Genomic DNA, 72,089 nt, shown 5'->3' with positions numbered 1-72,089 from the left:
GGAAGAAACGTTTTCACACCATAAACCAGCTCAAATTGTGGAAACTTGCAAGTAAACAAGCAGGAAAACAAAGGCCTCATTGTAGCTCCCGCGCCAGATATATGAAGAGCGTCTCTGACTGACCACGCATGTGCACAATGTGTCCACATCACCCTGATATACAATACTGGTCATTATTTCTAATCACTGCTTCTCTGTTTGTGCTTCCACACTCACAAATTGAGTGAGTGATCGTAGGTAACCCCTCTGTGTCTGTCATTAACTCCTTATCTTTGGGTCTTAGGCAAACTCCAATCCTCCGATATTATTGATGGCTCCCTGACAAGTGTTAAGGGTGTTTCAGAGTTATGTGCAGCTCATTCAGCAGGGCCTTGTTCTTAATCCCCGACCCAGAGGAGGGACGACTCGCAGTTTATACAGGGAGTGGTGGGAGTGTTAGATTACACTGAGACTGTAATTAAAAGGCCTGAAGACTGATATGCATGAATGTGCACGATCATGCATACTCATGCACGCACTCAGGCACGCATGCAGTGCAGTAACCAACTAGCCATAATACTTTGGTTCTTCTGAAAAACCTTTTCAGTTCGTTGTCCTATGAATGTCCAGCAAAACGTGTCAATTTCCGCTCATCACATGCATACAGTCTTTTCAAAATAAACTTCCGTCTTCACAGGAAACAACTTCCTCTGGTTTAGGCAAGAAATCTACTTAGTTAGGTTTAGCAAAAGATCGTGGTTTGGCTTAAAATAACTAAATAAATAAGTACATAACATACTGTATATGACATATAAATCAACGTTGACTTCTGGTTTCACACGGGACACAAACTCCGGCCTCCCTGGGCGAAAGTCCGGTATTTTACATTATACAAATATTGATTTTTTATGGGATTCACACGGATTACAGTGTATTATCTTTCGTAGATATAGCTTCGAACAATGTATGAGACCAGCTTGCACTATGTGGAGTTAAAATAACCAGGTCGTCTGAGAAAATATTGATAGGGACAATTAAGCGTCACTTTGACATTGGTAGGGACATGTACTTAAATCAGGGGTCACAAACCTTTACTATCAAAAGAGACATTTTTTGGCTAAGAACAATAAAATAATGAAGATAACACAGCCTATTACTGTAAGTCTAATGTAGTGAGGACCCAGTGCAAATTAGAGGGACACTGAAGAAAACTTCTGTTGGCTTTTTAGCAAATGCAGCATGCTTTTTTCTGGAAATGTCTTTCAATTATTTTTTGTTGTTTGCTAATTTCTCGCCACAGATCAAGCATAGCGGTAAACCAGCAGTGTTGCTGGTGAAAGTGTACAAATCTGTCCACACACTATTGAAATTCACTATTTTTCTCCAAGACTTTTATTTTTTTGGGGATCTTGAATCCATAGTTAGCCTCGCTAGGGAAACACAAGACTAGTCACTGCTATTGAGGTTTGGGAGAATTAGAGGAAAAGGCACCGGGCTGTAGACGTACTTAGGTTATGACGCATATTTTAGTTGACTGAAATGTTAAAAAGTGTTTTTTTCGGTGTATAGGCTACATATTTATCAACTGGAGAATGTAAGAATCACTTTAGGCCTACAACAATGATACATGAAAATGAATATGTTAAAAAATAACCGTTATTCATTTCTTTTTTTGTCAAAGCCACAGGGAGCCACTGGAGAGGAGCTAAAGAGCCGCAGGTTGCTGACCCCTGACCTAAATCTATCATACTTACTGTATAGGTATGCATGAACTCAGCGAAACCCTTACAACCCTGACCTTCATGGCTACAAAAGGAAAAATGTCCACACATGAGCTTTAAAAGAAGCTTGACAAAGCGATAAGATGAAGTGAAAGAGGTCTATGATGTCCATTAGTGAAAATCAAACAAAGCGCCGTCAGAGACAACACTGATCTGAGCGCCGCAGCATCACCAAAGCCACAGGGGCTGGAACTGACATAACAAACACGACCAAACGGGCTTGATCCAATCCTCTTCAAACAACCACTAATTTCATGTTGCATCTTGGAGCGTGAATGCCCAACTGTGTTTGCTCCGCGTGCACTCTGACCCCGTGTCCCTCATCCTCATGACCCCCCCTCCTCATCCTGCCGAGCTCAGCCCAGCTTAGGCCGGCCCACTCAACAGGACAAACTGCAGGCCCCCTAATCAGCTCATTTGGAGCAGATCAATGGCACTGATGACAAGGGCCTAAGCGGAGGCTGCAGACCAAATGAGAGCTGAACAAAACACCCTTCTTAAATGATGGCCTCGGAGCAAATAACCCCCGGGTGAGGGGTCAGGAGGTTGGTGACCTGGGTGGGTGCGGCGGTGGAGGTGTCCGACTGGGCCTGAGAGGGGGGTTTTGAGTCCCTGGTGTCCCCGCTGGTGGGCCAGCTGAACAAACAGCTGGGAACAAGGCCGGGCTTCAGCGTGCAGAGACACAGAGCTCCAGCCATGCCGGCCCGGTCTCAGACCAGGCCGGGCTAGACTTTAGACCCGGGACAGCACGACAAGGACAGTGAGACGCTTTCTTCTCCAGAGAAAAATGCCACGTCTGATCAAAATGGACACATGCAATTGAACCCACGCACATGCACGGAAATGCATGCACACATCCTCATTCACACATACATTGTTTGCACGCCTGCATTCTTGCACACACACACACACACACACATGCAAACTCCGTGAATTCACACAGCCTCAGTCCCTCTCTCATCTTTAACACAAAAGGCCTGTGTCTATCTGGCTTCTGCTCAAAATAACACTCCTCTATCTCCAAGCTATTGATCTTAACTCGTCTGTTCCTCCACAGGACGTCAACTGTTTCTGCTCACTTTACTGCTCTCCGGCAACTCCTAAAAATCTGGCCCTGTTGACATCACCCCAAGGGTAGTCACATTCCAGGAACTATTCCATATTCTGCACAGCGTTTTTCAAGATGTACGTCCTTTTGCAACACTGATTATGTAAAAGCTTTGGAGCGCAGACAGCTGGAAATAACTGAAAAGATGCTGTGGTTATTATAGGCTTGGGAAAGCGAGAGTAAAACTGCAGCGAGTGATAGAGGCTGTCCAGATAAAACAGACGCTCGTTTGCCATTCCTGCTGCCCCTCTTTGATGCCAATGAAAACACACTCGAGCCTCGACCGGCTCAGGTCAACCTGATTCCCAATTGTATGCGCTCCAGTTCTGGCAAAACAGGGTCACTGGAAGATATAAAACACACACAGACAGCCTTGTTTGGGGCAGCGGGGGGCACAAGCTCTGATAATGAGTGGCACACATGAAAGGGTGGCTCCTCAGCAGAAAACAAACTTCACTACCGTTGTTAGCTGGCTGACCTCTGAGCCTCTGAGTGCGCACATTGTCCCCCCGATGGATCCCCTCTGACAGCCCGTCACTCAATTCAACCGTCTCCGTCAACCAATCGGGGCTCATCGCCGGCAACCCTCTGGGAAAACCCCGCCCACTTAGGGGACTTAAGAATTTTGGTGTGAAGCCATGTTTAGACGGCAGTGGAAAAATGTTGCTCCGTGGCTTTTACTGAAGTGCAATCATAAGACTGATGATGCTCTGTGATACATTACGTGAGATAAACAGTGAACTAATTACAGGATTTATACTGTGATTTATATTCTGTAACTTAAAATAACTCGCCTCGGTTAGATGTTCAAGGGTCAGTTCACGCATATTCAAGAAAAACTAATTTTTCTCAGTTACTTCCTGTGTTATCTAGCCAATTATTAAAGTTTTGAGATATTCATCTCTGAGAGTTCTGTCGCCACTCCAATAAAGGTGGATGTAAATTAGTTTGTGGTGCTCAAAGCATTGAAAGATGACATCAGATTCATCGTTTCCTCATAAATAATAAATAATAATAAATGTCCTCATATATATATATTTATGTATGAATTACAGTGCATTACTTTTCGTAGGTATGGCTACAAGCAGAGTATGAGAACAGCCTGTTAGATTTGAATAACAGCAGTGGTAGTCTGGATAATCTACTCATAATCTCCAAGTAATTATAGTCAATTATTGAGTCCTAAAAGTCAGTCAGACCAGCGAGATGAAACATCACTCAAGTGTAAATTTTGTACTCTAATGCAGCAATCTGCCTGCCTTCTTGTTTAGTGTTTTGTAGAACAAACTTTAAACAAGTTGCATTGGCAACAAGTTAAAATAAACCTTTTTTCATAAGGTTCAAACCTGCGACAAGTGATTTTGTGGCCACTCGGGGGCAGCGCAGGAAGCTGTAAACACAACACTGACATATTATCACCTTATAAAGATGATTGAGAGTGGACGTGTTAGCAAACAGTTGTTTGTTTATACAGCCAGCAGACGTGGAGCAGCATTGGCATTGATTTGGGGGTCGCGCTCCGGCCAACAACTCTTAAGGGAAATATCTGGATCTTTAGCTGCTAAATGCTCCACCATGTTCACCAGTTAGTCACTAACTTTTTCTGTCCGTTTGTCCGTCTGGTGCTGGGTTTATCAGAGTTTTTTTTTCTGCTGCAGCTGGAAAGCGACGGTGAGAACTATAACAGTGAACCAAAACTGGAGAGAACAATGAGCTAAAAGACACTTGAAACTCAGTAGAGCTGAGGGGAGTACACATTATCATCTTATTATTATTATTTGATAAAATGCAGATGTTTTTAAGTGTCAGCATTTTTCAGCTATTACTTTCTACTTAAGAAACAAACCCAACTAATACTGTGAGTGAGTGTTTTTATTTGTACTCCAGGTGAGGAGCTGTGTAAGGAATCTGTTCACTCACTGTACCGCTCCGCATTGTGAGGAGACAAAAGACAGGGAGTGGGGATGACAGGGTGGAGGGTCACTCCTGCTGACTGCGTCTCCAGTTTCAGGTCCTCTGAGGGCGGCCGTGGGCGCACGGCGTAGGAGGAGATGGAGGTTGATCGTGTCCCGTGAGCAGGGAGGGGGAGTGTGCGGCCTGAACGCTGCAGGCAGGATTTTCACATGTCACAAACACCATTTCGTGAATCCGCGTGGATCGTGTGGTACGTGGCGCCAACGTCCCCTCACTCCCCAACACGCACACACACACTCGTCTTTCGCCTGTCATCACCTGAATGACTCAGAGACGGATGAGAGGATCCGTCTGTGCTGCTGAATGTATCAATAACATTTCGGACTCTTTAAAACCACAACGAAGACAAGTCATTTGACTTTAAACTGGCTATAATCAATATTTTTATATTAACAAAATCAAAAGACAATATGACAAAGTGAGAGGGGTTGCTCATAGTGATGAACCTAAAGAGAATTATCACCCAAAACTGCAGTTCCCCTCGGCTTTACGAAGCTTTATAGCGAGTTTCAGCTCATTGCTGTCTCGCTGTAGCTTTGCTGTTTTGGTTTACTGCTCTCATAGTGTTGTTTTTTGGCTGCAGCAGGCAGCTGTTTTCAGAGAAAAAACTCTAAAAACCAACCTCACATTATACCAGCTCAACATCAAACAACAGACAAACACAGTTAGTGCCTACCTGGTGAACATAGTGGAGCATTTAGCAGCTAAAGAACCAGATATTTCCCTCAGGAGTTGGTGAAAGAGAGTGAATATTGGACTTAAATTCACCAGGTGGCCAGAAACACGACTCCAAATGAATTAATAATGTTGCTCCATAACTGCATGCAAATAAACAGCTAACAAAGTTCGTCATATCACCTTCAAAGGTGATGGATGATATGTCACAAATTGAAAAAAAAAATAATGAATGCAGGTTTAAAGAAGTATCGTGAGAGTTAAAATGCTGTATTCATATTCATATATGTCATTTAATTCATCATAAATTCAACACATGTGATCTCAGTGTAGTCTCAATAGTTGGGCCAGGGCTACAATATGAAAGGCCTTATGTTGAAATCCACACCAAAAGGGAGTGACGGTGAACCAGATGCATGTAGATAACAGCTATATTTTATCATTTTAGCTCTGTATACACTGTCTGTATATCACAGCAGGTTATAGCTTCCAGACTGGGATTGTTTTTTTTACACTCCTTGATTGATTACATCTGTGTGGTCTGCTGCTTTAACTGTTTCCCTGCATATGCCTCCTCCTACACAGACTGATCTTATACTGTGCTTTATTATCAACTAACCAACAAAGAACAAGACGTGTGTTTGGAAATCCTGCAAATCACAAAGAGTCATGAGGCGTTTCCTGATTATTGTAAGTCGACCGGCTGCTGATTGTGAAATGGGATGACACGGACAACTGCCTCCTCTATCCCCGACCGAGCTCTACCTAACCCCGAACTTCCCTCTCCATAAGTGGGAACTTCCTTCATTTCACAACAACTCCTCTTGTGTCTGACTCCTCTGTCTTCAATCAGCGCAGCAAAACATGTCCTCCCGGTGAGCCCCGAACATCTGATTCAGCTGTGTGAGAGCAGCTAATCTGTGCCGCATGGGTGAGAATACTGAGAGGATTAAAAGGGAAATAATTTCCTCCACGGTTGCTGAAACCAAAGTGTGTTTTGCTGCAGCGGGGAGCCGGCCCTCTTCCTCTAAGCGTTGATTGAAGATAGGGGCTTTTTGTGTCTGCCTCCCATTGTCTTGTTACCTTATAAATCTTCCACGCCGACACCTGATACCCGATATCGTGGCCCATTTGTCACCTTTGTTTACGTCTGGGATGTAGAGTGCTGTCGGGAAGGGATGCCCCCACCGTGCGAGCCCTCGAGGGTGTGGGTGCTGCCGGGACAGGCGACACTGAGTGAGCTGGGGGGTCAACTTGAGGGTGGAGGAGTTGCAGGGATAGACCAGAAGAGTTAGACTCCTCTGAGCTGCCCTCAGGAAATACAGGTCTTATCATGTCCTGGAGAGAGAGGCAAAAGAGGTAGAGCAAGTTAGTGTGTGACTGAAATAGTGAGGGAATCACAATAAGTGTGGGAAATACATTTTTAAAGGGACAGTTCACCAAAATGAAAAACTTTTGTGGTATTTAGCCATGCAGATGGGTGTCATATCTGCGCTCATTGCAATACAATGCATGGGATTTCATTTTTGGTGCTCTAAGGATTTTAAGATATTCAGCTGCAGCGTCTCTTTCCAGAAACAGCGCTTGCCGGATCGCCAAACTTTACGTCTGAAATCTCCTCCCCCCACATCACCTCTCCGATGTCAGGATCGGTGAGGGTGTGGTTGACAGCTTTTGTCAAACTTTTCTGAGACCCACATTCCCAACAAGCACGGCCACGTCACAGCGAGCGGGTGGCCAGGTGTGTGGAGGTGAGAGAGTATGCAGGATCTCTCTCGAGCTCTCTGCACAAAACAATTACAACCAAGTGATACAGCGTGAATGACTTTAAAGAAAGACTGTTGGAAAGTGTGTGTCCTTATCTCTTATAAAGAAATGACAAATTACGTTGTTTGTGTAACTGCCTTGTAAAACAACACAGATATAAGTATTTTATGATCCGACACCTCTACCAGTAAGACAACATTGTTTGTCAGTGCATTCAAAAACTGCTACAATCAATGTTTACTGCGAAGTGAACAACCTTTGACCATAGAAAGAGGAGTAGAATGAACATTGAACTGTTTTCTGTGGTCATTTGACCAGTATACAAGAAAATAGTGATGGTTGTTAGTTGTTATGGTGACAACATAGGTCAGAATGGCTGTGCAGTGATGTCACAGCTCCCGGAGACGGATGGCTGGCTAGTTAGCTAGGTAGTTTGTCCTTCTCCGGAGCGGTGGGAAGTGAGGCGGAGGGACCGTGTGAGCGCTGCAGCTGGCCACCAGCCCGCTGATCGGCTCATTTTCTGTAACCAGTGTAGCATTAATGCATGACGGAGTTAGCAAACTAGCTAATTAGCCAGCTGTCCGCTAGTTAGCCAACATGCTTTAATGCTGCACTGGTTACAGAAAATGAGCCGAACAAAGTTGTCACTCATTTGGCGATAGCTATGTACTTTCCTCTGCTGTGACAAGAGTGTGTGGATGAAGCATTAAGTTGTTACATTTTAGTCATTAAATCTGTCTCTCTAAGCTTCGTAACTTTATTACTCCACTCCTCGACTTAGTTGTTACTGCAAAACCTCACATCATTGAGTCCGCGACTTTCTGTAAGTTTGGTTTAGTTTATATGGAAGTCAGTTAGTTTCAAGTATACTTACACCCCATACACTAGATTAGATTCAACTAAATACTTTGTGGTCAACAGTTGCCATAGGGAACATTTCTTCAGTAGTAATCATTAGTTTCAGGAGTAGTTCCACTGAAAACCGTTCACAGTGGCGTCTGGGGAATACCCCGAGTATCAGGGATAATGTTCTGGAAAGATATACTGCTGTGGAAGTTGTTATAGATGAATATCTCAATACCTTGGAAAATAAAAGCGAAACTATCTGCTTGACTTAGTACCACTAAAGGTAACAGGTGACAGGGCACGCTAACCTTTAACTAACTACAAAGTACTGACCATATCTCAGATCTGGACTGTACAATATGCATGTCCTTGTTTATTCAGCAGCCTCAGCGCCACCCCTCCACTCCTCCGCCTTTTGCACTCCATCCAGTCCCGAACACAATAAACCCTCAATGCCAGTGCATCGGTTAATACTCGCAGGCTCTCTGGCATAAAGAAAATAGCCGAGCAGGGAGATGAAAAGAAAGAATGGAGGAGGGAGGGGAGCAAGAAAAGAAGCCGGGCAAAGAAAAGATTAGGCTCTGGTGAAGTACAACTTTTCCAAAGCTGGCTGGGCTCTTGGCAGAAGGCCAGGGGAGGGAGACAATGCAACGCTGTGCGGATCCAGGAATCTATAGACGCCCACTGGAGCATTGGGCTATTGGAAGGAGGGTTAGGGAGAAGGGGGGGTGGGCTAAGCGCTCTGTTTTCCAAAGCCAAGCACAGAGGACATGATGGGGCTCTGTGGTGGCTGAAGCCGGTAGGGGAGCGTGGTTGAATTGAAGCAGCAGAATTAACAGTGCAGTCACAAAGTATAGAAAATATTGACCTGACAGACTCCATCGGGGGATGTATAGAGCTCTTACTGTCCTGCTTGCCCCCCCCCTCCCTGCTAAACTCCCATCCCTCAACCCGTATAGCAAACCCTCCCATCGCTGAGCCTCCATATCCCCCCAGCTCAAGTCTCACCCTGGCAGCACCTGCTCAGTGTCAGCGGAGAGATGAGGGGGCCGAACAATATACCACAAACAATCTGTCAGAGGGCCATCTCAGTACGTCCCCCGGGCCTTTTAATAAGGACGGACAAGAGGAACACAACAACAGATTTTTGTTGTCCCTCCTTGCTTTGTATTCCTTTCCTTCACTTCATTACATTTTCATTCATTTCAATCAGTGTTTCATTTCCTTTCTGTCCTCTCGGCCCTCTCGGCGGTACGTGGAGGGTGAAGGCTAATACTGGAGGAAAAGTGAAAGAAATAGAAGAGGATGAGGAGGAGGAAGAGAGAGAGAGAGGAGAGGTGCACCCCTCTAAGATCAAAGCCTCGGTCCCATTGTGAGGACTGTACAATAGAGTACTGCATGGAATACGCTCAGACAAAACCCCCCTCCGCTGCTCCGGACCCCCCCGCAGGCCAACTGACAGCATAGCTGGGAAGAAGCATCATGGGTAATTGGAGGAATGAGTGGGACTGAGTACAGTAAAGTACAGTTATTTCAGATAGGACACACACACACACACACACTCGGATCACAAAATAACAGAAATTCAGATAAAAAATGCACAACAAAAAATAAAAAAGTGCAAAAATGATTAACTTTTTTTTTTTGCAGATGACTGTGTTCATACTGTTTTGGTCGAGTTGTAAAATATTGATGCATGAGTGTGACTACTGTTGCCTGTACTGTACCGTACTGTGTTAAAGGACTTAAAGGAGCGGTGTGTAGGATTTGGCGACATCTAGCGGTTAGGTTGCAGATTGCAACCAACTGAAACTTCTCCCGTGTGCCAAGCGTGTAGGAAAAGTACGTTTGGCCGGCATGAAAACATGGAAACGTGAATGGCCCTATCTAGATATAAACGACTATGAACGATAGATCCCCCTAAATGTCACACACTGGTCCTTTAAAATAACACAAATACTGCTGGTTTATTCGCCAATAAATAAACAACAACATGAAACATATTAGAAAAGGATCAAATCACCAAAATGCATGTGTTACGTAAATGGGAAAACACAACTCTGAAGAAAACACACAGGCATTATTAGCTCATGATGTAATTAAAGACTATCGTTTAAGATAAGACCCTTACAGGGATTCACATCTTTAATTTCTCTCTCTGTCGCATGAGTTGTGGCGAGAGCGTGACCACAATCTAGAGCGCTGCAGTGACATGACATACAATATCCTGCCTTGACACAAGCTGCATACAAAGTGGTGGGAGCCGCCCCCTCGTATCTAAGATGCACTGACAGATAAACCACAGTGTCAAGGCTTGCATACGCTTCATATAAAAAAAGAAAAAGTCCCCAAAGATCCCCCACAGAGGGAGGCTGGCAGTTGGGGTGGTGCTCCTACAGCTGTAACCAGTGAATGACCTCGAGGTGGAGATCTACATCCACACAATGGGAAGAACAAAAACTTCTCAGTGCCTTAAAAGGTCCTTTAGCTTTTAGATGTTCCCCTCTTTTCTCTTTAGACTTTCAGGTGCTCAAGTGCACTTGTGATTATTGCCCTCTAGTTAGTTCCTCTTTTCTGAGTTAACTCCTTTTCCTACCTTCTTCTTCCCTCCTCCCCCTTCCTCCCCTTCCTCCCTCCCTAAGCCTGCGGGGCTTATCTGTGGGGATGAGGGAGAGAGGAGAATGGGGAAGACAGGCACTTTCATGGCTGAGTTGGGAGCCATTAGCCCCCTGTTCTACCTCCTCTCAGTATTAATCTGCAGTGACAGCTTCACTGTTTACCAAATCCACCCAGGATCCTGGGGGATGGCTGGCCGGCGCCACTCTGCTCCATTAACCTCTGACCTCCAGTGTTACGGCACCAGAGCCAGGCCCGGGGCCCGGGGTGATCCGGCCCGAGCAACCGGTCAGACACCTGTCTGATGTCCGAGACAAAACTGAGACAATCTGTGTACAGAGATGTATCTCAGCTGGACTCTAAAGGGTGATGTCATTTATAGCTACTGCTCTTTCACCTTTTGTCTACATATAGTTTATATTTGGAGACTTTCATTTCTTCTTGTTAGTGTCAGGTGAAGAATATTTAGGCATTTTGATTGGGACCTGTAACTTCCTCTCAGCTGGTTGCCTGACGTTATATTTACGGATTAGACTAACAAGATATTTCCACACATTCTCACTCCCAACTCGTCAAATACCGGCGTTTGGTCACTGGCCCTAAGTTTCAAACTATGACGCTCTAGGTTCCCCTCTTTGCGTTAATTTTGGACGTGTCATGGACGGCGTGTGAATATGCGCTCGTTACATGCATAGTGTCCTTTCAAAATAAACTTCTGTTTTCACAGGAAGTTAGTTTTAGGCAACACAATCACATAGTTAGGGTTTGGAGACGATTTCACACGGTCTTCTGGTTGAAAGTCCTGTGTTTGTTGCCTCCTAAAGTGTGCCTCCATGCATTGGTATCCGATCCCGAGGGGCACTGACAAAGTGGCGGTATTTGATGAGCACATTTAGGAATTTTGATTGGGATCAGTAACTTCCTGGAGTCTCGGCTAGTTGTAAACTGGTCCTGGCCATGAAGTAAAATTGCCAACTATCATATTTACACTTCAGTTTTTGTACAGATTAGACTAATGAGATATAACATGTTCATTTGTGAATTTTAGAGGTGCTGGTAAGCACTAAGCTAACTGGCTGCTATATATTTACTGTAAAGACATGATGGTAGTATTCATGTTCTCTGTAAGAACGTGAATATGAATATTTCTTTATATATATATATATATATATATATATGTTCTTTACTGATGGTTTAGCTCAAGTGATTCCCTAAAGTCTGGGGATTTTATGCTGATTGGCAGCAAATGGCCTCGTATGGGAGGAGGAAACACATGGCTGATCATGTCCAGACACTAGCAGGTATAATGTAAACAACAGAGTGACCCCAAAGAGCCTGATATAATAAATGAAAATATAATTAACTTAAATGATTAAATTCAAAATTAATTCAAAAGTATTACCCTCTAGCACTACAATCCACCTTTATTATACGGTAAGTCTACAGGTTAAGATCATTTTAAAGGTTTTAGCTTGGACTAACTAGAAATGCAAAAGAAGGAAGCAGAACTCAAAGCGAGTCTCTGTGGAGGCAGCAGTGCTGCTCCTTCATTTGATTACATCCATCCATGTGCCTTCTGATCCATTTCCCAGACTGACCGCTGCATGTGAGGAGTATTACATTCTCCTTTGAAGTATCTGCTACGATAAATCTCTTTTAAGATCAGTCTTCTGTACGACAACAGTTCAGCTAAAGGGTCTTGCTTAAGGTTCGTCTTAAAGCTGCATGTAACTTCTGAAAGTTTTTGAACGTTGCAAATAAAAATTCCGGGTTTTTGGTGATACAACGTTACTTCAGTCTGATACAGTGGGCAACCTCGGATTGTATAGAAGTCTATGAGAAAATGATCCTACTTCTCAATTGATTTATTACCTCAGTAAACATTGTAAACATGAGTTTATGGTATCAATCGCTAGTTTCAAGTCTTCTTCAATACAGCATGATGTTCATTTAGTACATTATGGTCCCATTTAGATTGATTAGAGCCGTGCCCGTTCAGAACGGGCCGACTGCTTGGCATGTGGTATTGCTGCTTGCCATTTTCTCAAGAAGCGTTTACCCATACAACTTCACACTCAACACTGTGCTTCCTTGGGTCCTGAGCAATACACCCGCCAAGTGTGAAATCCACCAGATGAACAGTTGTCGAGAAGATTACTAATAAATATGTCCCAGATCTCCATTCTCTCTCCAGCGGGCGATGGAGAGAGTGAGCAATACACCGCACAGTGTGTACATAACACACTACCAATAAATATGTCCTGTAGATCTCAAGAGCTCGCACTGCACTTCCTTGCGTCCTCAGCAATATATCCGCCAAGTGTGAAATTGATCAGATGAACGGTTGTCGAGAAAATGGAAGAACAGAAATGCAGGCAGACAGAGACTCCTTCCATTTGAGCTAAATACTTCTGTGTACCTGACATTACCCAGGATGTTTGCTGACTCTTTGACACTACATTTTATCACACCACAGATCAGCGTTTCAGTGGTTTTAAGTAAAACAAGAAGTAAACACAGTGAACCAGTTGTGCCAAGCAACTGTCAATCAGATCTGTAAAACACACACACACATAACACACACACACACACACACGCACACATGATGAAGCAGATTAGCTGCTTTTTGAGTGTTAAAAAAACACATAAAGATGTTTTTTCCAAGCTTTTTCAATTTATTGTGGCATACAATATGTAGCAAAAGGGAAATATAATGTAGCCATACACTGTACTGTATGCTTTGGCTTGGCGATCAGGTTGGTCAAGTTGGGTTAACGTCCAAAAAAAATTATAATTATTATCTCCTGACTTGGAAATTCTTACATTAACTTTAAAATTGATTCTGGCATTGAAACAGATTTTTTAATTCTTACAATGCCATCAAAGTTTGAGTTATTCACAACTCACCACAAACCTAACTTCACCAACAGAGGCTTGCAAAGCTGCACCTTCATTTAACTGTGAGGCAGATTTCAACTTAACACAGATAACACAGTGTTCTTCCTCACCACTCGCTCTTGTAGAGTGACTAAGCCGCCATGGCTGATCTTATAATGTTTACCTTGTGGTTTTACATGGGTTCATTTTGGGCCAAACCAGGTCTCCGGACAACTGACTAAGCAGCAGCTTAACAGCGTCGCACCACAACGTAAATGCAAAGCAAAGATGTTTCTGCTGGTGTGAATCTAGAGCACTTGAGCTCAGCAAAGTAATAGATGTGTGTTAAAGTTCACCTGAAGGAAAAAAATATATTAACATCAGAATAACTTATCAACAAACACATTTATTGTAAGTAAAAAAGGGAGCTTTCTGACACAATCATTCATTTTAGCGGTTATGATTTGTAGACAATGCTGTTTCTCTAATATCCTACAGATTCATTTTGTAATTTTAATCTGACGGTGAACTCTAAGAGACATTTCTATAGTATGGTATGCGTATACTCAGGGTGAAGTTTGTCATAAGTACAAGGTTTAAGGACTTTTTCTGTCTAAGACACAGCAGGGTGGTTCAATCTGAGAATTATGAGTTCAGAAACTTTAACAATTAATTAGGGCTGTCAAAGTTACCGCGATAATAACGTGTTAACGCAAATTTGTTTAACGCCACTAATTTCTTTAACGCATTAATGCAATCGACCTTCCAGAGGTTGTAGTGGAGGTTCAGTTTTAAAGCTAGAGTGAAGCTACTGCTATCATATGAAACTAGAAAACCTAAAGAATCCTCATCATGGCATAATAGCTTGTCCAGAAAGAGGTTAAATAACGCTCCAAACTTGCGATCAATTTTGGTGAGGAAAAACTGTCATGGCCATTTTCAAAAGGGTCCCTTGACCTCTGACCTCAAGATATGTGAATGAAAATGGGTTCTATGGGTACCCACGAGTCTCCCCTTTACAGACATGCCCACTTTATGATAATCACATGCAGTTTTGGGGCAAGTCATAGTCAAGTCATCACACTGACACACTGACAGCTGTAAGTTCGCCATGTTATGATTTGAACATATTATTTATGCTAAATACAGTACCTGTGAGGGTTTCTGGACAATATTTGTCATTGTTTTGTGTGGTTAATTGATTTCCAATAATAAATACATACATACACTAGCATAAAGCATCATATTTGCCCACTCCCATGTTGATAAGAGTATTAAATACTTGATAAATCTCCCTTTAAGATACATTCTGAACGGATAAAAAATTGCAAATGACTATCATAGCTGTAATTTGCGATTAATCACGATTAAATGTATTAATCGACTGACAGCCCTACAATAATGTGATAAACTGGCTTGATTAAACAAACTGGGATCAGACCAAACATGCGGGCATGAATGCTGATGTTGCAGTGTGCACAATGTCATACTGTACAGTCATAACACACACACACATTTCCCAGCAGTATGTTGGCTTGCTGCAAAGAAACACGAGCATGCACACTCATAGGCGTACACACACACACACACCACACGCACGCACACATGCACACACACACAAACACACACGCACACACATCAACTCCTCAAACCAAACACACTCCTCAAACCAAACACCAGACGTGAGGAGTGACAAAGCACCACGTCCCTCCATTAGCAGCTTGCAGACTCACTCCCCCTCCACATTTGACCTCTGACCTCGATGACAACACACTGTCATCACCGTCACTCCTGCTAGGTAAACACAGCGTCCCAGCAGACACATGGGACGGTGTACTGAATCTGTGTGTGACCGAGTATCTTTGTGTTAATGTATGCTCACTTTAATGTGTCCTCTTTAAACATTTGGCTTTTCCTTTAACAATGTTTTTTTATTTAATCGTTATGTGCTCTAGTTTTTATCAACTCTGGCTTTTAAATAACTAATTCCTAAATCCAGCCCACCTGCAGCCGTGACCGAGCCAACGCTCTTCGATTTTTCTGCTGAATGTTCAGGAAAAAGCGAGGTTTAGAGCACACAACCGTTGCCAAAAAGAGAAATATTTACCCAAGGTGACGCAAGCTGTGCCCTGCTATTGAACCGCTGTCAGCTATATTTAGAAGTTCCTCGCCACCAGACCAAAATGTTGCACTCATCAAGATAACATGAAAGACATAAAATGAGTCTTCTTAAGTAGATTATCACCCCCCCACATCAACCCACTTTAACCCTCTCAGCAGATTCCCAGTCGCGTCACCAAACACATGTAGCGCTCCATGCTAGCTACGCTGAAAGCTCATGTTCTTAACTTTCTACCTCGTAACCTCAACGTGTCATTAAAGACATTGGACGTGATCAGCATGTGAAGTTTGTACTGCAAACACAAACACATACGCAGCCCTCCTGCTCGCACACTCCCCGTCAGCCGCTTTCCACAAATCATACACAAATGTTTATGGGTTTTTCCACAAATTAAACAAATAAAGACGGGGGTGGGGTCGGGTCGGGGGGAGTAGAGAGGAGGGGGGGGGGTTCTTGGATGGTGTGCAAGTCAGAGCCTGGAGCCAGCTGAGCGCTCCTCCTCTCCCAGGAGAAACGCCACGCCACGGCCAGCTGGAAACCATTGACAGGAGTTTGGGGTTAGTGAGCAAGAGAGGAGAGGGGCTCGGCGGAGGAGATCACGGGGCCTGCCTGTCTCGATGAATCCGCTTTCCACAACCAAAGTAAGACCAGAAACCAAGGGGGGAGAAGAACAAGTATGTGTCATATATCTGCGTCATATATTTTCATGCTGTGAGAGCGAGTGAAAGAGAGAGCAAGGGGTGTTTGAAAATCATGAATCATCGTGCTTTTTCCCGAAAGAGGCCTAAAAGAAAAAACTAAAAGAGAAAAAAAGTGGATTTTCTCCAAATGGGATGTATTGGTCATTCATGAAAATCTAAAGTTTACACGACTTTATGAGTTCAAGGCACAAGAAAATAAAAAATGTACTCATGTGTTTATAACATTTTTCACTTCAGCACAAAAACAACCTCTGCAGACGTGTAGGACGGAGACATTATGCTGATCTGAGTCATTATGCATTTGACACTTTGGCGCAACGCATGAGCAACTCAAGCCTGTGTTGAATTATTGCCATTTTGCAAAGAAAAGAGAAAAAAAATGGGGAAGTGGTTTTTGAAACTTTCTTAATACTCAATTCTTGATGGCTTCAAGAGGTGCGTGGGTGCACCCTGGTGTTTTGAGTTTATCTTTGACATTTTTAAGGTTGGAGTCAACAACCACTTGATGTTGCGTTTTGTGTCAAACTATGTAGAAGAGGTGTGGAAAAATAAAATAAGACAGAATGGAAGGAGGAGAGAGAGACAAACCACCAGCCATTTAAAAGCCCAATGAAGACCCAGAGGTTTTACACAAAACAGTACACGACACAAACATCCTCCATCTGCACCACTTCAAACCAACAACACAGCGGGACAACAGCCTGAGCAGCAGGCAGCAGCTTTATCTAGTCAACTCTGTGATTACTACATAAACAAGAAGAAAAGGGTACAACATCTCCTCCCATGACATCACGCATGCACTTGAACAACAATACTCAACACTTAAACACGCAAATCTAATGAGTGAACCACCAGTTTCCTGACAAGGAAGATGTTTAAGAAATTAGTGCTGGCGTGGCGTAAACACAAAGTGAGAAAGACAAGATGAAGATGATTTAGAGGTTCCTCCTCCAGCACCTCCTTGTAAACCTCCTTGTGTTAAAGGTGCACACATGAATAAGTCAACCGCTATTAAACTTTTGACATACCGAATCCAAAATTCAAGCATGAAGTATTTCATTTTTCTCCTTGATCCCCCCCCCCACCCCCACCTCTGGACTCTGTGGAGTGTCTATTTTTACTGGTTTACCTGCATCTGAACCATGTGGACAGCTGGTTTCCATTTCCATTGGTCAAAAGGAGAAGAGGAACATGGCTCCAAGAGCACCTAAGAATGAATAAAATAGGCTACAACTTTCTAAATCCATTATAACTTTGATGTTTGCCCTAGCCAAAAGTAATTACACGATTATGACATTAGAATTTGGCTAAAACAGAGAGCTCATGTTGTAAGAAAGCAGCATTGAACAACCATGAGTTTCATGAGGAAAAGTGGCAGTTCAATAGTTTAACATCTTGGGAAATACGCTTCGCTTTCTTGCCAAACGTGAGATGAGAAGATCAACGGCACTTTCATGTCAGTCTGTTAAAAATGAAGCTAGAGCCAGAATGTGATTAGAAGGAGCTAACCTGGCTCTGTCTGAAGGTAAAAACATCCGCCTGACAGCAACTTGCTGTTTTAACACTTAAAGGTAATGTGTAGGATTTGGCGACATCTAGCGGCATGGTTCCAGATTGCAACCAACTGAGTACCCCTCTGCTAACTCTTCCCTTTCCAAGACTGCGGTAACGTGAGCCGCTGAGTGCAAAACCGTGGTAACGCCGTTTGCCTCGCTCAGAGGCCATCCTTATCATAATAACACTACTTTAGGAGCAACGGAAGTCAGACAGCGGCCGGCAGTACCACGGTTTTGCACTCGGCAGCTTGCATTGCCAAGGTTTCACAAGTGTGTCAGAGAACTACGGCTGCATTCAGGAAACGGAAAAACACTAAAGGCTTTCTATAGAGCCAGTGTTTGGTTTGTCCGTTCCGGGCTACTGTGGAAACATGTACATCCCTATGTAGATATGAAAGGCTCATTCTAAGCCAACAAAAACACAATGATTCTTAGTTTCAGGTGATTATACACAAATGAAAACATAGTTATGAATATTATATTCCCTTTCTGCTAATAGATCCCACAAAATGTTACACACATCCTTTAAGTTTTTGTACAGATTAAAGAAACAAGATATAAGTTGTTAATTAGTGATCTTTTTGAGGCAAACAAGCAAGCTGTTTCTCCTTGCTTCCAGTCTTTTTGCTAAGCTAAGCTAACCTGCTGCTGGTTGTAGCTTTAAATTTAACAGACAGATATGAGAGTGGTTTCAGTCTTCTCATCTAAAGGCCTTCACACACTGGTGGCATTTTTTTTTTTGTGCGATTAATTTGCATGTCAACAAATTTTTATATATTTTTTTATATTTTAACTGTTGTTTTTGTAATGAATATTTTGAGGCAGAACGCAAATATTACACGACGAAAGAGCTTCATGTTTTTTTCTGAAACAAGGTTGATTTTCTGATCTTTCGCACCGCGAATAAAGTCACCAACCGATTGTGCAGAACGGGTTGAATTGCTGTTTCATATACATAAGAAACAACAACACGGAGGCTCCGTAGTCCGAACCAGGACGGCAAAGTTTATTACTTCTTTCATGCTTAACAAAGGCAGTGCAGACCAGATTCACTTCTTCCTTTCTTACCTTTCTAAATAAAAGCCCTTGACATGTAATATTTGCAGGCGAGTATTTCGCATTTTTATGTCGTCTATATGTCACTCCCGCTGGTGTGTAAAGGCCTTAACTCTCAGCAGATAAAACATGTATTATATTTCCCAAATTGGCCAACTTTAAATCATAATGTATCAGCCAGTCACTAACTGGACCTCTGTCTACACATTTATTTAACAACAGTACAAAAGTGTCCAGCATGTAATGCATTAACTATCATTGGTAAAGCTTCACATGTCAATGAACTACTTAGATTTGCTCCACTTTCTTTCTCTTTAAGCTGGCGGACTGAAAGTCAAAGACTGCACCACTTTTAGAAATATAATTTATTTTTTTGTTGTTGCAAAATTGTAGCTGCGTCTGTTACTGAAGTCAACAGGGTTTGCAGTAAACTTCATGCTGTTTCCATCCATCCTTGTTCTTGTTCAAGAAGATATTTGTCTCTTGAGTTCTCTAGACACGCTAATCCCACAGCACAGCACACACAGCTAACAAATGATTACAAGAATATGATCACAGTGTTTGGGTTTCCTTCAGTCATGCCCCTGGGACAGTGGTCACAGCTTGGTGGGAGTCTAGTCGTGTTTTTATTCCAATTGGCTTCCTCTCTTTGAGCTGATTAGAAAGTCTGTTGTCCATTATGTATTTTTGAGGGGAAAACAAAGCAATCCTCCAACCGACTATTTTGGTTCGCACACGACTGCAGAACAACACAAAGCTACAGCTCATCTCTTCGTGTCGTGCTACACTGTAGGTGCACGTGTGCGGTTGCATGTGCACCTGAAACTAGATACGGCATCCACTGTGAGTGGAAAAATACCCAACAGCTATGGCATCAAAAGGAAGTGCACGAGAAAGCTTGTTATGTTATGTTATGTTTATTCCCTCAGAATGTCAAACTGCTTCATCGCGGTCGTTTAGTAACGTTAGACAAGCTCACCTTTATGACATCATCAGTTATCACGAAAGGTGACTGCTTAAGGTGTTCAGAGGAAATCATAAGAAAACCTGAGTTACTGTTAATGTGGAGTCACACAGTGGTGGAAGAAGTGCTAAGATCTTTTACTTAAGTAAAAGTAGCAATACCACAAAGTAGAAATACTTTGTTGTTAAGTAAAAGTTCTGCATTCAAAATGTTACTTCAGTAAAAGTACAAAAGTATTAGCATCAAACTTTACTTTAAAGCTTCTCTGTACGACATTCAGAGCATTAATATGCAACGTATTCTCATACAACGGTTCGTATGATATTTTACGAAAAGCTAATCCTCATTTTTCGGATTAGGATTAAACAACTACTTAGTTAGGTTTCGGAAAAGTTTGTGGTTTGGGTTAAAATAACTCCAAAAATGGCCTAACTTTAGTACGGAAGTTACGTGACAAATAATTCAACGTTGATTTGTGGTTTCACACCTGGGCTAAAGTCCGATGTTGACCCACAAATCCGCTCCGTTTTTATACTTCCTGGTTCACGATTACATGGATTACATACAAATTGATTTCACGGTGTATGAGAACAGCCTGCAATATATCAGAAAACAACTATTTCTCTGTGCTTTGTTCACGTAGCTGATGCATTAACGCCGTCAGTGGTGCTACTTTTAAATACTTTAAAATTAAATTAAAAGGGGATCAATAAAGTCTTAGCTTAACTCCTATAATAATACATTTATTTGTCGATTATATTTAATTAATCTGAGTCTGCAAAGTAACTAGTAACTAAAGTCGTAGTAGAGTAAAAGGTGCAATATTTGTAATATAAAGTAGCAGACAATGGAAATACTCAAGTAAAGTACAAGTACCTCAAAATTGCACTTAAGTAGAGCACTTGAATAAATGTACTTCTGTCACATCAGAAGTATTAACGACATCAACAGGATCAGAGATGTCCCCTCCGAGCAGCAGATGATGACACCGGGGAGGGACCTCTCGGACTTTCCTTTGCCTAACTTGGTCATGGAGACCAGCACCACCAGCAGCAGCCTTGTGCAGCTCTCAGAAGGATGAAGACGACTAACACACCTCAGCAGCGAGGAAAACATCTGGGCCAGGGTTTCAGCGCCCTGCACTCCTTCCCACAATGCCCTCATTCCTTTATATAATCATTAAATCACTGACGGATGTGAGAGAGGAGCAGTGGGGGGCTGGGAAAGAAAAGAGAGGAAGACGAAGACAGTAAAAAAAATAAACAGGAAGGTGCAAGGTGTTATTCTGGCATTGCAGACGCAGTGCGTCAGCAAGCACAAGTCTGACCTGCTGATAATGACGTGAGGTGTTGTAAAAGGCAGATGTTGCTTGGACATCACAAATATGGTCTGTTATGACCGTGTGTCTCCATGTGTTTGTGCTTCATAATTAAAACATTTACAGACTGTGAGAGCCCGTGCTTCTAATTCAGCGTCATTCCTTCCAAAAGTGACTCATCGAGCACTTGTTGAGCGCGTGAGAGAAATAATCTAACACTTTGCATATCTCACTCTGTAGGTTATTGCTTTTGAAAAGGCAAACATGAGTTATGTTTTGCTCGCTGTGAAGTATTCTGAATGTGATTAATGTGTTTGTTGAGGTAAGAAAACCATTTTGTATCCCCGCAATCACATCATTAAATCCACTCACACCAGATAAAATACAGTTTGAGTTTGATGCTGACTCTTTGGCTGCGTTAACGACCCACCATTTGAAAAAAATACCAGCTACTAAACACGATGATATCATAATTCTTTTTAAAGTTATTCAAGTTGATGCAATTACAGACGAGAAATCAGCTTTGACAAGAGAAACAATGCACTTTTTATGAGACTAATAGTCAACTTCCTGTGTAGTTCCTGAACTGAGTCTATTGTCACGAGTCTAGTTTGAGATGTTGTGACATGGCTTCCTTTGCTGAGCCAATTCAGCCCTTTTAAACTTAAACGTGTGGCGAGCTGTGTCCACAGGCGTGCTGCCCGCCGCCAGAACCTGAAGTGCAGCACGTATGGAGGAAACCGCTCCAGTTGGAGAAATCGGATCCATCTATGGGGAATATCCCAAAATAAACCCCTCTGTTCTCCCATATCAGGCCTTGTATAAATAAGATAGCACTGCAGGCACACTGCACCATGGGAATTAGCCAATCCAGTCCTGTAAACATCAGCCAATGACTTCTGGCAGGCTGGCCGGCTCTCAGGAGGGGAGGTTCTGCGCTGGAATTCATAAATAAATCACTTTTCTGGGAGGATTATGTGTCCACAGTCCCCGTCCTCCCGGCCCCCTCCCCCCCAAAATAAACAGGGCCCAGCAGAAATAGCAGAGTTTAAGCACCGCTACAGGAAATCATCTGGGCTTGTTGCTATAATTTGGGGACATTATTTTCATAGCATTTGCATTTTAGTAAGACCCAAACTTTTTTGAGACCGTGTTACACAATCCACCTCCATGATGAGTGACTGTACAATAAAGGATCCTCTGTGACATTTTGATGACTTGTGATTTGATGAAAAGCACATTGAACTTTCTCCAATTCTTCAAATAGTTTCCAAGACAGAACTGAGGTCAAGTGAGGTTTATCTGCGTTGCTTGTGTTGCTATCCAGCGGTTCATGCCATTAACAGTTTCCCAGAGGAAGTAATGCAGCACTATTTAAACCCACTTAGCCTGGCCCTTCCTAGACAAACATGGGGTCAAGTGACAGATGCTGAATAAAGGTTTATATACATACTGAATGTCTGAATAAAGGAGGAACTAAATTTGGTACAAAAAACCTTGTGTTTTTCTGGTAACATATAACAAATGTTTCAACATAACAGCCCTATATTTGCTATGCAAAAAGCGGCGGGTGCGGACATGGGGGTGGTGGATGGGTGTAGCGAGCCCAACTTTCATGCAGGAGACTGGAGTCATATTGTTCATATGATATCTTACAAAAAGTCATTCCTCATTTTTCATGCGTTTTCCTATGAATGTTCAGCAACACGCGTCAATTTCCGCTCGTTACATGCATACAGTCTGTTCAAAATAAACGTCTTTCTTCACACTGTGGTTAGGTTTAGGCAGTAAAACTACTTAGTTAGGTTTAGAAAAAGATTGTGGATCGGGTTAAAAAAACATCGAAAGTGGCCTAACCTAAGTACGGAAGTTACGTGACAAATAAATCAACATTGACTTTTGGTTTCACACGGGACACGAATGCCGAACTCCTGGGCCAAAGCTAAAGCCATATTTCCTGGTTCCCGATTATGTGGATTACATTCAAATTGATTTTGTGGGACATATATACAAATTGCAGTACATTACTTTTCGTAGGTATAGCTACAAATGGTGTTTGAGTAGAGCCTCACAGATATTGTAGAAAGTCCGAATTTAAAAATTGTTGGGATTGAATGTAAAAAAAAAAAAAAAAATGTTGTCATTGAAAATAATCAACAATTATCGTCCAATAATGACATTGTTTTATGGCAATATGGTTACAATACTTTACTACAAAATTCAGCCCGGTTCTAGATGACTTCTATCTTCTTGTAGATTACCAAATCATACTTATTGGGTCAGTTAACATGGGAACATTGATGAAGGTTGGTTTGCGTTCTACTTCTGTGATGTTTATGGGTTGGAACATTGTCTTATAGGCCCTACAGTATATCTTAGGAAACACAAGGGTGGCCATTTCTATGACATCTTGCAGAACAACAAACTTTCTGACCTAAATAACAAGACCTTTGGCCCGACTGATGATCCATGGACATCATGGAAATGATAATGAAGCATATCAGAGTGCTTAAGTAAATCCAATGGGGGGGGGTTTCCTAACGAAGAAGGCTGTTGTTGTTCTTTCATGCTACTAACTTATTCTTGTGTGGGCACGAACGGGTTAAACGGCTGAACGGTGAGACGCTTCATGCCTTCATATGTACAGAGCAGCATCAAAGAGCGGAGCGCTCCTCGCCTCCTCTGCATGTTCCATACAGTCTGCAGCACAACTTTTACTCATACAGTACAAGGCACAGAAACAACCCGGTGGGTGGTACGGATGTCTGCCAGAGAATAACCCCCAACATCCTGCTCGATACGACTGAGCACAGGTTGGTGTGTTATGAGCCAGGAAATAAAAGTTGATTCTGACATTTGCTCGGTGGCTGCTATGTGAAGAATTCAGGTTATTTCAGCTCTGAAATAACATTACCACACTTTTTGTAGAGCTGTGATAAGTAGGTCTGGGGAAAGTAAGGGGGCTTCCTCTTTCCACATCAATAAGATAAGAGGGGAAGTGACATAAGTTCCTGCAGCGAGCTGTGCGGCAGTGGCACGAGGCCGATAGTGAGAGCTGCATGCGTTATGTTCACAGAAAAAACTGACACTTGAACGTGAACTCAAATCCGCAAATTATCTCTAATCCTCATTTCTATCGTCATCAACCCACATTAAATGTTCTCTACCGATGCTTGCCTGAACATTTCTTGGTACTGAAACATATGATAGAGAATAAAGCAGGCTGTGTGGAGGCAATCATGTCTAACCTACATCTTATTAGTCATAACCTGGTGATTAAAGATAAGAAAATATCCTCTGTTAACCTTGATTGTAGGACCAGGCCATTTTGGAAAAACTTTGCAACTTGATTTTATCAGATCAGTCAATATTTCTCAAACGCTGATGAGATTATCAACAGTGCAGAGTGACTCATAACCTTTAATATTAACCTCATCATGTGCTTTATTATTATTCATTTTGACAGCATTGCTGTGATATTATTATAAGAGTGGATCTCTCATTTTGGAATTAAACTTGTATTATGTGATGCCAGGACATAAACTCAAATCAAAGGAGATTTACTACGGTGATTCACGGATATAAAAAGTGAGTCAGATCTCAAAAAGCACATCAGAAGGACGAGTGTAACCGTGGCCAGAGAGAACATTGTTTGTAAACTGAACCTTGAACTAGCGACTGCCGGGTTCACAGTGTGAGTCACAGCCTGTGGTGTCGCCAGAGTTTCAGCAGCTCGGTAAACAAGGCAACACATTGCCAAACAGAAGAAAGTGCCCTGGAAAGTACCCAAGGAGAAGCTCCGCGGTGCAGACGTGAGGGGAAAATCATCTTCAGTTGATAAGAGGGGACACTCTCAGCTTAATCTCTACACACTGAGGAAGAAACTGGAGATTTAGAGTTAAGACAAGAGGCTGCGTGTGTGTGAATGTGTTTTTCTCTTTGTGTGTCGAAAAAAGAAAATAAGCAAGACTGAAAGAGAAAGAAAAAAAGACGCAGTTAAAGGAAACACAAGAGAGACATGAAAAGAGCCCACAGCTCCACTTTCACTGAAACGCTCTGTGTTACATCACTAGTCAACAAAACAACCTTTGACTCAACATGACCCTTCACCATCTGAGAGGGTTTTTTAGAAACCGTCCAACCCAGACATGGTCTCACCTTTTGTTCTGTGGGCGATGGAGTAATGACTTCATAGTAGACGCTGCACTTTCCCAAAATCAAGGTTGGCGAGGGTCAGCGTGCCCCCCTAGTTCTGATAATGGACCAGCCGGGCCACATGAGTCCACACACTGTCGGAGTCAAAAGTCCAGCATTTGAACCCGTTCCACTTTCGACTTGGCTGAAACTCAAGAGAGGCTACAGGCCACTCGCTCCCAGTCTGATAAACAACTCCCGCACAGAGAAATGAGAGGGAGCTGAGCTGGATGAACACACAGCTAACACAGGGAAAGTTGGTATGAAATCATGCATTTCAGATTTGCTAATAAATACACAATACGTTCATTTGAAGTATGTTTACAATCACAAACTTTTTAACAGTGTTTGAGACCAACAATGCAGTTTGCACAAAGAAGTGTTTCCATTAGCCGACCCTGCACATCCTCACGGTCAAAGTTGAACAAAGGTGAATCACAGAGAAACAGGAAACACACTCGTGAACTCACTTGGCTTCAACAGAAGTGAACTGGAGATGGAGCCAAAACTTGCAGGACAAACGTTTATTGTGACCCGCTGTTTACTGGGTCTCCTGGTTTGTGCTGATGTAAAATTAGTTTAGAAATGAGCAGCATCAAAGCACAATATCAGCTGACAGGATAAGGGCCTTTAGGTGGAGTCCTGTCTCGGAGACGGTTTCAAGACTTGCATAACCCTTTTTCCCAAGCAAGCATTTTGACTCGTTATAGTAGGAAAAGCACAGGAGTCACTAATAACATTAATGATGTCTCTGTTCTATATAGGTGTCCCAGTGAAGGCCTTTTGAGATTAATTTGAAGGTCAAGATATTTTTTTGAACTATTGTTTTTGTCATGAATACTTTCACACAGAACGCAAATATAAGGCAGCACAAAGCGTTGTTATTTTTTCTTGGAACAAGGTAAATTTTCTGAGCTTTCGCACCGCAAATAAAGACATCAACCAATCACGTTGTGTGGAACGGGTTGAGTTGCGCCTATATTTATGAAACAACAACTCGGAGACTCAGTAGTCTGAACCAAGACGGCAAACTTTATTACTCCTTTCAACCTTGACAAAGGGAGCACAGACCAGATCCACTCCTTCCGTTCTTACTTTTCACAATAAAAGCCCTAGATATGTAATGTTAGCAGGCCAGAATTTCACATTTTTGTGTCGTTTATTCGTCACGTCCCCGGAGTGTAAAGGCCTTAAGCCATGACAGTGCGACACCAGGACCCTGAAATAGAAGAAACTAAATGGAATTCAGCCATCATTAAATTTTTTATTTACACATTTCCTACTGTGACATGTTGAAAAGAGCAGTTACTTCAGTTATGAGTTGCATATTCCTTAATGAATTAGTGTTAAATCAAATAACCAAACACAAAACTTGGTCCAGCATGGAATAACTGGACACAGTACAGAGAGATTTGATGAAACTGGGGGGTTAAAATGTGGCCCAGCAGCAGTTCTGTTTTGCTTTAGCAGGCTGAACCAGACATGTCTTGTATCATTTCCTGTTGTTATAAACAGAAAAGCAGTGAGCATTGATTTGTTATGACTGCAAAAACTGCACACTATTCAATTAGATACTGAACACAATTAGTATTTGGTACGTAATCGGAACACAGCTCGTCTTTCTTTCTGTTTCTGTGGACAGACTCATCGACGACGGCCCACACAAAACAGAAATCATCCTTTCACCTCAATACTTGAAATGTCAGTGGCCACCGTGGACTTTTTACTGCTTATGATCTCACAGGAATCTTTACGTTTGTTGGTATTTTAAAAAAAACCTGTCACGGGCATTTTTGCCTCGAGCTCATGTTGATTTGTGAGCCTGTTGTGTTTGAACTACGGCGAAGACCTGAGCACAGGAAGTGGGCAGAAAGGGGAGTTCTGTTAGAGCCTAAAATAGCTTGTCAGACACTAAGATGTATGATTCTAAAGTGTTCTGCTTGGGCGCGTCCTCTATTAACAGCTCATTGTAATAATATAAAGAGGGGGTATTTTTAAAAACAATAACAGGTGAGGAGGCCTCTGCGTCAAAGAAAACCAGTTCTCTAAGAAAACTTTAGAGCAGAGCCTAATGCAAGCGACAAGGTCATTTATTTTAACCCACTTAGGAAAGAAAGACATCAGTGTAGTGGCTGCAAAGTTCATTAGCCAGTGACACTGTTTCTTGGAAGTCTCGAGGGTACCGTCTGTGTCAGAGGCATGTGGGGTTGACGTGAAGAGTCGGTACTCCAACTTCGAGGAGGTCACCTCTTTAACGGCCATGAATCACCAAAAAATCAACACGCCAAGTCGTTCCCACTGGAGCCTTTTTCCATCAAACTACCGAGGGTCATATAAAGTACGTGTCATTGTGTAAGGGAGACAGGTCATAAAAAGATCTTGTCACAGAACCTTAATACCTTAACCTACGTCAGGAAAAGACTGTGCAATAATTCACATCAGATTTATTCTTTCCCGCAGAGGGTGTTTTAAGAGTGAAACCGTCATCAGGATCATCTCTTTTCATGATGCATCAAATTAGGGTGCAACAAGTTCACGAATTTGACCTACAATTGGGAGGATGAACACATTTGTCGCGGGACAAAAACACAAGAGAACCTCACATATAGCGGACGGAAGATGTACCGTACGGCCGTAGACTAAACATAAACACACCAGGAGTTTACATTCGGAGCTCTGGGACTGTAAAAGCACTGGCATGGCTGGTAGCAGCAGCGTTACCACAGCCACAGATGTGCATAACACAAGTACTGCACTGTAAGCTGATTTTTAGTCAAAGATGCATCTGTTCCTGATCTGCGATAATGCGATGAAAATCTGAAAATTGCACGTCATGATATTATTTGATTAGTTTTTATGTGGGTTTTAGTCTTTGTTCTTTATACCCCTGCTCTGTACACTCCATGGAGACGCTGTTTGAGAGCTTCTGCTTTGTCATTCTTCACTGCAGACGTCCCAGAAGCAGCAGGAAGGCAGGAAGCTCCACCCTGCCCCCCCCCCTCTCCATCCTCCTTTAACCTGGTTCAGGCTGCAGCCGGGCCGAGTGAAGGCCACAGTCTGATCCTCCTTTCAACTGTTATCATGCGTGCACGAAGGCGTGTTTACACAAACGCAGATTTTTCTTTTACTCATAAAGAGAGGAAATAAATTAACATCACGAAAACTCCACCAGCTTCTCCTTTTTATTCCCTTGCCTTCCCCCTCCTTCCCTCGCCTTCTAACTACTTCCAAAAACCCAATACTCCCACTCCTTCCCTCCCCTCCCTATCCCTCGTCCTCCCTACTCCCCCTCTCCATCTTATGGGCCCTCTCACTGACAGCTGGCTCTGATTATGGCTGTGAAAAATGGGCCAGTCACGCCAGCAATCCCCCCCTCCAGCATTCCTGCAGCATGACTCCGCACTTTCTCCCTATACTGGTGCTCGGGCCCGTCTCTGCCTCCTTCCCTCCCTCCCTCCCTCTGCATCCCTCTGCTTCTCTTCAGCTGTCTTCATTTCTTTCTCTCTTGTTGTTTTCCCATTTAAATACCGTATAAGAAAGGGGTAAAGTTTATGCAAGCAGCTGTTTGTCTGAGGGGATTTGTGTCCTGCAGAAATGTTTTCAAAATGAGCTTGAGGGTGTCAGAGAGGAGAAAAAAAAAAACACAGAATGGGAGATTATGTTTGAGTTAGTCATATGACAAAGACAGATGGAGGAGGAGATATTGAAGCAGCGGTCTTCACATATGGAGCAAAAACCAAGCGAGCCCGCACAAGAGCAAACACACTCCATCACTGCCTCGCGCTATGGCGTTTATGGTACATTACATGACTATATAATGATTACAGTGTGTCCCACAGCACATTGTTTGGCAGATTTTTTCCATATGTACCTATTTATTTGTGTAATCTGAAAAAAGCAAAAACCGCATAAGCATATTGGCGTAACCAGTGAATGCTGGTTGGGTTTTGCTACATGATTTGGCTTCATTGAAGCAGTTCAGGTCATAAAAAAGCTCCAGTTTTAGCACACATCTATCCACACCTGCGCTAGTTTGCCAAACTTTCCACCTTGGTGGCGTCCACCCTCTCCTGCTTGATATACTGGAAAATAGGAAGCTTGCCCAGAATTCATAACAGAATCCATAAAACTTAAATAGTTGGCTGGGAACTTATTTTCTTCATAAAGAAAAATTATCAGGGGATTGATAGATAGGGTTTCACAATCTGAGCAATAAACCTGGATGTTACAGCTGAATAATAGAGTATACTATAACATCTAATGAAACATTTTACTATATCGGCACAGTCCTGGATTTACGGTGAAGATCCACAATAGCTTTGCCAGCAGGATATGGGGATGTGGCTCTATGATTTGATCCGTGGTTGTCCACGCTATTCCATCACTCAAAATGTCATGTCTTTTAGCGAGGTGTTTGTCTGCTGGAACATGTGGCATGAAGACAGGTAGTAAAGTCAGTAGGCCACTTTGTTGAAAGGTTTATTGTACTGTAGAAGATCAGATATGAGCTTAAACTCTGCTTTTCCTAATTTTAGCCACATGTTAGATTTAAACTTGGTGTTGCTTAAAGGGCGGATCCATCTCCGTACATTTTTTTTTTAATGGAAACGTCCACTCAGATGTTAGCAAATAGCAGTTAAGTAAGTTACCAGAGTAAGCTAATCAAAATTAATCCATACGGTTATGAACAATGTGAACGCTAGCACTAGCTGAGTCAACATTGTGCTCTGTTTGGAAATAACTGAACGGGTTAGTTTGGATTTTTTTGAAGTGGGGTTGAATGTATACTCCCGCGTTCTGTGAGGTAAAAGTTGGAGTTGAGAGATGACGTGTAGTACGACCGGATTGTTTCGCTAGTAGCCAGTTTAGAAGCTAATTTCAAACCAACAAAAAGCTAAATCATCGTCAGACGATAGCCGGTGGGCACCCACGTTGCATTTTGGCCAATGCGTTAATCCACTTTTGCTCTACACACAGACTGTTTACCTGCATTCAACCAAAGCCTGCTTGAACGTGATTGGTCAATACTACTCAAACGAAAACCAGAACGCTTCCGATGCCAAAATCTTGTCCCGTTGCCTACAGATTCTACATGAATCTGTTTATAGAGATTATGACAATGCTAACAAGTCAATATTTAACAGGTGTAATGTGAACCACTTTCACCATCTCAGTTTTGCACTTTAGCATGCTAACACTTGCAAATTAGCACTAAACTCAAAGTAGCTGATGCAGATCATAAACCAAAGTCTTGGACATATTGAAATTTTGCCCTGATGATGGCGCTATATGGAAGGTCAAAGGGATCATAAAAGTCATTAGGATTCATCCTGAGGGAGGCATAAATGGTTGTACCTAATTTCATGACAGTCTATCCAATAGTTGTCAAGACATTTCACTCAAAATCTCAAATATCAAGTCTTAAAGTTTTAATGTGCTGTAACTATAAGGTATCAGATATTTAAGACTGTAAGTATTAGATTTAAGAAAGGTGTTGTTCAGTGCCAAGTAAAACAAATGCAGATTATGTTGCCAAAAAAAACTGAATGAATTTAAAGTCCTTGAGCCAGCAGTAATTTTCCTAAACCCTCCACTGTATCTCCTACATCTGAAATACCTTGATAATCTCTGTTTCACTGTCTAATAGGGAGGGTAGAGGGCTGTTATAGCATGAAGCGAGCTCTCCAGAGGCCAGCAGATGCCTTGTGTCAGGTTGCATAAACAAGATAGAACACTTTCATCCATCATGCTGCTGGAAGCTTTAGGCCCTCTTATCCGGCTCAAGGCACCTTGTTGAAGCAAAGACATTTTCAGGGCGCCGGCCTTGATATTACCTCAGCGGAAATAAATAAATGAATACTGAGCTCTACAAATACCCACTCTATGCCTCTCTCTCTCTCTCTCTCTCTCTCTCTCTCTCTTTGACCTCAGAAAAAAGTTTCAACATTATTATTACACAACTCTTCATCCTCTAATGGCGTCAAAGTATTCGAGTGATATTAGTCTAATGTCACATTATTCAATGTAAACACCGAATGCGCAAACTGCACGTCAATATTGAATATGAGTGTATGTTTAAGGTATGCATCAATCTCATGTGGTGAGTCATGCAGCGAGGAAGTTGCCCACAGTGGAAGCTCCAGTACAGTTCTGGTTCCACCTACACATCAGCCCTTTATCGCCACAGCTGCACAATTTGCTCCTTACCTGCTAACTCTGTTCCATTCTGTCTCTCCATTCACAAAGAAGGTGACATTAAAGCCCCCCTCCAGTGTATTTTGGCATTTCTATGATATTTCATATTTATATGAGTCATTTCCTGACTACGTTGATTAGATCACCGACTCCTTTTTGCTAATCAACTTAATTTTGTGCTCAAAGTTAAAAGAAGGTTGTTGCTGTAATAGGAATATGACGTAGTAGAAGCTGCAGGTCATACGTCATCCTCTGAGCTTACGCAGGCACACTTGTGCTCGTTTGCGTCTGAGCAGTGGCAAACCCCTAAATCTGTTTATCTGTCTGTCAGTTTGTCTTTCTGGTTAGTTAGCTAGTTAGGTGTAGTTACCTAGCCCAACTTGTTGCATTAGCTAACTGAGGGTTTTCATTTTACTTTTTAGTTTCCTACACCTTAGTTTAGTGTGTTTATTTTCACAATGGCATTTGTGTGTGTGGTGAACGGGTGCAATCAACGCAGTAGATTACACAAAATCCCACCATCAGAATTAGCACAACACACTGACTTGTCTCTCTCACTCGCTCTCTTCTTTACCGTTTCCTCCTGCTGGGTAAATTAATGGAAAGTAGCCGATGCCGTTTTGGAGGTTTACCGGCCTCTAACAGGTCTGGACGATGGGGAGCACACAACTTTCAACCCAAGAGAAAACAAGAGAAAAGTCCCGTTAGAGAAATAAACGAATCACAGTGCAGCCCGGTGTGGTGTCGGTGCTGGGAGCTGAGGCGAGAGCGGCCGGTGTTAGCACCTCCAAAGCGTCCCGAAACTGCATTTCAAGCGGCGGACCTCGGCAACATGTCTATCCGTTCTCCGGTGCAGTGCGGCAGTAAGACAGTAAAGAAGAGCGCGAGTTAGAGAGAGTCGATGTATTGTGCTTATTCTTGTCTCATTTGTGGTCTGAAAAACAGGAAATTAATCTAAGCTGGTTTCATCTAAACTGGGTTGAAAAACGGTTGCCATGGTAATGAATTACGTATGACTATTAATCACATCCCCATTCTCTGTTTGAGAAAGAACGTTAGCTAAAAAACAGGAAGTAAAACTGGCTGGTGGGGGTTCAAAGCGTGATTGTTTGGACTTTTAGCCAACGAGGATGATCAAAGCAGGTCAAGGTGAACTCCCAAGGTGCCTGGAAGCAGCTGCGGAGATTTTATGAAAATAGGGTGAACGATTGACGTCCGCATATTAAACGTATTAATGGATTTCCCCCATGAGGGATGGTGCTCATGTGGAACTCATTTCATCTTCCTCTTCATAATGTCTTTGATTTTATTGGACGGTGCCGACTTGCGTGTTGGCGTTGTCAGAAGATCAGAGTGTCTCACACAGAAATTGACCGCATCCTTCTCTTAAGTGTACGTGTGGATATAAGCCAGCATGAAAGCAGATTTCTAGTTTGAAAAGCACTAAAAAAAGACGAGTTATTAGCATCAAAAGCTCATGTTGTGACTCACTTATTACAAATCTAGCTGCAAAGCCTGCAGTGAGTTTTATTAACCTTGGATCAGACTTGCACACGCTGTAGCTGGTGCAACACAGATTTTAGTCAAACAGAAAAAAGGGCAGCGCTTTGATGCATGTGCACGCCTGGTAAAGTACTTACAGCTCTTTATTATGATAACAAAAGTTAAAAATGAAGATTGGAGTTTAATGGTGTACATACGGTTCCCACCGATAGCATTTGGACCGTTCTTCCCTCTGAGTGTTGAGTTGGAGGGCTGTACGCGCTGTTAACAGACAGTTGGAAGGTTTCAATGAGGAGAAAGGGGGATTGTTTGGGTGTATTTTGGCAGCGGTTTTGGCGCATAGCGGTGCTGGTAATGGTATGAAAGTGGGGGCTGTCGGCTTGGGATTTTTAGTAAATGTGCCATTATTTACGAGTCGGGTGGGCTGAGGGGGGACAATAAACTTTCATTTCTGGGAAAGTCATTGGATTTTACTAGACTTTGTAGAACCTATAAGAGTGCAAGGCGAGAAAAAAAAAGCCAAACCAGAAAGTATTTAACTAGCGCAAAAAGTGTTTCCATATTCAGCTGTCACACAACACAGCAATAATGTGAGTACTCCCCTGGGTTGACAGAGTCACGTGAGCCCGATGTGACATTAAAAGTGCTTACTGGAAACACACACACACAAGCCGCGCTGTGTACGTTTCCATGCTAATGACATTAAACCACTCAAACCAAACTCAATGCATAATTCATACCACTCTTTGCTTGTTAAAGCGCCGTGTCGCATACAGGCAAATGTGCTGACTCACATGTTGCTGGTCAAATGATAATAAGCACCTGCTTTGACAAGTCCTTTAGTCTCATATTCAGCCTTCAGATCTCATTGTTCTTGAATCAAGAGAAAAATTATTATAGCAATGGGGTGACGTCATTCCACTTGTCCTCAATTAAGTTTCTTTTGTTTGAGCAATTCTTCTAAAAATTAGTGTTAATACCTCCAAATGAGACATTATCCGGCAGTAGCACGAAGGAAATCCCATTTGGTTCTCATAATTCTTGAAACAAGTAGCTTTGAGTCAGAAACATAGACTGTATATAAAGATAGACGAAAAGTGAAGCCAAACTATACCAGATATGGGAGCTGCCATCTTGAGATTTTGACGTCATTTGGAGCCAGAGTCTGCGCAGTAGTGATTGGGGGACCGAAGCCACGGTATCGAGATCCCGCCCACACACACGCCCAAACCAATCACGAGCTGAGCACGGCCGCAGCTTGCTAGCATTAGCCACCTAGCTGCTACGTTAGCACCCTGGTAGCTGTTTGGCTAGAAAGACACAACTAACCATAATATCTCTATAACTACATTTATTGATCAAATTGAAACCTGTTCTATTACACTAACCCGTGATGGATATGGAAAGTTAAAGGAGTTACATCTCCTCTCTCGTACAATTCCCGAGCTTCCGGCTCTGCAACTACTTTACTCAGAGCAGCTGTCAATCATGACGTTTCACCCCCTTTTTATAGCATCAAATAACTCATTAAAACCAAATTTATCAGAAAAAACTTGAACATACGTCAGCGTGATATGAACTACCTAAAATGACAGAAACCATCTTTGGGAAAAAATTATTTGACGTGTACTTTCACTTTTTAGTTTGGCCCATGTCCCGTCCGTTAACATGGAGGAGGCAAGCTTTATGACCTATACTGCAGCCAGCCACCAGGGGGCGATCAAGATGTTTTGGCTCATAGATGTATAAAAAGAACTGGATACAGCGTTGGAGGCGGGCAAGAAAAGCTAAACTTTTGAGTTCAAAATTACCCGGATCATCCGGCGATCTTCCGCATCCATTGGGCCCATAGATATGAACGGAGGAAGGAAAATAACTCTGGATACAGCTATTAGTGCATTTTACAGCTTTTAGGACCTGCTGATTTAAATAAGGGCTATTCAAGTGTTCTTTCCCAATGTAAGTCTATGGGAAAAAGTCTTTTTGGGCCCAATGGCATCACATGATGAACACGGAGGTTGTAGTACCGCCATTTGGCCACTATGTAAAATTTGTTTCAAAGCCCGGTGCTCTTCCTGGGGGCTTGTTTTGGCTTCACTTTTGGGAAGCTGTCATGGCGTCCATCTTTATATACAGTTTATGGTCAGAAACAAGAAGACCCATCAAATTTAAAGGCTCAGAAAATGGACTAATTGACTTGTTAGGAAGGTGGTGGTTTGGTCTGGACCCGTAGACGCTTCCACATTTTGGCAGACATGCAATTGGACCCCTGTGTGGTATATGGCTGCAGGACAATCCCCATTGTCCTGTTGGATACAAGCGGCTGGAGCCCAGGAACTGCTCTGGACTGGATGTTAAACCCTGGCAGCAGAAAATTATAGCTTTGGCCAGGAAAGTCAACCAAATGGGCTGATTCTTCTCATTCAACCCAAAGGACTCCACACAGCTGCACCTTCTTTCACTGCCAGGGAAGAAGACAGTCTGAAAGAGGGAGAGGAGAAAGAGAAGCGGAGTGGGGAACAGTTGGGGGCATTTGGACTGGACCCGCCTCAAAGACCCAGAGAGTTGTTTTCTTTACAAAAACAGAAGAAAAAAGAAGCAGCTTAGACTCATCTTGGACATCAAACTCTATTTTGGGCTGTGCGGTGTTTGGACTGTGGGCAATCACACAAAATCCCTCAGAGTTGTTTTCTTTGAGTAATTGGGAGCGCTTTTGCAAAATTACAATCAAAGCGGTGAGATGGTGATGTATTCTGGGCCCTGTGGGAACATAAAATGCTGTTTGAGTCTTGTCTATATTCCTCTGAGGAAATCTTTCTCCCAAAGGCTCCTTGATCTTTATCCACATAGCTTGAGTTTTGCTCATTTCCTCGTCGTTTTCCATTAAAGTGAAGACGGATACGCTTCACAAGCTCATGTGACTCCCCGGGAGTCGCGGCAGGTCACGGAGAAGAAAAGAGCAGACGTTACAAGGACTTTTCATCTCAGGAGGACGGGCAAAGGTGCAGTTTAACAGATGAATAATCTGCTGCTGAAGCTGAACACCTGTAGCTCTCTAGAGTAGAGTTCACTACTACACCCAAGTACTGCTTCCCTTCAGCTACAATACCTCCTAAACTATGAGCTGCAACTAAAGAAATAACATGATGCCAAAAAGACGAATCACAGGTTAATGAAGAAAATATCTTCACCAATTTGACAACCCGCTGACGTGTGAAGGTTTGATTGGTTTGCAGTGCGGGAACAAAATGTATCTTACTCAATAAAAACATACATGTGCACATGTGTTTTCTGTATTCGCAGGGCATTTCTTTGGGCTGCATATGTGTTGTCAAATTGATGAATGTGTTTTTTAACTTGACTAGGTTTTATTTCTTTGTAGCGTTTATTTTTCTAAATTATGAGCATGTGTTGTTTGTGTTTTTCTATTTGTGTTTTCTTTAAGTTGCAGTGCGTTGAGCCATGAGTGACACTAGCCAGACATGCCCTGCAGCCGTATATTCATCAAGTAATCTGCAGATAATTTGTAGCATTTGACTTGCAATAAAGACAAGCGCCAACAAAGGTTCAAATTAGAGCTGCATTAAAAATAAAAGCATGTGTTTCCACAATAAATCATCATGTCGAGTGAGGACGGCTCGCAAACAACTGATCCTATTCTCACAGCTCAACATCAGTTTAATCAAAACCACGCTCCTATTAATTCTCACCATCAAAAGCTGATTTCAAAAAGGCTCATTTAGGAGAGCTATTGTCAAACATAAAACGCAACCGTGTCAGAAGTGCGTCCTCGTCAAGAGCATCTGGCGGAATATCAATAGCCGGAGAGAAGACACATCCAATTCAATAAATCTGCGAGAAGTAAAGTGTGAGAAAAGTGGGCAGGGTCACACGGGCGGTTTGCTTTTGTGTATTGTCCGGAGCCGGACACATGGACTGTGTAATTCTAGTCCAGGAGTGACCACACAGGGCCGGTTGTGAGGTCCGAGAGTGCTGGAGAATGGAGACAGATGGGACAGGGCCTGGATTTTTTGGTGAGAGAATGCTTTCCACTGTTCCTACGCCATACAAAGCCCATTGATTTTTCTCCCCTGCGTTGAGTGAGGAGCTGAGGAAGATCTCGTTTCAGCGTCCGCCGCATGGTCATGACACCTGGACCAGGGTCAGGTCTGTCCGGTCCCCAGTGGAGGCACGCTGATCCCACAGGGGACACAACGAGCACTAGACTCCTCTCTACGTCCCTAAGTGTTTGTCTGCACATGCGTATCATCTGCCACTGTACTGCATTGTGTGTCATACAGCTGTGGTCATCGTCTCATTTCTATAGCTTGATGGCTTTGACCTATGCCGCGACCCCTAATGCGCGAGTGGAAAACCAAACTCTCCCTTCCCATGAGCCTTCTGGACAGACAGAAAGATTGTTCCTCAGGAAACGCGGGTCAGGAAGTCAGAGGAGGAAGCTGGCCTTTCGTTCTAAATAAGACCTTCCTCTAGAGACCGGCGTGTCAGCAGAGAATTGGTCAGTAAATCTCCTTTAAACGCTGACCCCTCACTCTCTTGTTTTGTTGCTATTTTTGCGACCTTGCGTTTAACCCAAACATCATTATTATTATTCTGTTTTGCAGCGAATTGGCAGTGACGGGGCCAAAGACTTTTCATTTCCAACATGGTGTTTGTCTTGTACTCCGGTCGTGATTGCAACGCTGTGACGTGTCGAAAGCCGTCCAAATGAGCCGAGTCGAGCACTGATGCCGCATCCCACCCAGTGTGACATGAAGGGCAGTGGAAGTGGAGCGGATGGGCACGCTGGAGCGCTTCATGGGAACAACATCAGCAAGAGCAGCTGGCGGTTCACCACTAACAATGCTGTGGCTACTCTTATGGACAATTAATCGCTGCTAGTTCTTATTTTCCTCCCCTCCCTCCTCTCCTTCTCTCTCCCTCACCCTCTTCCTCTGAGGCGAGTTTCACCCTGCTAGATGACCACAGTCCTCCCTTATGAATTTGGCAAACATACCATGAGACATGAAAGAAGGCAATCATGATGGATGCCCTGGCTGTCAGAGCTTACACAGACAAGATGTGGGGAAGAGAATGTATACAGAAATGAAAACAGCGAACGTGGGTTGACACATGACAACATCAATATCAACACAAAATCAAAGTTTGTTTAGGTGGAACGCGACTATCCTTGACCGCTGATTGCTCAACAATCTGTCCTGTCGGTGTTACGAAAGATACGCTCACATGCTGGAAGAAAAAATGGGAAGTTATAGGAGTGTTAAGTAATCTGTGGCTTTTATTAGGACAGTTTTCTGTAAGATATCATGCTTCCAGTGGTGAAATGTACTTCTACATTTACTGTTCTTAACCCTCTGAGAGCTGCGAGATCGGGTACAGATATCATATGAAACTAGAAAACATAATGAATCCATTGGTACCATTTCATGCTATGCATGTTAGGCTAAATTTTGGCGAGGAAAAACTGGCATGGCCATTTTCAAAGGGGTCCCTTGACCTCTGACCTCAAGATATGTGAATGAAAATGGATTCTATGGGTACCCACGAGTCTCCCCTTTACAGACATGCCCACTTTATGATAATCTGTATTTGAATATTTCTCTGCATGCTGGGGTCATGTGTGATGATGTTAGTCCCCCATAGTAAGCATTTCATTGTAGTGAGACCATTTTTTTTTAACTTGACCTCACTGTACAAAATGACCTGTGGTGACCTCTAGGATAATCACATCCTCATGAAACTGTACAGCCACAAACTACAGATCTAGAGCATGGATGGCTGTCCTAGCTAGATTGACAATAAGGGGGTTTCTGAGCAGTTTCCAAAACAGAAGTGCTCACCATCCAATCACTGAAAATGCAATTCTTGCAGAAATCTCCAAATGTCAAAAGTTTTTGAAACCAAATCACAGGATGACTTTTTCTATGGTGTTCCTCGGGGTCTCGGTGTCTTAATGTGGTATTTTGGAGGGATTATTGATCATTTTGATTAATTCTCGATCGGTAAAAAATGGTTCAATTTAGCACCAAATGTGTGTAACAAATGGTATCAACCCAAAAATTGCTATAACAACTTGTGAGACATAATAGAGCATGGGAATGGCCATCATATACTTCTATCATAATGTTCTAAACCCTTATACACTTTCACAATTTATTTTAATGAATTAATTAATTAATTCATGTTTATTTTTGATTTCTGAATAGAACAACTTGACACACAGTGCTGAGCTGCATCTCAAATTGATCTTCAGGTTCCCAGCTTTCAGATGATGTACACCACTTCTATGTGACATCTACTGTTGACCTGCTATCTCCCCCTAAAGACACCCTGGACCCTCCTAAAAAAGACAAAAACGGGTCTATGTGGGTCTTAGATGGTTAAGTACAATGTTTAGCTACTTTGACCTTACTTGAGTATTTCCATTTTATACTTATTTTGTTCTTTTTATTCCACTACTTTTAGTTCACATCTTTAGTTACTTTGTAGATCAGGATTTTACAGAGAAATATCAACTTAATTTCAACTTAAACATAAAATAAGGGGCATGGTTGTAGGTTAAACTACCAGTAAATAAAGTAGGTAAAATCAGCTTCACCTCAACCAACTAGAACAAAAGTTAAACATTAAAGCATCCGTAAAAATGATTAAATTATAAAATATATGATAATATAAAACTCATAAGCGCCATTTTTTTCTGTATTTTGAGTATTTGTATTAATTTAATTTTTATTTTATACTGTAAATATTAAGTATATTTTGCTCTATACTTTTATTTATTTAGAATTCAGGATTTTGTAACACACTTTTTGTACATTATGTCATTATTCTTACGTAAGGTATCTGATTATTCATCACGGCATGCGTGCCAGTAATTGACATAAATAATTTTCACCGCAATGTACAGATGCAAAACACATTTCTAGTGAAGAGGTGATGTTCCACTTACAGTTGCTCATAATACGCTTTTACGGAATTGAAAATACAAGCGTGTGTGGGGGGAGACTGTTTGTTCCAAAACAGATACTTCAGCTGGAAAATTAGCTTTAACAGAAATCATAAATGCCAGTATGTCCCTGGTATTTATCAAGAACACTATCAGCTTCCAGTATACACATGAAGTACCATGAGGCAGTAAAAAATACTACTTAATTCTCCTTTAAGATGCTGTTTAATGAGCCTGTGGTCGGCCTGAGTGGGATGTGGTGCAGCATATTACAACGCAACTAGTGGGAGCATTTATGTTGTGTGTAGCTGATAAGTCTCTTTGCTTCATGTTAAGGCCACTAAGTTAGTGTGTCAGTGGAAAGGCTGATTACACAATACAGAGGCTTGTGCTGACTGGGTCCTAATTCACCTCAAAGCCACACAAGGAAAAAACTGTGTTTGACTGTGCTGACCTAAGTGTCTAATCTTAGAAATCCTCACTCACGGTATTCACACTGTTCTGATAATCTAAATTTATGCTTTGGGCAAACATGGGGACACTTTAAATACTGTACAAAGAGAGAGGAAGAGGAGTAAATAGGAAATGCTGCAACAAGAGGAGGGAGAAAAGTGTGCCCTCTGTTGGCTGTGAGGAGGAACAGCAGCAGCAAACTGTTGCTTTAACAGACAGACAACTTCCAATTTGTTGAGTTTCCCCATGACTCCTTTCATCTCCTGTTCAGTTAGATAAAAGATTTAACATCCAGTCATCCCACTTAAACCTTATCAGTGACCTCAAGCCTCATCCCCATCCTCCCTTCTGAGGAGGGGGTCAGAAATCAGGCTGAGGAGTGACTGACTGCAGCTCCAACAGAGACTGATAGGGCCAACAAGCCAAAAAGGAGGACAGCTTCGACCTCGAGGAGCGCAAATCCTCAGGAATCAAGTCTCCAGAGAGGGAACTCGACTCTGTCAACAGCGAGAGGAAAATCCTGCCTGAGGAGAGCCGAGTTTGTTCCTTTTGTGTGTTTTTTTGGGAAGTCGATGGAACGACTGGACAGGAAAACCTCATAAATATCACTCCGTTCCCTTTTACAAGCTGTGATGGAATATATATTTGGAGTTGAAACAATTAGTCCATTTATCGATAAATCAATCAACAGAAAACTACTTCGATAATTGGTTAAAGGTTTCACTCATTTTCCAAGCAATAAATGCCAAACACTCTCTTTATATTTGTGAGAATTTGTTGCCAGATTTTGGACTGTTGTGACATTTCATAGGTCAAACAATAAATCGACAAAACAACTGTGATTAATAACACACAATCTTCAGTTGCAGCCTTAGTCTTCTTAAAGTAAATTTCAGTATTACTGTTTAAATGTCACCTCTGAGTGAATAATGCATATCCTGTTTTGTAGGTATTCTTATGTAGAGCCCTGTCTACACCTTAAAATGCCACCAAATCGCATTTAGGGACTTGATCTCAACTTTTTCAGCAAGAAAGACAAGTTTTAAAGGAGTTGATAACTGCTAAATATAAGCTAAATATGACACTTGCAAGAAATATTAAGTATGTTTTTGCCTGTGTGTGAAGTAAAGATACAGGAAACTTGCTCAAACTTCATTGTACGCTGTTACAAAAGTTAATTTTGTCACTATAATACTATCCCAGACATAGTCAAGTGGTGTGTAGGCTGTGTCAAAATGATGTCTTTTACTGTCTGCATGTGTAAAACAGGAACACATCTGATGATATCCCCTGAGAGATTTTCATTTTGGCAGGAAACAGGTGCCTCCTCTTAAACCTGGAAGGACAACTGCATCACACAATACCAAGCAGGCACAATACAGCTGAGAGTATTACAGTAAACAGTGTGTGAGGCTTCTCGAGGCCAGAGTCCAGTAAAGAAGACAGTCGATGTTATGTTTCATGTGTGACATATTATGGATCCTTTAGATCATTTCACACCACGATAGAGGTTTTTTGTAATTTGCTAGAAAAGCAAAAGTTCTGTGATTCCCCTCCTACATCCAGTTACTCCTCAGAGGAGACACGATCGATCTGATCTACTTAATCAATCAGTGACAGGGCCTTTGAACTGCAGACGTGATTTCCAGCAAGTCTGTCATCCCTCCCCTGTCGTCTGTAGAAACACTCCAGGGGGAGATTACTCCCAACAGCCCCGGCTCGTAAAACTCTTTTTATGTTAAAAAACACACACCCTCGCTCCGTCCAGAATATCTCAGAAAGTTATATCTACTTTTGGTGGAGAATAACATTGAAGTTCCTAAAGGTCAGACCTAGATTAGTTTGAAATGATGTTGCATTCAAGCCTTGTATCTGGCCTTTTCCAACTCAACTCAACATTTCAGTACAAAAACAACTTCCCCAGCCTCTTCCACGGCTGCTAGCAGCGAGACAAAGCTCTCCACCCCCTGTGTGGCTTCTGTATAGGCAAAGAAGAGGAAGGGAAAGGGGAATGTTTTGCCTCTCTCTCTCTCCCCCCACCTCCCTGGGGCAGTGCTGTGTAGTAATAAACGTCCCCCATAAATCTCCCCCTCACGCCATCATCCCCTCCTCCAACTCCAACTCTTTTTTTTCTTCTTTTAGTTAACAGCTTCTTTTCTTCTCCCCCTACCCTGCCTTTCTTTCCCCTCTTCTCTTTTCTATTGCAACCCAACCCTGACATTGACTCTGCACATGGCCGATGGCTGCTCTGTCATGGATTTAGAGGAGGGGAGGGAGCGAGGAAGACGATGGACCACAATAGATTTGTATAGGTTTCACTCTCTGCAGCCCGACTCTTTCATAAGGTAGCTGCTAAGCGTCATTGTCACTGGCTGTGGTTGAATCTGGTGAGATCACGCCGGTATCAGGTTATCGGCTACCTGATGGAATGACACATGCATCCATAGATATATTATACCTGCTGGGAAGGAAGAGGAGCTGTAATATAGAAACTGCGAGGAAAAGAAGGGTTTAATGGTGGGAAATAGCTGCGGTCAGGAAAGAGTTAACAAGCCCTGGCTGCCTGAATTCACCGGAAAGTCCCACAAGTGACGTTACAGTCCAGCAATTAGGAGTAAATTAATTACAGAGTAGTGGATGGTAGCTGAAACCCTGAGGATAGTGCAGCGCCTCCCAGTAAACAACTCCAGACTGTTTCAGTATCAGACTTCCATTAGGAAAAGAAGGAATTAAAGTTGTAGCCTTGCCTACTTTTACAGTAGGCTTTAAAATCTACTGATAAGGCTGGTAACAACAAGATGTACTTGGAAGACACTATTCCTCTAACAAAACAGAACATGCACAGTATTCGAAGTGTAGTAAGTCACTTCAATGTGTAATCCAATGCACACACTCTCCTGATAAACTGGCTTATTATAGAGATAAAGTTATTTTTACAGCACGTTGCTCCAGGCTATTTCAGTACAAGACTTCCATTAGAAAAAGAAGGAAATAAGGTTGTAGCCTATAGCCTACTTTTAGAGCAGACTTTAAAAACTACTGATAAGGCTGCTAACACAAAGATTTACTTGTAAGACACTATTCCTCTAACAAAACAGAACATGTACAGTATCCTAAATCACGTTTATGTGTAATCCAATGCATATACTCTCCTGATAAACTTGCTTACTCTAGTTATTTTTACAGCATGTTGCTCCAGACTGTTTCAGTATCAGACTTCCATAAGAAAAAGAAGGAAATAAGGTTGTAGCCTAGCCTACTTTTACAGCAGACTTCTCCTAAGTCACTTTTATGTGTAATCCAATGCATATACTCTCCTGATAAACTGGCTTACTCTAGTTATTTTTACAGCATGTTGCTCCAGACTGTTTCTGTACCAGACTTCCATTAGAAAAAGAAGGAAATGAGGTTGTAGCCTTGCATACTTTTACAGCAGACTTTAAAAACTACTGATAAGGCTGGTAACAACAAGATTAACTTGTAAGACACTCTTCCTCTAACAAAACAGAACATGTACAGTGTGCTAAATCACTTTTATGTGTAATCCAATGCATATACTCTCCTAATAAACTGGTTTAGCCTACTATAGAGATAATCTATCAGTATTTTTTAAAGTCTGCTGTAAAAGTAGGCTAGGCTACAACCTTATTTCCTTCTTTTTCTTATGGAAGTCTGGTACTGCAACAGTCTGGAGCAACGTGCTGTCTCTTTAGTACGCAAGTTTCTCGGGAGAGTATATGCATTGGATTGCATATACTCTTATTGGGAGAGTATATGCATTGGATTGCACGTACAAGTGACTTAGGATACTGTACATGTTCTGTTTTGTTAGCGGAATAGTGTCTTACAAGTAAGTACCAGACTTCCATTAGAAAAAGAAGGAAATAAGGTTGTAGCCTTGCATACTTTTACAGCAGACTTTAAAAACTACTGATAAGGCTGGTAACAACAAGATTTACTTGTAAGACACTATTCCTCTAACAAAACAGAACATGTATCCTACATCACTTTTATGTGTAATCCAATGCATATACTCTCCTGATAAACTGGTTTACTATAATAAGGCAGTTATTTTTTTTTTGCAGCATGTTGCTCAGAAATAAAAGCCAACAACTGTTTAGTATTCATGCTGCGTGCAACAGTGTAGTAATCTCAAACAAACTGACACAACCCACTGAAAGTTTGTGCCTTCCTTCAGAAGAGGAAGGAGAAAAAAAAAAAAAAAAAAAAAAAGTAAAAAAAAAAAAAGTTGGGTGTAAAGTTAACGCCCAGCTCGCTGGAGGCTCCTCCTGCAAAGGATTATAAAGCAAATGTCGGTGCTGGAGCAGGGCAGAGGGGGAGTTCTGCTGGGTCAAAAATACACAGGAGCTGCTGCAAAAATCAGAAAACTCAGCAGACCTGCGCAACTTTTTTTTTTCTATAACAACCACCACTTTTTTTTGTTTTTTGTTTTTTCTTCTGATTTTGAACCCTGGTCGCTGCAAAGATGACCACAGCCGTGGTGTCGCCTTTCTTTGACTTCGAAATAATGAACAAGGTAAACTTTTTCTCCTCTCTGTGTCTCTGTCTGGTGCTGTGTTTGTGTGTGTGAGTTAGCCTGTTAGCTGCTGTGGAGGAATGATGAGCTGCATGATGCCCAAGGCCCCTCTGAGGCTTTGTTTTGATTTGACCATTTGCTTATTTTGACCTGTTGTTTTCCTGTCTAAACATCATCATTTCGGTTATTTACGTTAAATTTTGAGTCTTTAAAAGTGTGCCGAATTATGCAGGTAACTTCACATTAACTTTTAAAACTAACTGTTGAAATGTCAACTTTAATATTCAACATGTGCCACGTCATTTAAAGTTAAATTTGTAGTTTTGTTAACCGGTTCTGGTGCGCTTTAGAATGTCAGCCCTCGTTCTGTTAATGAGGGCAGTTTTGCGCCTCTTTTTAATACTCCTCACAAAGCAGCCACATGCTCGCTAATCATTGACTAGATTTGTCTGGCTTTTACCTACTATTGCGACTATAAAACAGTTTTTATGATTTAACTTTGTTCATCACATTTGTTGGGAAATAGCTGGTTAGTGAACTGTATTTGTTTGCATACAATTTGTTTTTAGTTTCAGATTTATTTTAAAACTGCGCCTTTTTTTCCTTTCGCGGTTGTTTTTAAATAGATTTTACTCTCTTGTAGCTTTAACACTCATGTAAATCAGTGACTGAACCAGTCATCTTGCTGTAGTTTGGACTTGTATTGGAAAGCAGATCAGTTTCCCTCTTGTAATTCATTCAGCAGGATGCCTTTGCCACCTTCATTATCTTTCAAATGATGCAGCCTCTTTGTAGCCACTAGCAGCCCTGTGGCCTCTCATGTGCTGCTGCTCCATTTACTAAACAGGCACACACATTCCTCACCAGGGCAACTTGCCAAACCAGCTGCTGTTCTATAGGCCTGTATCCGCTCATGTTGTCAGAGCCAAAAAGAACACAGTCATGCAAGAGGAGGCTGTGGATTTACTCTCCCGAGCCCACCAGCACCAGCTCTTTAAAAAAAAAAATCAGGACCACACTGTTGGATGTAGTTTCTAATGATATTATCTTTGTGTTTCTGCAGAACAACAAACTGCTCAGCTACAACAACAACCTGGGATCCCCCCATCCCATGTCTGTCCCTTGCACTGGCACTAATGTGCCCATCTCCAGCCCCGCCGGAGCCCTGCTGGACAGGAAGGCGGTGGGATCTCCCTCGGTGGGAGGCGTGTACCAGCGGCGGCACTCTGTCAGCAGCACAAAGTTCAGCCAGAACCAGTTTCTGAACAGCCTGAAGGCAGGGGACCACTCCTCGTTCATCTCAGGGGTTGGCAACGCCATCAGCAACAAGGAGAACCGCCTGCGAGACCGCTCCTTCTCCGAGACGGGCGAGCGGCTCCTCAACAAGTGCCTGGGGCCCGCCAGTCCCACCGGCGGCAGCCAAGTGAACTCCAGCCGTTACAAGACGGAGCTTTGCAGGCCCTTCGAGGAGAACGGTTCCTGCAAGTACGGCGACAAATGCCAGTTTGCTCACGGAATCCATGAACTACGCAGCCTGAGCCGCCACCCCAAATACAAAACTGAGCTGTGCCGCACCTTCCACACCATCGGTTTCTGCCCGTACGGGCCTCGCTGCCATTTCATCCACAATGCTGAGGAGCGCCGTGGACCTCCCCAGCAGTGCTCCCCTCTTAACTCCTCCAACAAGATGGACAGGCCTCGGCTGCAGCACAGCTACAGCTTCGCAGGCTTCTCCAGCTCAGCTGGGCTGAGAGACAGCCCCACCTCGGTCACCCCTCCACCCATGTTCTTCCCTGATGAGGTCCCCGACTGGCCCAGCAGTAACCCCTTCACCTACTCCAGCCAGGAGCTGGCCAACCTGTTTGGGCCTAGCCTCAATGCTGGTCCTATAGGCACAGAGCTCAACAACCCTGCACCCCCCTCTCCAACAAGCACGCCTTACTATTTCAGACCCATGTTGGAGTCCCCTCAGATGTTCGGATCTCCATCCAGCCCTCCCGACTCTCTGTCAGATCAAGAGGGCTACCAGAGCAGCTCTGGAGGCAGCCTGAGTGGCTCCGAGTCCCCCTCGCTGGATACAACCCGCCGCCTTCCCATCTTCAGCCGCCTCTCCATCTCTGATGACTAGACTGCAAACATCCACCAGTGACTTTAAGTTCGATGACACAAAGAGAACACGGCACTCCCCTCTACCTCTGCCCTTTTCCTAAGCTTCCCCCCCCCCCAACACACAACAACACCACCGTGTTAGTTCCTCGTTAGCGTTGTAAGGATGTAGTCCATTAAGGGAACTCTCTCTCTCAACTCAAATTATCATTTCACCCGTTTAAATCCACACAACAAGTTCTAAAAACGTACCCTGCCATGTGTCATAGTGCCAAAAAAAGGAGCGGAAATTGAACAATGAAAATCATGAGAACAAGAATTGACTCTTTTGCCAGGTGCCACTTGTTTTTTCTTTTCTTCTTCATTTGTTCTTGAATGTGTAGCAGCACAAGTGGCCTTGGAAAGGGGAGTGCTTTGCACTAGCCCCCCTCCCTCCCTCCTCCCTCCCTCCCTGACGATACCACTTCCCCTGAGCTAGCTAGAGGGTGCTCACTAACGTAACTGTAGATCTACCGCAGCCGTTTTTACAGACTGAGTTAAGGAAAAAAATAGACCCTGAAAAGATATGAATAGTTTTTAAAAAGAAAAAAAGTGCCTGGGGCGGTTTCTGCATGTGTTTAGGGTGAATGGACTACTGTTGTTTTTGGTTCTTTCTCATTTGCCCCCCTCCACACCCCTGTCACGGTTCTCCTCAAGCCCCGTCTTATGTAATTGTGGACTGGGTGAGTCTGCAGGAAGGACTTTGAACTGGAAGTTGGTTATGTTCCCCCCCCCTCTCCTCCTGAGTTTTCCCCTCCTGTTGCTGGTCACTGGCTCTTTTTTGGGAAGGAAGTCTTGATATCAAACTGATCATTAAACCTGTAAGACTTTGTCCCGCCTCTCAACCCTGCCTCCCCGCCTTCATCCTCGCCGATCCGGGGAATTCCAGCATTCCCATGGTGCAGTTGTACATCCTGCGACTTGACGAGATGGGATCTCCAAGCTATTTTACTTTACTTCTCCCCCACTTTAGTACCTGCTCCGAGGAGCACTCTGTACTCATTACATCCCTTCTTCTTCTTTTTTTTTTTGCTTTCTTTATTTGATAATTATTTTTTATTAATGTTATTATTACGGTTATTATTGTTTGAAAAACTTTCCAGACAGAAGGTTTTGCTTGTCACTGCTTATTTAACTTATCAGAACATATTTATTGCTGATCATATGCATTTTTTTGTTAATTTTGTTTTGTATTTATCTGGATAATGAACAATAGAATATATTTTCTTTTATGTTAAATTATGATCTTCCATATTAATCTAAAGATTGTGAAGACGTTTTTGTCAGTTTTCCTTTTTTCACAGTTTAATATATTGTACTTCAATGACTTTTGTTCTGCAACTACACTTTGTCAAAAATGAAACTTAATTTAAAGCAAAAAAAAAAAACAAATGCAAAAAAAGATGTTTTGCGTTTTGATTATTTATTGTACTTTTTTTTTTTTTTCTTACTCCCTCTTATTGGACTGCAATTCCATCAGAACTAGATTTGCTTGTATTCATTCCTGACATTTTCCCCTTCACATCTTCCAATAATCTGACAGTAACAGTAGCTAACTGTTATCACATTATTTCACCTCGTCTCGGATCTCGTCCCAGATCTGAGTATTTCCTCACAGTACTTGGGTCGATGGTAGAAGGAAAGGGGTGCTGGAAGACGTCTCACATCACTGGTTATGTCGAAACGTCTTCTCTCAGTAATGTTCTTACACCCAGTCTGTTATTACAAGCAATAGCTGTGACCAAATGGGTTGAGGAAAGTTTATTTTCTTTTTTTTTAATTTGATTGGATGCTTGATGCACTTGCTTGGCCCCTTCTTGACCATTGGAAGTGCCTCTTTGAATACATTCCAGGTAGCTATAAGGCTTCTCTGCCTTTTATATTTGATAAAAATGGAGGACAATTAAGTTGTTTTAAGTCACTTGTTCTGTGTTGCCTTCACGTGTTTGGAAGAGGTGATCAGAGTTTGACACAAAGAAAGTATAAAACAGTTGAATGTATTTTTTCAGCCATGTTTTTTTTCACTACAGTAATTTCTGTGAGTTTATATGAAAGCCTGTTTTTTCCCCTCTTTTTGTAAGTATTGATTGCAGTTAAGTCAATAAACCCCGTATTTTTTGAAAAGTTAAACTGTGTAATGAGTTGTGTACTTGGGTTGAAGTCTGGCTACTACACCTTAATGCAGTCATAGACACGCTGCACACATATGATGCTTAAAAAAATCTGTTAAATATTGAGGTTAAATGCTTACTATATACATTTTACCAGGTTACCTAATATTCAAACTTTTATTGAACTTCTCTTATGACCTTAGGGACTGGTTATTTTAATATTTGCATATTACAGGCCTTCAGGGAATTAAGTTGTGTCAAAGCTTTATATCAGAGGTTTTCAAACTGTGAGGCACGCCCCATAAATCCACTGAAATCATAGTAAAAGGACACTCCCTTATAACACCAGAACCTGCCTGAGAATTACCACATTTTCAAGTTTTCTTCTGATCCAAAGTAATCCAGTGATAGCTGTCTGTACATCCATGGGTACATTGCAAACAGGAACTGCTAACTGCTTATACGGCATACTTTTAGTTACGCCAATAAGCCAAAATGTAATCAAATATAGGCTTTAAAGAAAACGGAGTTCAAGTTGTAGCCCACAACTACCATTCTGACTCCATAACAACATAATTCAATGTCAGACTTTGAAAACAGGGACATAATGTGTTTACAAATGTTCTATTTAAAGGTAGAAATGGGAAACTGGCTGTGCTTCTCTGTGCACAATGCAGAACTAAAGGGAGTTTCTGCTGTGGTGGAAGTTGATTGGTGAGCTGCACAGAGGAGCAGTCGGGGGTATTGACCTGGGGATGACCAAACTCTCATTGAGCAGGTTTGGTTACGCAAAAACAAGACACTCCTGGTTTCAGTAGAAATATCGATCAGGGTGGCTGGAACCGTTACGTTTCCGAGAATTTAAAAAAAGTGTGATTTGTTGAGGTTATCATCTGATCAATGATCCGGAGGTTACAAGTAAACTGATCGATAACAGGTGTGAGGATAGTCCGGTAACTATGGGATAAACAGTTGAGTCTCAAGCAGATTTCATTTTCAGGTTTATGAAAATATACTGCCACATGTGCTCAATTGAATATGTTTTAAATAGATAAATAAATGTAGGTAATAATCGCTATTAATACAAGCAGAGTGGTGTTTGATTTCAGTAACAACACACACACAGCTTCCCCTTCAAACACTCCACTCAACATCCACTCTGCTTCTGCTTTCGCTCGCTCTCTGGACACTTCCGTCCGTCCGTGTTTATATTCTCTCAGATTGCAAAAACGAGCCGGAACAGGAACTCCCTTCCCTCCACACAATGGTGGGTGCTGACCCGTCACAGCTGACCCGTGGAGGCCTCCTTGTTGCTCTGTTCCAGAGAATCCTGGTGGATTCCTGTCTTGTTCTTTTACTCCCTCCTCACCCACCCAGTTACAGATATCTCCCTGAACAAGCTGCCTGCCTGCCTGATTCTACCTCTCTGCATACCAGCAAGTTAAACAAGGCAATAGCCTTCCAAAAATTGCTTTCTTGATACTCACAGTTCATTACTCACTACTTCATATTGTTTCACTTTGTGTCACACATTCTTTCAAAAGTAGAGAAAGCTAAAAACACCACAACATGTGGACAACAAACTGAATACCAACAAGTATTCCTGGCATACTGCTAATAAAATCCACATTGCATTTTTAAAGCGGCGATCAACAACAAATTTAGAAGAAGCTACAATGCAACAACATGTTTCATAAGTGGGATAAACAAAGGTAGTCATCTTTTAAAAAGTAACTTTAATGCAACTGAAGTGAAATACAAAAACAAGACTCGGTCAAAACCGAGTATATGTCTGGTCCGTGTATGGTCAGTCTGTGAATCTGAGGCTAAATTGTTACACAAATAGTCAGTAGTCATGTCTATAATGTTAAATCCAACGGTACACGTCCATCAGGTCTGGCGAGGACATTAGGTGACACGCTGCTCCACTCAACTGGCCGTTCAAACGGTGACGAACCCTCTCGTTGAATGCATCTGATTGGTACCTGTTTATTTGCTTGCCGTTTCAAAGAAGAAACAACATCCTGTTCGTAATTTTGCTCGTTATTCCGTCTAAACAATCCACCAAAATCTACATCTGAAAACATTTTAAGGGAGAAATAGGCTATGCTGCTGAATCTTGTTTCATTTTAGAACTAGACCACCTAGTTTCACAGTTTGTGAGTCGCGCTGGACGGGCTCATTTGCATAAAGGACTGTTCCCCGCCTTTTCATTTTGAAAGAGCAACGTCCAATAAAGAAACTCCAACACTCGGCCGACCAATCGTACAACTTCATCACTCAGTGACAGACTTTTGCATTTGTAGGCCCTCTGCGGTCCAGCCTAAAAGGCCTTATTGCAACAGGTCATGTTTCACCAGAGCAAAGAACCTGTATGGATGTCCTGTTTGGGCTCCTGGAGACCACAGGCCACCTTTAACAGCTCAAGATCATACTTTACATTGTGTATCACCTTTGTACTCTATGACTTTTATGAGAATTGCTTATAAACATGATTTTGAATTGATGACATGTTGCAGAAGTCTGCTACGTAGCATGACTAATGACTTGTATTTGGAGTCTCAGCGCCCACAGCTGTAAAACACAGTAAAATTCAATTAATCTTCATATGCTAAACATCTGTGGTTGGTGTTGACAGCACTTTTTTATGCAGCACTAACCCTCCAAAAATCCAAATAACTTCTGTTATTGGAATTAGATTAGGGGAATTGGCCTAAAACTTTAGTAACAACACTAAAAGGATAACATGCTGTGTATACTTTTTTGTCTGTGAATGAGTTTTTGCCAAACAAAATGAATATATATTTGTTCATTCATGGACCATATAATATAAAACAAGACATGATTGATGTCAAGACAATGTTTATGTTCATATTTTGTCACCTTCATCAAAGCCTAGTTCGTGGCAAAGGAGAATCAATTTTCTACCTATTGTGTTTTAATAAGATAAAGATAGTTTCCACATCTCAAATTAAACCAGGTGACTCGAGCGCACCTTCTTTTCTTGCTGCACCCTTTCAGAAGAACTTAAACTGCAGTTTGAGGGACATGAAAGAGGGCTGTTTCCTGTTTGTGTGGTGAGTATGTGTGTGTGTGTATAGAAGCACCTTGAGATGAAGTACCAGGAAGTGGGTTTCTGAACCTCCAGCAGCAGGTCTGAGGGTGGCGGAGGGGAGGGGGTCCTCTGCTCTTTGATATGTGACACACAAAAAAAACAAAAAAACTTCCATTACTTCATCACATTTTTACAGCAGGTTGCTTTCCAACATGGAAACAGTACGGTGACACAGATCAAGTTTGTGGTTCATTCATTGTTTCCTGCACAACAGGATAAAGCAGGTGTGTAGTTTTACTCGCGGTATCTTCATTCACCTTTAACCCGCACGGTTGAGCAACAGAATGTGGCGGCATGTACACTTTGTAATTGTGTTATCAGAGGCAGGTTTACCGCTTTGTCTGAGAAAGAGGTGAGCAAACAGTACTGGATGTGCTAACTATGCTATTTCCCTTATTTGCGCTCACAGCTGAGAGTAGGGGAGCTGCAGCCCCGCGAGCATGCATGTATGTGTCTGCATCGCTGCAGAGTGACAGGTGATGTGGGAGGGATAATTAATCAGCAAACAAGCGCTGAGGTCAACACTGAGTGATGAGGTTAGGCCATTCAGAGGCTGCTTTGTCTGTAGAAAACAGAGAGGCTCGATTAACCTCCTTCAGACACACATACCAGAGCTCACAAACCTGCATTAGGAACATCCACACAGGTAAAAACTGCACTTTTAATGTCACTGGAGGGATTTATTTGTGTTGCACTTTTGTTTTGTACAGCTAGTTTAGTTGTATGGGAACGTAACTTTGTAGGAGACCGTGTTGCATGGTTGGAATATAACCGGGGACGTTGCGGCTACATGGCATGTGCAGTAACCATTCGGCTACTAAGGTGCTCCCCTAATGTCCAGTCTTTATGATAAGCTAAGCTAACAGGCTGCTGGCTACAGCTAAATACTTAACGTGCAGACACAACAGTGATATTGATCTTATCAACAGTCATTTACTTGTTTTTATGTCTGCTTCCCACTCAGTAACACCTTTAATGTGACAGAATAACACCAACATGGTGAGTCAGATATTGAGCGGTGACAAACCAACCACAATAATGAAGAATGACGTCACATTTTTGACATTGCTCTTGATTAATTACAACAACACATGATCACTGTGCAGGTCTGGGTTCAGTGTCTTCTTCAACAAAGACGTATTTCTGTCACAGTGATCAAGATCTTTGACCTTGCTGTTACAGGACGGACCTCTATACCTGCCACTGCCGGGCCCGTCCTGCTTATGTATAGTGAAAGTACACCTTCATCATCTCTGCCTGCGCTCCCTTTTAACTCTCTGTGGTTGATGTGTCTGTGGCTTCACAGGTGGGATTGTGGGGAGTTAGAGACTTGTTTTCCCAAATATTGAAATTCTTAACTTAATTATGGGGTTGTGTTTTATAATTTGTGTTAACAAGGGGCCTTCTCATCCCATCTGTAATCACTTCCTGACTATTATCAGCCTGTAGAGTATATATATCACTATTTGGGAAGTTTACCTTCTGGATACAAAACAATACAGATTACTGACTTTGAGTGACAGAGAAAGAGGAATTACTTAAAAATTGTGGCCACTTCCATTTACTTTGTGATAACAAAACAGAATAGAATAAAATATGGCATCTATTTTGGTGTACGGTAGCCTTCTCATTATGAGTATTTTCAACCTCACATTTCCCCTACACACATTGTTTCTGGTTAATCACATATTACACAAAATATCTCATCTGATTATGATGTTTTGTCCGTAACTGCCAGGATTCACAGTCAGCATTTTAGTAATCACGCCGTCACTCTAATCTCAGTATGTGTAACACTTTTCTTCCCAGTCATGCAGATTTGTCTGCTGCCTGCAGCAAAATGGCAGGCTTTATCTTTGTAGGTCTACGGCCATATGTGTCACAGTGAGACTGATTGCAGATCAACAAAGACAACAGTCCCAACCACTCCCTGATCCTGTGGGTTTAACCCAGGCAGCCCTATTATCGAGGCGACTGAGGCTGTGACACACTGCTTACCGAGTAATGACCATTAGCCCTGCCAGGATCCAGTGTCACATGTGCTTTGCTTCCCCCGGGCTAAGTGGCAACCCTTGACCTGTAAAAGAAAGGAAGAGAAAACACACATGTGTTGAGCAGAGCAGCAGAGAGGTTGAGGAGGCTTCAGAGGAGAGCCCTGGTGATGGCCGCCTGACAGGTTGTGGAAACACACCCTTCCACTCCTTAGTGTGACAGAAAAACAAACACGGAGCCGCGAAACTCGCGCTGTGCCCCGCGCTAATGGACAAGCGATGACGTTTTCCTAACGAGACGCACCGGCACGGTGGAAACGGGAGACGAGGACCGGCCAAGGGGAGAGCCCGTCCAGAACCTGACACTGTTGTGCTTTGGGTTTCTGGTCCACTGGGCCGAGTGAGTCTCTCCCCTCAGCTCTCCGGAGTACTGAACCACTTAACTCTTCCTGTCTCATGACTCCCAGCACCGTGGCCCGATGGGAGGAAAGTGGGCTCCATTAGCAGAGCAACACCTGCTGTGCATTTTGACCTATTCCTGCTCTAATTGGGACCTTACAGGATAATTCCAGTTTATAACAAGTTGGATCTTATTTGTTTAGTTTCGGCCATCGTTTCCATTGCTTATAATAACATTGCAGAGATCTGGGAACATCATTACAACTCAGTATGACATACAAGCAACACAAGTCATCAGACAGGTTGTAAACAAGCCTGCAGTTTATCTATAGCCAGGTTTCCATCAAAACATTTGGTACCAGGAACTACTTTTCAAAAGATTCTTTCAGTTCATTGTTGTCTGCGTTTCCACCGCAGTCTAAAGACCTGGGAAGAGTAGGCAAATTAGTCCGCTGACGTATGAAAAAGCAACATGACATGGGAAACTAGATGATGAAACTAGAGCGTCTGTCTCCACAGTAAATCATCTGTTGATTGTTTGATGATTATTTATTTGTGTTTTAGAACGTAAATGTTGTGAAACAATCAGAAAATAACTTTTCTTTCTCTCATTCACAGCACCGTCGCGCTGTCTGTCTCTTCTAACGTTACCGCTCGCCCTTGCAATCTCTATTTTTCTCTATGTTTTATTTAATGAGTCAGGAGGCTGGCAGCAGAGCCTGACTTTACTTTCAATGTTATCAAACAAAAAAAAATGCTCTCCCCTCGTCCTAAAATGGTCCTAAATAAATACTAGAGTACTTCCTTGTTTATGAATGAAGAGGTATACGAGTTGAAGCCGTTGAAGCCGTTGAAGCAGCGTGTATGATTTACCAATCAGCGACGGTCATCCCTGCAAAATCCACCCCCGGTCCCTGCAGTTGAACTGCAATGAGTGACTCAAAAGGTTCCTAGTTCCAGGGAAAAGTCCCTGTGGTGGAAACGGAACTTATATTATCAAAACCAATTGTTCCCAAACTTCTTTGCTCCTGACCCCTTAATAAAAAGCAATGTCATGTCTTCAGTAGGAGTTATGAGCAGTGCACTCAAAGAGTGATGTTCCATCACCTCGTAACCCTTTGTTGGGGTCCAGACACCTACCTAAACCACTAATCTAAACCACAAAAAACTTCCCTTATTGCTCAAGAACACTGTGTTCCCACAACCAGAACAAGTAAGAAAGGTCAAAATTGAACAAAGAAGCTGGTCTGTAAAACATGATGGATGTTTACATGGATAGTTTGGGTAATAATTTTACCTTTTTGTCCTGGTTTTCTCTTCCAAATATATTTGGCTAATCTGGAGGTGAGTTTAGAACAACCTGTATGATGGTGTTTCTTGATCTTATTTTCATTTCAGCAGTTATCTTGGTGAGTGAAATGTTATTAAGCCCCCTAAATATGACTGACGTTGTGTAACTTTTCGTTGTGTTTCGAAGCTTTTCACAAACACATCATGACTGAAACACCGGGAGAGACTACACAGCTCACTTATGTCCTGTGTGTGTGATGCATGATAGTGAGTGAGGTTAGCATTAAGCCACTGAACCATGCTAACGCTAAAAACAGCGTTTCCTCCCACATGATTTTGCAGCATCTGTTTCCTCTGGTGGAAAACAACCTCTCTCTCACTTCTTAAACGCAGTTTTCAGTTTCTCACAATTTCAATACTGATTTATATGACCTCAGCGCCCCTTCACACATATCACACTCCTCGAAATAAACACACTCCTACGCCTCTACCCGCCTACAGATAGGCACTGGACCATGATAGACTTCTATAGTTGACTAACCAGCTGGTCTGAGTCACTCAGTCAGGCCTTTTAGAGGTATAAGCAGACAGAAGATGACATCAGTGATAGCTTTACAGGAAGTCCTTGCTCCATCTTGTACCGAGGCCAAGTCTGCGCTAAGCACAGATGATCTTGTATCAGGGATCTAACACTCAACGCAGTCACATGATGATGATGAAAATTACAAAATGGTGATAAAGTACAAACTGCTTCAAGGCCACAGAAAAAGGGAGATACTGGGTGCTTGAATGAAAGACAGAGGGAGAGGATTAGTAGACTAAAGTCTCCCTCCTGCTAATATAACCATGACTGTATCGGGTTTTTTTTGTTTGCGTTGTAAACAAGGCCTAGATATCTGGCCTTGGGAGGTTAGGGAATAGTTAAGTGAACTCTGTATCTCCGTCTCTCTTTCTGTGTGTCTATTTCACAATGATCCGCTGGCCGAGGCTCAGAGAGACGAAGATAAGAACTGACTGTGAGAAACCGCAGATCTCACACCCACTCACACAGAAACACACACACACACACACAGGAAAATGCAAGTACACACACATGCTCCAGCTCGCATTGAAGTCTGAACACACAAAGCAGCAGTGCTCATGAAAAGCCACATTTAACAGATATTGGGTTCCCTCAGGGACGAACGCGGGGCTCCTCATGATTGTGAGGAATTTTGCTGTAAAAACTCAACAGAGATTATGTGGACGCGTCTGACTCACATTTCTCAAGGCAAGTCTTCCATAGAGATAAGGCCCCGGCCTGAAACCTGTCCTACGCTCACCCTCGAGCCTCAGCCGATAACCTGCTGCGACATGCGCTCGCACAGGTAGGCAGGAAAAAAAGGATTAGAGCGTAACTTTACACAAAGGCCTTTAGTAATGGTGCTGTCAGGATATTAGTACACCCATAAACTCAGTGTGCCTCCACTGACTAGTTATATCTGAGACTTTTATAAACTTTATCAGAACGTGATAGACTGTTGACTCAAATTAAGATTATTATTATTAGACCTGCGTTGTGATTTGGGTCCAGAGGTGTAGATTTGAGAGGTGAAACTTATATTTTAGTCAGATTTAAACCACAAGAATGAAAACCATAGACTTGCCTGGACTTGAGACTTTGAAGCAAACACATGAGATCATGTAACTTTTCAATGACTTAATAACACTCAGTTATTTACACAATGGCTGTCTATATCTCACTGGCTGCTGACTTACTACCAAACTACTGCATATACACGTACCTGTACTATATATGCTCATGTTTATACTACTGTCCATACTATATTTATTTCACAGAAGAGTTGCCAACTTCCTGAAATGGAAAGGATGGGGGGGGGGGGGGTTGGCTTCGACTACTGTGGACCTATAACAAATATTTGATTGTTGCACAAAGCTCATTTTGTCCAAAACGATAGGTCTTACACCTGCATTACCCTACAGTAGAAGACTTATCTAAAGATATAACATCAAAATGCCCACAAAGGCTACTTGGTTGTGGGAAGTCCTATCCAAATCATACATAATCACATTTATCAGACATGTATCTATAGGCCCATGTATTAAGACAAGCAAACTAGTGCTGTCAATCGATTCCATATTTATTATTTATGTTTTATCTGTTCAAAATGTACCTTAAAGGGAGATTTGTCAAGTATTTAATACTCTCATGTTAGCTAACAAAGCAGGTTATGCTTTGAAATATGCCACATGATGGAAGCTAAAGACGCTCTAATTGCCACTTCACTGTGACTTAAAAGCAAGAGACTCTTGTTTTAAATCTTCATTTTCAACTTTAAAAAATCCCAGAACGATTAAAAACAAACAAGACAGCAGTAGGCAGGCTTCACATGGTGACCTGAGTATTTAGTTATTATTAGGCCGATGCACCGGAGGGATTTTGTTTTCACTACAGTATGTAAAAACATTTTTAACACAGCTCTGAAAGGAAAATATTCAAATATTATTTTAACATTTTATTAGTCAGCATTTCCACCAAGGCTTGCAATTGAATTGTAATTTGCTTATGAAGACTTGACTTGAGCCCTCGAGGATTAGAGAGTGGATTTGAGACTTCAACTTGCCCCAAAAGACTTATAAACAGCTTTGCTTGGGTCTACATCTACCCAAGAAAAAACCTAAACCTCCTAAACAATAGCTCTTGGCGTAGAAATAATAAATTAGTTCTCAGAGGGGAACTCATCTGTGTTTTCCACTCTGCGAATCAAGCATCATTGTTATCTGAGACAAGGAATAACAGGGGAACATGATGTGTGAGAGCAGGCGGAGGCCCAGAGGAAGGCCGCAGCACAATGCGAGGCAACGGAGATTTCGGTAAATCACAGCCCTAACTGATTCCCCACCTGTGTCCGTCGTCTTCCCAGAAGCACAGCGTCACACAAACAGCTGCCCTGCTCTGGAAAACCAGCGTGACCACGATGCTCACGCACAAAATCACACAATGATTTTGGGATATCAAACGCCAGCGTTGTCCTTTAAGACAGAAATTGTTGTTTTGGCGTAGGATTTTGGTATGACGTTTTACAGTGGCGCACACACACAGCTGTACAAATTCGTGCTTTGCACACACACGATCAAACAAACACGGCCATTAATTTGATTAGAAGCCTTTCAACAATTTCCAGTTTTCAGTCTTAAAAGGGCATTGTGGTCGGAGCCAAACCAAAAGCCTGAAATAAATCTACGTCACCCGTATACCATCATGATATTAACAGTAAGACCATCCGGATTTATAGTAGTTCCCAGTAAAAGGTTGTCACTGTTTCTGGTGGTGACGCATCAATGAGTGTGTGTGTGTATGGACAAGTCCGCCGCATATGTAAACACATCCGAATGTGTATGAGCATACAAACACATATGAATGTGTATGAGCATGTGTGCTAAAGGGGGAGGGGTTGTTTACTTGGGCAGCCTCTCACAGAGTGTCTCCTGGCCGGCTCCCACTTCCTGCCCCTGCGCCTGGAGCAGCAGCCTGTCTAGTCAGCCACCTCGGGCTGACAGGGAGACCACATGCTAAAAGACTTATTGGCCTACTTTAGAAGACCTATGGGAGGGACGGGGACCGTAGGCCTGCTCTGGGTGGGGCTGTTTTGAAGAGAGATTGGGGGGTCTACGGGGTGTCTGATTTTTTTTAATAAAGCACTCCCTCCCCGCTCTCCCTGCTTTTCCTCTGAGTGCTTACAGCTGCAGGGATGGAGAGAGAGGGGGGGCATAGCGGAACAGAGCGAACAGGCTCGGCATAGAGAGGGCCCTTCATGAAGTCACATCTGGACCTTTCCCAGAGAACTCAATGGAGCGGAGAGGCTAATGAAAGTCTTAAGTTATGTAATTGAGCTCTTCCATGTGCACCAGACGGTAATGTTGGCTTGATCCGCAGCACAGGATGTTAGCGAAATCCTATGGACATTTATGTTCCTCGCAAAGGCCTGAGCCGGGCTCATGTTGCTACTGTCACGTCTGTAGCAGCTCGCTAACCCAGAATCTGGAGGTAGCGGAGCTCCAGGCCCATACATGGAGCCGCTGCAGCGAGAGACTTGGCCTGTGAGGCATAACAAACAGGGTTTGGCATTTAGTGCTACTAACAGGCCTACTTAGGTTGATTGGCCCGTGTTGTTTTGCTGTAGTCAGGCTTCCACTGACCGGCAGCAGTGGAAAAGTACAAGAGCATTATGAACATTAAGTGCAGCGCATGATTAAATGTGGTGTACAATGATTCTTTTTGAACCTCGTTCAAAGTGTAAACGATTGTAATGTAATTTCGAGCCTCGCAGTTTATGACAAACATATGTCTGCTGGTGTATTGTTATGCTTAGCAGTGACTCGAGCGGAGAGGCTGTAAAATAAGCCGCCTGGCTGGTTATGAGTGGGAGTGGGGAAGAAAAGCCTGTACTGTAGGATAACATGGTGAGAGGTGGGGTGAAGAATGGTGGAGAACACACATATACAGTGTGTGTTAGGGATGGGGAAAAAAATCGATTCACGTATGTATCGCAATTATTTTTTGTATGGTTTAGAATTTTTGTAACGCCAGAATCAATATATTTGCTTCATTTGAGTCTATGTGGAGGTAGAAGGAAGTTACCGCTTTTATTGTTGTAGTCTGAGTAACATGACGTCATATCCGCTCTGTATCTGTCAACCAAAACAAACCGAAGCCGGCCGAAACGGCAAAGCAGAAAACGGCGGAGGGTCTGCGTGGATACGACCTGCATCCTCACGTGTTAAATCCAAAGTGGTAAACACTACACATACAGTAAAGTATGGAAACACTTTGGGTTTCACACATTGCCAGGAAAAGCAGAGCTAGATATCACGGCTAAAGCTGCATGCTAACTCTGTCATGGACAGGAAACGTTATCGTATTGCGGTAACGTGCAATCAAGCCAGCCGTCACTCTCATCTCTGTGGTCAAATTGGCCGACGCTACAACTGTAGAGCACCCATATACTGACATTTATGTTAAATGCATTAAAACGGCCCCGATGGAGCTGACCATGGATGTATAAAGAGAACAAAGCTGACGGGAGAGCTAGCGACAGACTTGGCAAAGTTTGCTACACGTGACTACGTCCGGTTTTCAAAATAAGGTGTTAAAGGGAACTGTATATACAAAATACATATATGGAAATAAGATTAATTGGATTATACAAACAAAAACAAAAATCGTAATATTGAATTGCAATACTTGTAGAATTGCAATACTTAAAAATCTCAATACATATCGAATCAGCACCCAAGTATCGTGATAGTATTGAATCTTGAGATAGGTGTATCATCCCTAGTGCAGTATGTGTGTGGATGCAAACAAGCCTGTAGTCATGTGTGTCCATCTGTATGTAATGTAACAACTGTCGGTTGTAACCACAGATTGAATAAGGTCTCCAGTATCAGCTCCAGCTTTGATTTACCTTCCACGGCCGAGGGGAGAAGAAAGGGAAGAAGCTGAAGCAGAGGAGACGCTCCTGAAATGAACACCTTGGTAAAACCTGCCGCTGTATAAAGTGTCAGCGCTGGGGCCTCTCCGTGGCCCGGTGCCAAACCCAGAGCCACTATCACCTCCACCACAACGCCGCCGCTGCGCCTTCCATTAACAACGGAGAGGAATAACAGTGACGGAGGGGAAGATAGGCCAGAGCAACGATACATTACCTGCCAATTAGACGAAGGGCGGAGGCAATGAGGGGAAATGTAGACCATATGGGAGGCTATGTGAGAGGCCACCTGACCCAAGGGGCCCACAACTCTCACATCTCTCACATCAACACTCCTCGCCAGACTGGACCTGTTTGATGTCTTACATAATGCTCTGAACACCACCCTCTTCTCCTTCTCTCTCCATCCAGTCTTTCCAACCTCCTCCCCTACCACTCTTGCCCTCTGCTTTCCACTCTGAAACCACAACCACAAAGACAGGGCCCCGGCCAAGACAAACACAACCCCGAATCAAATCAATTTTCAGAAGTTATGGTGCGACTATTAACGCTTAACACGGCGCTGACAAGCCGCATGAGACGGGCCCCCTCATGAGTGTGTCAAGAATGAAGTCCCTTGCGTCCGTAAGTTAAGTGATCAGACACGCAAGAGACATAACAGCGGCTGCTACTGACAAAGTTCTTCTTCATGTGTCCTTTATATAACACGCATTAGTAATCCTGATGATTATTCCTTGGAAGTTGCTCAGCGGAATCAAGCATACCTTGACGTAAACTTCTTACACCGAATCATTACGGGGCTTTTCCTTGTGTTTTCCGATGCTTGAGAGGGGAATTTTCCAAATGCTTCCTTTTGATGAAGGAGCTAAAGTTGCAATAAAAAACTTAAAGGAATAGTGTGAGATTTTGGGAAGTACGCTTATTAGCTTTTTTGCTTAGATGAGGAGATTGATATCACTTTCATGTTTGTCAGTTAAACATAAGGTTATAGCCAGCAGCCGGTTAGCTTAGCTTAGCATAAAGGCTGGAAACAGCGGGAAAACAACTTAATCTATTAGCTGTTTGGTCTAAAATGTCAGAAAATGGTGTTACCATAAATGTCTTGTTTTGTCCACGACTCAAAGATATTCAGTTTACTGTCATAGAGGAGTAAAGAAACCAGAAAATATTCACATTTAAGAAGCTGGAACCAGAGAATTTCTTTTTTTTTTTCTTAAAAAATTACTCAAACCGATTAAAAAAATAATCAAATTAGTTGGCGATTAATTTAATAGTTGACAACTAATCGATTAATCATTGCAGCTCTACACATCGTATCTCGTTTATTAAACCGTTGTGGAAAAACATCAAGTTGTGGGTTTTTATGGGGTTATGTACCAGACTATTTGACTATTTCTTGGCCGGGAGCAGTGACTTCCTGGAGTCTCTGCTGGTTTCCCAGCAACCTCACGGTGATGACAAGACTCCCGGCTATGAAATAATCAGTAACATAACCCCACATAAAACCACAATTTGTCATTTTTTTACACTTTGATTTTTGCAGACTTCTACTTTTGCACATAATACACGACTTTAGTCCTGATTTTCCGCTCGTCGACAGTTTTTGGAGCTCCCGGACAAACAGCCCCAGATCAGAGCCAAATCCTCGTTGGCTCGTCGCTCGCACATTGGCGCTTGAGCACCGTGTGAAGATGCGAGCCGAGAGGCTTGCCAGTGCATCGCAGACACATAGCAGATATCTAGCATGCTAAATATCTGGACCTGTCGGGGAGTCTGTCGCGAAGCTACAGCCAATAAGAGCGTGAGACGCGAGTTGAAGGGAAACCTGGCGGATGGGTTGCCTGTAACAGGAACTTACTGTATGTGTTGCATTTGTAACTCAGACCAAAGTCTTTGTTGCATGTGTCACTTTTCGCATGTGTTTTCGTGACAGAACGTAGTTTGAAGACCTCATTGGGGATTCCTCCCGGTAAAAGCTCCTATAGTGTGTGACCCCCTGTCGCCGGTCAGCCATGTAGTGTGACTTAAAGACTCCCGATTACAAGACAGCAAGTTGTATCGTGTGAACAGCACAGCGATCTGACAACTTTGAAAGTCTTGAAGTGTGAACTTAGCTTAACCTAAGCTAACCAGCTGCTAGCTGTAGCTTGTTATATGGCGTACAGATACAAGAGTGGTATCGATCTCCTCGTCTAACTCTCAGCAAGAAAGCGAATGAGCGTATTTCCCAAAATGTGAAACCATTTCTTCAATCTGTATCCACATAAACACACAGTGTGCACTGGCTCCCCTGCTGACTCAGTCTGGCTAGTGTATAAGAGCGGCTCCTGGCCAGGTCTAGTCAAAACCAGAAGGGCCAGCAGCAGCTCTGTGGAAACACTGACTCACCAGCCAGGGGACTTAACTCAACTCTACCTCCTCACAGCTGGCTCATGGGAAGAAAAAAAAAGAATTTTATTTCTAAAACACCTTCATTGTTACAACACAAAACATAACGGAGCTAAAACGAACGCGCGAGAAAAACCAGTCCAGAGAAATAAATCTCACACCTTGCACAAACAAGCCCCAGAAAGTCCTAATCCACCATATAAAGAGAGAGAGAGAGACAGAGAGCTGTATCATTAATATGGTTGGACCCCTGGGAGACTGTTGGCCCATCATAAGCCTCTTATTAGACGACGCTCCTCAGAGAACTTGTGGTCTAATCTTATAAAACTTTGAACACCCGCTCCCTGCGTGCTCTACCACCGGCTTATTAGTCACAGTTCTGTTTCTGGTAGTAAATGGACTTGTTATGCTGCAGGGCTCACTTACAAAAAAACATGCCGCTTTGACGGAGCCCCATCTGAATTATGGCGGAAAAGCACGATGCGAGGAGGTGTTGAGGTGTCGTTGGAGTGACACAGGGGTTTTCACACTGTTCTGTGCTGTTGCTGAAAGCTGTGTCTTTCATCAGACCAACCTTGCTCAAACCTTAAGTCATATACGCAGGACCCAGCCTATATGTCACAGCACTTAAAGTGAAGGACCACAGCTAGATATAGAGTTTAACACATCACAGTTCACACATTTGTGTGCAAACTCTGTGGTTATTTGGGTATTTATTTTTCAGGTCAGAGGTCTCCGTCTTAGTGTCGTGGTGGGCCAAAAGTCTGCAGGTTTTACTTTTAACCAGGTCATTTTAACCTAAACCAGAGAAGACTTTACCACTTAAAGGTGCTAAATACGAGATTGTGAGCATTTCTATTTCCTCTGCAAGGCTCTCAACATGGCTAACGGTGCTAACAGCGCTAACAGTGAAACAAAGGCAACACTGCTGACAGAGATAATGGTGGAGGGTGGGTGCTACGCTTCCACAACGGTGCCGTCGGTCGGGACGGCCTCATCAGGTGTCACCGCCGTATGACAGCAGTGCAGAACAGTGGCCGTGAGCTAGCCAGTTGGGCACACTCACATGCACTAAAAGCATGCACGGCTGGCCCGGCTATGACAAAGCACAGAGAAGCTCAGATTACACACACAGAGGGTGAGAGACTTCATTCTCTGCTCAGGTAGACATTACTCTTCTATATCTATACAGAGCAAATAGTTGTTTGCTGCTATATTAATGCTCTGAATATTGTGTAGAGAACCTTTGAGCATCATCATGCTTGATGAACTAATTTTTGGCCCAAACGAGGGAAACAGGAAACCACAGTGACAAAGGAAGTTAGAGAATAACAACAACAGCAATAGTTGGGGGGGAGAGGCAGCTCAGACAATATGAGAATTTAACCACCTGATCGCCTAAAAGGTTCAGAGCAAAGCACAGAAGATCATAGCAAAGATGCTCTATAACAAACAAACCATTTGAAAGTGCTGATGTTAGCATCCAGATGTAAACAAAGGCAAAGAAGTACAGCAGGCAATATGACTGTGTTGATATTATAGACCATCTGCAGACAGCTTGTCGTGGAGGCTGGTGTAGCATGAAGGCAATTCAGCATTGTTTCCCTCTGCCAATGGGCCCTTTTGTCTCAAGTATGACTTCAGCCTATACAACCATAAACCATAAACTCCAACCATCATCATACATATGTTTACATTTTCTTTTTAACCTCGTGTTAGAGAGCAACAGTTGCGGAAATTAGAAGGATTGCACTGGAAATGGCTTTGCAGGATCACAAAGAAGCACTTTGATGCATATGCTTAATTTTCTTTCTAAAGGCCTTTAAACACTGAGGGCATGACGAATTATCAACACGAAAATGTGAAATACTCGCCTGCAAATATTTTGCATCAAAACTCTTCTTACTGGCAGCGATGGCAATCTGCGACAGTTGCAACACTTTTACAGTAAAAGGTTTGAATACTGTAGATTCGTGCACACAGAAGCCAAAACCACGATCCTATCAACCCAGATCAGCGTCTGGCGGTCTGTCTAGGTTCAACTGTTATATAGTTTTAAGCTACTGTAAGCTATTTTAGTTTCCTTTTAGCAAAATGCTCTGAGTGAATTTGCCTCTGGTAAACAGTTCCGCAGTGTATATATGTAAGGCTTTTATTGTGAAAGGTAAGAACGGAAGGAGTGGATCTGGTCTGCAATGTCTTTGTCAAGGTTGAAAGGAGTAATAAAGTTTGCCGTCTTGGTTCAGACTATAGAACCTCCGTGTTGTTGTACACTGCGATGCGAAAGCCTCAAGACTTAGACGAGAGGATTGATACCACTCTCAAGTCTGTGCGTCAAGTCTGGAACTGGAGTCGAAAGTGATTAGCTTAGTATGGGACTGGGACCAGGGGGAAATAGCTGGCCTTGGTCTCTTCAAAGTAAAAAAATCCACCTACCGACACGAAATGTTCAAATGCTCGGTGTAGCTATCATTCAGACTGACAGGGACACTGTTTCTGGAAAGACAAGTTGCTGTAGAATTTTTTAAATGTCATTTTTCAATGCCGTGAGCGCAATACAACAAAACAAAAACAATAATTGATCAACGTTTATTGTATTAGGATGGGGTAGGCTGTATTCTCATAGTAGATTTTTTTGTCATTTGGGTGAACCCAGACCAGGTTTGACTGTAGACCAAACTCTCTAAAACTAATCATTAAACCTTACACCACCTCCACCCCTTGTGTTCACTCTCCAGTCCAGGATTTGGTGTGAATCTGAGCTCCAGCACCTGTGTCCAGGGCTGCAGAGACCTCTTGGTCTCCAGGCCAAGTTCCATGTCCGCTCTGATTATAGCACGAGAACAATGCAAGCCATTGTGGCGCAGAGAGCGTGGAGTCTCTGCAGTTTTCTCCATCATCTCTCTCAAACGCTCTCATTCACCATACACACACACACACACACACACACACACACACACACACACACACACTCGCACACACAAGAGTGGCGTAATGGACTACAGAGTTGAGCGAACCACATAAAGGTAAAAATGTATGGTGTTTTTTTTTTTTTTTGGAGTGAGAATGAAATATGGTTGACTGGGTCTCTGGTGCTCAGGCAGCCTGCCAAGACTTGAAGCAGGCAGTTGAAATCCATCACACACACACACACACACACACATTAGCAGTCACACACACAGATTCCCTCTGCAGGAGACCTCAGGCCACAGGGGAAGAACAATCTGACATACCACACAGCGAGGCTCTCTGCAATTAGACAGTCACTTTATCACACTGAAAACTTCTCTCTTTCCATCTCTCTCTCTCTCTCTCTCACAAACACACACCCAAACAAACACACAAAGGTGTAATCACTCACAAACACTGTGCCAAACTCAAAACTGCTATTATCTGTCATTAGGGACACACACAGAAACACATTTCGCAGCCCCACATTCTCCAAACACAGTCGGCCTCGCGCTGCTAGCCAGCGAGTTCCAGAGAAGTGCAGTAATACACAAGACCCTTGCAAAGAGAGTTATAATAGTTATAAATAGAGACGTGTTATGTTCTGCCTGTCCCTCCGGGGGAAGACTGGGAGGATCAGTCATAACCTCTGCGACCCATGACCTTTAACCCCTTACCTTGGGGGGGGGTCAGTAGACATGCTGAGAGTCAATGATGTCCAGAGGGGTACGCAGGAGCTTTTATATGGTCTGTGCTCACGTCCCCCCTTCACCCCTTCCACTTCCTGGAACACATCTTGAGGTTCTGCATGTGTAAATTTGATACACATAAGTCAGTTTTAACACATGCTTACAGGCACGCAGTATGTATGTTTGTGTACAAACACATATACAACTGTAACCGTACAGTTTAAAGTGTGAGCAACACTATCAACAAGTCACTGGAAGACTGTTTAAGGCGTGTCGAATCCAGTCAGTGAATGTGTCAGAGAGCCTCTTGGTCGTAAAACAGTTGGTCACACCTTGCAATTACATTGATTACATTAAGTGTTGTTTACGTCGTTGTGGTTGTTAAAAAGTTATACAGTAATTTTATAGATTTGTTTTTGTGAATAGTTCCAACATTTTTGGGAAATATGCTTTGTTTTCTTGCTGAGAGTTGGAGAAGAGAGAGCCAGGCTAGCTGTTTCCTGTCTTTATGCTAAGCTAAATATGTTATATCATATCTTCATATCTCACTTTCAGAAATAAAGCAAAGCAAGAATCAAACTCTTCCTTTAAAGGTACTAAATGCAAGATTGGGAGCATTTCTATTGCCTCCGTACGGCTCTCAACATGGCGACGGCTGAGCCGGCAGCTCGCAGCTAACGGTGCTAACAGTGGAAATAACAGCAACAGTGTTGACAGAGCTAACACTGAAACCTGAGGGGGAACCGGAGGGTGGGTGCTACACTTCCGCGACAACGCTGTTATCAGCTGTAACCGCCGTATGAGGGCAATGCAGAGCGGCGGCCGTGAGCTAGCCAGTGGGGCACGCTGTCATGCACGAAGATGCACTAAAAGCATGTGCGGCCGGCCCGGCGATGTTTTAGTTAGTTCTCAGAGTGTGTTTGCTAGTTTTAGTTTAGTTTCAGTTTTTCAGGAAGGTTTAGTTTTTCTATGTTTAGTTTTAGATTAACAGTAGTTTGTTTTTGTTAGGACCAGGTATAACGTCTCAGAAGTATGCAGCTATGTACATACAGAGTACACGGCTGGAGGACTGTGTAGGAATGGAAAAAATAGGAAAAATAAAACTGAAATGAATTTACATTCATTTTTATTTTCTTTGTATAGGTGTTTTCCCAGGCATTATTGTTTCAGTTCAGTTTTTCTTAAAGGATATAATTTTGTATTTAGTTTCAGTTTACTGACAATATTTCTCACGGCTTATTTTAGTTTTAGTTTCAGTTTTACTCACTACTACACTTTTACTTTAATAACCATTTCACTTGAATAACCCTGCCACACACACACACACACACACACACGCATACACACACACCACAAAGTTGGTGTGTTTCCAGCTGCAGGAAGATGCCTATCACTGTAGTTAATTAATAAAAATAAGTTAATTAACTTTACAGTAAACGAGATGATTTGGCAACAAACACAACTATGAAAATGCTCCCAGTAGTATATTTAAAATTGAATTTTAAATATAGCAATGTAGCTCCACAGATGCAACACTGGAGCCTCTCATCCACCATCCACATGTGGTCACAACAGAGCAACCCATCAACCAAAAGGCTCACAGTGTGAACGCAGGGTCAGAGGTCACGCAGTGATTGGCCAATAAAGGGAACTGCAAGTGAGGATTTGTCACCCTTCGTTTCATTGCGTCCCCCTATCTCTGCAGCGCTGCAGTACGGTTACAATAGCTAAGCAGGAGTTAAACACAGGCTTAGAAGATTATCATTATGATTACACTGATTCAACATCAGGACGCTATATGTGTACCAGATGGCACAGTAAAGCAGGGTGTGGCACAAGTGGGGCAGGGCAGGCACAATGAACTGGAATGGAATAAACAGAACAAGGTTAACTGACACGGTGTAAAATAATTGTCATCCAACACAATCCAACATAATTTGATTTTCAGAGATGATTATATGGTACGCTGGAAGTGATGAGTTAAAAGCTGACACAAAGTTCACAGCCAGAAGCTATCTAGTAGTGGCTAAACCTGCCTTACAGTAAATCTTAAGCGACCTTTATCATAATATCTGAAAAAGTTCATCAAGTTTTTGCATCTGGAATAAATTCATACTGAAATTCATAGTATTATAGATACAGAATACTAGAGAAATTAAAGGTCAGTGGTTTTCAAAGGGTCCCATTATGATTAAAGGTATGAGAAAGAAAAAAAATACATATTTCTGTTAGGGCTGTCAATTGATTAAAATATTCAATCGTGATTAATCGCACATTTTTATCTGTTCAAAATGTACCTTAAAGGGAGATTTGTCAAGTATTTAATACTCTTATCAACATGGGAGTGGGAAAATATACTGCTTTATGCAAATGTATGTAAATATTTATTATTGGAAATCAATTAACAACACAAAACAATGACAAATATTGTCCAGAAACCCTCACAGGTACTGCATTTAGCATAAAAAATATGCTCAAATCATAACATGGCAAACTGCAGCCCAACAGACAACAACAGCTGTCAGTGTGTCAGTGTGCTGACTTGACTATGACTTACCCCAAACTGCATGTGATTATCATAAAGTGGGCATGTCTGTAAAGGGGAGACTCGTGGGTACCCATAGAACCCATTTACATTCACATATCTTGAGGTCAGAGGTCAAGGGACCCCTTTGAAAAAATCGCTATGCCCGTTTTTCCTCACTAAAATCGAGCGCAAGTTTGGAGCGTTATTTAGCCTCCTTTGCGACAAGCTAGTATGACATGGTTGGTACCAATGGATTCATTAGGTTTTTTAGTTTCATATGATACCAAAACTGAGCCCGCTACAACCTCCAACCTCATTATTTCTGTATATTCTTGCTAAATATTGGATACTTTGACCACAGTAGACCTCTAAAATTCTTTTAAATGAAATAATTCAAGACAAAAGAAATCCCACACTACATTCAAAATAAACTACGTTTGACCTCAGGCATAGATACTTAGAAATGAATCATAACTGAATAAATACAGCTCTCCTCCAGTAAAGGCTGCAGATGTTTTGCTCGTCTGTTTCTTCGCCACTAAGCCCATGTCTCAAAACAAACCCTCTGAGTAGAATGTAAGCAAACTAAAAGGAACGAGTAAAGTCAAAAGAAGAAGACGCCAGACAAGATAAACAAATGCAATTCAATTTGACATCAGTTCTTATGTAGTAAGGCGTGTAAACACGCAGTTGCTAACAACCTCGAGACAAGACGGATTGACTTGCAGAGAGAACCAGGTGTGAACGCCCTCTGTGAAATGTAGGAGTGTGTGTATATACAGTATATCTGACTTTGTGTGTACGCAAGAGAACATTGTGTCCAGGACTTGCAGCCAGGCAGTGAGTCAAGGCTGCAATTTGTGTGTGTGTGTGTGTGTGTGTGTGTGTGTGTGTGTGTGTTTGCGTGTGTGTGTGTGTGTGTGTGTGGGTTTCGAGCCTTGACACCACTGATGTTGTGCTGCGACACTGTGTTTTCTACATAAACTTTTCAATGTTCTCCGCTCTGAAATAGTATATAACAGGAAGTGAGCGCGAGGTTGAACCTGCCTGTGGGGTGTTCTCCCTGGCAACACCTCAGATCAGTGTCTCCTTTCACTCTTCAGATCTGTGTAGCTGCTATCAAAGACACCAGAGCTGTTTGGCTGAGGTTGAGATGGGCCCAGCCCTGCCTGCAGTGCATATATACACCCTGAGCTATTTCTCCTGCCCTGTAAAGGTGGTTTGGTTTCAGACAGGCTGCTACAGGCCCCGCATCTGGGATCAGGATGGGCAGACGTGGAGAGACTCCTGCTTATGTGTGCGTGTGTGTGTGTATGTGTGTGTGTCATTGTGTGTTTGCCGGACGGGTTGCTGCACGCTGATGGGATCTGCTGTGTGCTGTTCAGCGTGTAATACTTTAAAATAATCTTTATATAACTCCTCTCAGAGTTGAAAAGTATTTTATGTAGAACAAACAATGCATTAATAGAAATAAAATAAAGAACTGGCATCACATGAAACTAGAAACTCTAAGGAATCCATTGGTACCAATCATGTCATACTAGCTTGTCGGGAAGGAGGCTAAATAACGCTCTAACAGATACTGACAGCTATCGTAACTAAATGGCAGCACTGCCCCAGAATGCTCCGCAATTCTCATTTCCTGTTAACAATCTTGCTAGCTCGGTCACTAAAAGGGAAATAAGTTTATTTAAAACATGTATTTTTACCACTGACTCCCGTCTCATTACTGTCTGCAAACCACTGCAGTTGATGTACTCCAACAGAGGTTAAATAAAAATGCAACAAAGCTTATACGCTACAA

The 72,089-nt window shown here is 42.6% G+C and overlaps 1 protein-coding gene and 1 long non-coding RNA gene across 3 annotated transcripts; both read left to right on the top strand.

Moving 5' to 3' along the window:
• Positions 1-16,203: 16,203 nt before the first annotated feature.
• On the top strand, positions 16,204-21,473 carry LOC119474310. Of its 2 annotated transcripts, none has more exons than XR_005203553.1 (2): positions 16,204-16,386; positions 20,953-21,473. It is a non-coding gene; the product is annotated as an uncharacterized LOC119474310 (long non-coding RNA). The 2 variants fall into 2 exon arrangements; XR_005203554.1 differs by having other exon boundaries at positions 16,204-16,419.
• Positions 21,474-44,964: 23,491 nt separating this feature from the next.
• On the top strand, positions 44,965-49,464 carry zfp36l1a (zinc finger protein 36, C3H type-like 1a). The gene is made up of 2 exons (XM_037746267.1): positions 44,965-45,189; positions 46,253-49,464. Exons 1-2 carry the CDS (start codon positions 45,139-45,141, stop codon positions 47,315-47,317), a joined length of 1,116 nt encoding a protein of 371 aa, XP_037602195.1. The 5' UTR covers positions 44,965-45,138; the 3' UTR covers positions 47,318-49,464.
• The last annotated feature ends 22,625 nt before the right edge of the window (positions 49,465-72,089 follow it).

The sequence above is a fragment of the Sebastes umbrosus genome, chromosome 16 (assembly GCF_015220745.1).
Source record: "Sebastes umbrosus isolate fSebUmb1 chromosome 16, fSebUmb1.pri, whole genome shotgun sequence".
In the NCBI taxonomy this organism is placed as follows: Eukaryota; Metazoa; Chordata; class Actinopteri; order Perciformes; family Sebastidae; genus Sebastes; species Sebastes umbrosus.
Note: the sequence above shows the minus strand (reverse complement) of the source record. Positions and strands in the feature narration are given on the sequence as shown.

What these genes read in the sequence shown, in the direction of transcription:
- zfp36l1a (XM_037746267.1), top strand. Translation starts at nt 45,139, where the DNA reads ATGACCACAGCCGTGGTGTCGCCTTTCTTTGACTTCGAAATAATGAAC. An exon ending in ACTTCGAAATAATGAACAAG is followed by an intron (nt 45,190 to 46,252) that starts GTAAACTTTTTC and finishes GTGTTTCTGCAG; the next exon opens with AACAACAAACTGCTCAGCTA.